This window comes from Triticum urartu, chromosome 5A (genome assembly GCF_056163025.1).
Source record: "Triticum urartu cultivar PI428250 chromosome 5A, HENAU_Tu73, whole genome shotgun sequence".
In the NCBI taxonomy this organism is placed as follows: domain Eukaryota; kingdom Viridiplantae; phylum Streptophyta; class Magnoliopsida; order Poales; family Poaceae; genus Triticum; species Triticum urartu.
In genome coordinates, this window is record NC_141877.1 from 415,953,452 (window position 1) to 416,025,540 (window position 72,089).

At 45.3% G+C, this 72,089-nt stretch overlaps 3 protein-coding genes across 4 annotated transcripts; 1 reads left to right on the forward strand and 2 right to left on the reverse strand.

The window, feature by feature from the left end:
* Window positions 1-14,908: 14,908 nt before the first annotated feature.
* LOC147971669 (uncharacterized) lies at window positions 14,909-15,490 on the reverse strand. Its single transcript, XM_087524065.1, has one exon. The coding sequence runs from the start codon at window positions 15,488-15,490 to the stop codon at window positions 14,909-14,911; it is 582 nt and encodes a 193-aa protein (XP_087380191.1).
* An 842-nt stretch (window positions 15,491-16,332) lies between these two features.
* Window positions 16,333-18,008, forward strand: LOC125509336 (putative cinnamyl alcohol dehydrogenase 8D). 2 transcript variants are annotated; one of them, XM_048674293.2, is made up of 4 exons: window positions 16,333-16,615; window positions 16,715-16,828; window positions 16,920-17,433; window positions 17,553-18,008. In XM_048674293.2, the coding sequence occupies exons 1-4, from the start codon at window positions 16,536-16,538 to the stop codon at window positions 17,913-17,915; spliced, it is 1,071 nt and encodes a 356-aa protein (XP_048530250.1). In that variant the 5' UTR covers window positions 16,333-16,535; the 3' UTR covers window positions 17,916-18,008. The 2 variants fall into 2 exon arrangements, with proteins under 2 accessions (XP_048530250.1, XP_087382358.1); XM_087526232.1 differs by having other exon boundaries at window positions 16,392-16,828.
* Window positions 18,009-23,733: 5,725 nt separating this feature from the next.
* LOC147971670 (uncharacterized) lies at window positions 23,734-48,081 on the reverse strand. Its single transcript, XM_087524066.1, has 2 exons — window positions 47,587-48,081; window positions 23,734-24,330 (listed from the first exon to the last, which is right to left on the reverse strand). Exons 1-2 carry the CDS (start codon window positions 48,079-48,081, stop codon window positions 23,734-23,736), a joined length of 1,092 nt encoding a protein of 363 aa, XP_087380192.1.
* Between the last annotated feature and the right edge of the window lie 24,008 nt (window positions 48,082-72,089).

Below are 72,089 nucleotides of genomic sequence, written 5' to 3' on the forward strand. Positions count from 1 at the left end.
GCGGTACAACTGCTCCAGAGAGCGGTACAACCGCTGGGCAGAAACAGTGAGTGGGAATAGATAGGAGAAGAGACAAGGAGAACTCTCTCTCTCTCTCTCTCTCTCTCACCTGAGGAAGACAAATGAGGGTGATGAAGGTGTACGTGAAAAGATTCCCCTAGTTCTTTCTAATGAGGATTCCCTCTTGATAGTACAGGTTCCCTACGACCAAAGAGATAAAAAGCATAGGGGACTCCGTCTTCGATCTTTTCCTACAAGAGAGAATAGCTTTCCGATGTGAGCCTAAGCGTCGAGAACCTGAAACATTTAGCACAAGATTAGACCAACAAAGGGTTGTTATCATCATCCAAAACATAAAGTAGGGAAATGCCCTTTCAATCTCCCCCTTTTTGGTGGATGATGACAACAACATGATTTGCAAGAGAGAAGTCTATGAAATCTAGACAGAGCTCCCCCTAGATGTGTGCCCAAAAGAACACGCTGTAAGAAAGCATGGGCACACTCTCAGGGCTAGACTCCCCCTAGATTTTATAGACTCACTACTCTAAGCACATAATATGAGAGACAACATAACAGAAAGATAGCACTAATAACAATAATAATAACCGACGAACTGATAGCAATAAAAGGAGTAGCATAAGTCTCACACACAACAAGAAACCACCACGAACAAAGTTCAACACTGAAGAGAAACACGAGGAAACGAGAAACCCAACCTATGCAAATCCCGAGACCTATAGAACCCTCTCCCCCTTTGGCATCAAGACACCAAAAAGGAAAAGAGCAAAGCTAGCGTCCCAAAGCTCAGTAGTCCTCCTCTGACTCCTCGGTCGCATCTGGATCCTCATCAGCAGAGTCGGTATCATCGTCAGGATCGGATTCCTCTATGGCATTGTCAGCAGCAGCAAAAGAGGTGGATGATTGGGGAGGGGCCTCATCATCAGACCAGGTGCTGTGGGTTGAAATCCAACGCTCCTCTGGGGTGATGTTCTTCTCGGAGCCACTCTGAACCGACATATTGAGGTGCTTCATCATTGCAATTTGGCGACACCGTGCAAGCTTCTCATTGACATGTGCCTCATACATCTTCTTCTGGATGTCAATCTGGAGACAAAAGGTCTTCTTCACCTTGGTAGTGAGCTTGGCCACCCAAGAGGGCTTGGTCCCGGGCTCCATCTCAAAGTCCTCATCGTCAGAAGTGGCATAGACATCCTCAGGAGCATTGGCAGGGAAGCGGGGCTCAGCGTGCTTCTTCTTCTTAAGAAGCTTGACCTCATGAACAGTGAGATTGTCTGGAGAAGTGAGGAGCTCTCCAGGATGACAAACAGCCCACACAGAGTTCAGAAAGCACATGACAAACGGAGCGTAGATTGGGACCTTACGGTAGATGACCATCTTGTACATTTCATGCCACAGCCAATTTGACACATCAAACGTTGCACTAGTCCCCACCATGGTCTTCATAGCAACCATAAAGTCAACCAAATAGCCATGAATCTCATCTTGGTTGCCCACCTTGGGCAAGAGCACATTACGGAACACTCGGTGCATGATGTCATAGACCTTCTCCAAATCCTTGGATTCTCCAATAATCCCACGGCCCCGAATGTATAGAGGGGCAAGCTTCTCCTTAGGCATGGACTCAGGATGGTCATGAGGACGAATGCCACCCCTTCCTTCCAGACCGGTATTATCATACCCAATAGCATTGCAGAAAGCCCTCCAGGGAACTTGAAAGAGCTCATCACGACACATGAAAGTGAGAGTGCGTGCGTCATCTTCTCCAAAGTGAACCATGGCATAGAACCGATGGATGAGATGAACATCAAAGTCACAGTTGACTGACATGAGCTTGACAAGATCAAATTCCTCGCAGAGAGCCAATGCCTCACCAAAATACTCCAAGTTGCTCCTCCAATGGTCAAGATCGATGGTCCACTGCTTGGCATACCTGTTCTTGTTGTGCTCAAAGAGTTCATGTACAATCCGTACTTGCATCTCGTTCCGGAACTGAACGGTGGTCCAACGAGGAGCTATGGGAACCTCATCAGGATTCTTCGAGCGGTAGGCTTCCCAATCCTTGGCTTTCCAGCGATGCAACAACAGTACCACACGTTGCTTTGCAGCGGCAGACTTTTCACGACGAGTGGGCTTGGTGGGAATCACAACCTCTTCTTCGTCATCAGACACAACCGGACACAAGGTCCATCGTGCCCTCTTCTTGGTCTTGCGAGGAGCAGAGCGAGAACTAGAGCCACCTGAACACACGCACAAGGAGAACACAAGAGACCCATCAAAGATGAGAGGATTGCACACACAAAGAAGAAAATATATATTGCACAAACTTTAGAAAATGAAACAAGGCTACATGGTGCAGATAACCTGGTTGAACCGGTTCTCCTACCGGTAGTACCGCTCCAGCGGTTGTAGGCGGTAGAACCGCTGGACAGTGGTACTACGGGTAGAGACTAGATTTAACCGCGAAATATGAATCATACTAGCCATATTCTACTTTCAAAGATGTGCAATCTAAGCAGGAGGCAAAAAGTGATCTCTTCCACCCAATAGTTTAATCGATAAACGCGGAATGTCAAGTAATGCCCTAGAGCAAAGGGAACAAACCCTAGAACGAAGAACGAAGAACAAGGGGCATTACCGGCATCCATGGGAAGAGATCGGGACGGAGAAGGCCTCCTTGGAGAGGATCCACGGAGACCCCATGGATCCGAAGCGCGAGAAGCACTCCGGGGCAGAGGCAATGGCGGCCGGCGGCTAGGGCACAAGATGGGAAGGGCTGGGGAAGGGAAGAAACCCCCACCAGCCCCGAGGGGTATATATAGACCCAAAGCCACGCGGCGGTTGTACCGCTCAAGGGAGCGGTTGTACCGCTGCCTGGTACGAGCCAGTGGATACGGGTGGTACTTCTGTCGCCAAGAGGCAGCGGTAGTACCGCCGTAGCCAACCGGTAGAACCGGTCAGACGGGCACCCCAGTGGTTGAGCGGTGGAACCACTCAGCCACCGCTGGGAGACCGCCTGGAGAGCACCAGCGGTTGAACAGCCTGTGACCCCGGTTGTATCGCCCGGAAACCATCACCAACGCCATGAACAAGAGTGTGCAATGAGACCCCAACACCTAGCGCCTAAGAAAACAAACTAAGGCACGAACAGGAAGAACTGACATAAGGCACAACACGAACAAGGGGGGCGGAGGCCGTAGCCCCCTATGTATGAGTCAATTGGTATGGCACCATGAAGAATTATCCTTGGGCCCATGACCAAAACTCGTCTTTGAAGCACAAGTACCATCACAAATGGCTAATGTGAAAGAGTTGTTCAATTTATGCATAATGGGGGGGAGGGAGAGTTCATCGAGAGAACAACACTCCCCCTATGTCCATGCCTGCATCTAAACGAGATAACAAGTTGGGTATGGTGGGGTGTGCATGGGTTCAAGCAACATTGCTCGAATCAATGATATTTAGCTCATGCCTTAACTCGCGAAATCTTGCTTCATCCAAGGGCTTCGTGAAAATATCTGCAAGGTTATCATGAGTGTTGACATAGTTGAGCTCGATCTCTCCTTGCCTAATATGATCCCGGATGAAGTGATACCGGATCTCAATATGCTTCGTCTTGAAGTGTTGCACCGGGTTGAGAGAGATCTTGATGGCACTTTCATTGTGACACCAAAGAGGCACTTTGTCACAAATGGCACCGTAATCCTTTAAAGTTTGCCTCATCCACAAGAGTTGTGCACAACAACTACCGGCCGCTACATACTCCACTTCGGTAGACAAGAGGGACACACAACTTTGCTTTTTGGAAGACCAACTTACCAGAGAGCAACCAAGGAATTGGCACCCTCCAGAAGTGGACTTCCTATCCACTTTGTCTCCCACCCAATCGGAATCCGAATACCCTACAAGCTTGAAATTTGATCCTCTTGGGTACCATAAGCCAAAGTTTGGGGTATGAGCCAAATATCGAAATATTCGTTTGACCGCCACATGGTGACTTTCCTTAGATGCGGCTTGAAACCATGCACAAACTCCCACACTCAACATGATATCCGGTCTAGATGCACAAAGGTAAAGCAAGGATCCAATCATGGAGCGATATACCTTTTGATCCACCGCTTTACCATTGGGATCTATGTCAAGTTGGCACTTGGTGGGCATTGGAGTGGAAGCCGGCTTGACGTCACTTAGCTTGAATCTCTTGAGTATATTTGGCTTGGTTGATGAAGGTTCCTTCTCTTCTTTGCTTCACTTCGAACCCTAGAAAGAACTTCAACTCTCCCATGGAAGACATCTCGAACTTTGAGGTCATGAGAGCGGCAAATTCCTCATTGAAAGCTTTGTTAGGGGAACCAAAGATAATATCATCAACATATAATTGGCACACAAACAATTCCCCTTTGACCTTCTTAGTAAAAAGAGTGGGGTCGATTAGCCCAACTTCAAAACCACGGTCTTGTAACAACTTGGTAAGGTGGTCATACCACGCACGTGGGGCTTGTTTAAGGCCATAGAGTGCCTTATCGAGTTGATACACATGATCAGGAAAGTAGGGATCCTCGAACCCGTGGGGTTGCTTGACATAAACCAATTCATTAATAGGACCATTAAGAAAAGCACTCTTCACATCCATTTGTTGTAACTTAAAGTTATGATGAGAAGCATATGCAATCAACATGCGAATGGATTCAAGACGAGCAACGGGAGCAAAGGTTTCACCGTAGTTGATACCCTCGACTTGGGAGTAGCCTTATGCTACCAAACGAGCCTTGTTGCGAATAATAATCCCATGGGCATCTTGCTTGTTCTTAAATATCCACTTGGTTCCAATGACATTGTGGTTCCCCGTCGGTCTTGGCACCAATCTCCACACTTTGTTGTGCTCGAAGTTGTTGAGTTCTTCATGCATGGCATTGAGCCAATCCGGATCTTCGAGCGCCTCATAGACCTTGTGGGGTTCGACACAAGAGACAAACGCGTGATGTTCACAATAGTTTGCTACTTGCCTACGAGTGCTTACCCCCTTTCTTAAGCTTCCAAGCACATTCGTCATGAGATGATCCTTGGTGGAGAGCTTGGAAGCAACCTTGGCGGCACGACGCTCCAATTCCTCCTCGGGGGTGAGATGAGGAGTGGTCACTTGATCATCTTGAGTGTCATCTTGAGCTTGTTCTCATTCTTGAACTTGCTCGGAGGAGAGAACTTGTCCTTGGGCATCACTCGGTGTGTCACCACCGTCTTGAGCATGATCTTGCCCTTGGTCTTGTTCTTGAGGATGAGGGCCTTCATGTTGTTCTTCGGAAGCGTGTGGGCCTTGGGTTGGCGATGGCTCCACTTGAGTGGAGCATTGTCCTTCTCCTTCGGCCACAAGGGGTTCCTCAATGGGTAGGATAAAACCAACACCCATTCTTCTTATGGCTTGAGGAGGAATTTCATCACCTACATCACAAGTGCCACTTTGCTCCACTTGGGAGCCGTTATTCTCATCAAACTCCACGTTACACGTCTCCTCAATAAGTCCCGTGGATTTATTGAGGACACGGTAAGCATGAGAGTTTGTAGCATAACCAACAAATATGCCCTCATAAGCTCTAGCCTCAAATTTAGACAACCGAACACCTTTCTTGAGAATGAAACACTTACACCCGAACACCTGAAAGTACTTGAGGTTGGGCTTGTTACCGGTGAGTATCTCATATGGAGTCTTGTTCAAGACCTTGCGGAGGTAGAGCCGATTTGATGCATGACACGTGGTGTTGATGGCTTCGGCCCAAAAGTTGTATGGAGACTTGAACTCCGCCATCATGGTCCTTGCCGCATCCATCAACGTCCGGTTCTTCCTCTCCGCAACACCATTTTGTTGAGGGGTGTAAGGTGCGGAATATTGATGCTTGATTCCCTCATCACTAAGAAACTCATCCAAGGTGTAGTTCTTGAACTCGGTGCCGTTGTCACTTCTTATTGTCAAGATCTTTGCATTGTGTTGATGTTGTGCTCCATTTGCAAAGTCAATGACGGTTTGTTGGGTCTCGCTCTTCCTCTTGAAGAAATACACCCAAGTGTATCTTGAGTAGTTATCCACAATCACCAAGCAATACTCCCTACCCCCAAGACTATCAAAGGATGGAGGCCCAAAGAGATCCAAGTGAAGGAGCTCCAAAGGCCTCTTTGAGTAAATCATAGTCGTGGGAGGGTGAGCCTTCTCATGTAGCTTTCCTTCGATACAAGCACTGCAAGCATGATCTTTAGCAAAGCTAACATTCGTTAGTCCACGGACATGGTCCCCCTTGAGAAGACTTTGCAAAGATCTCATATTGACATGGGCTAAATGGCGATGTCAAAGCCATCCCACATCAACTTTAGCCATTAGGCATGTCGTGGTCGTAGTGGGTCGCTCCGAAAAGTTAATCACATATAGACCATTCTCGACATGCCCAACAAAGGCTACTTTAAGAGTCTTGCTCCACAAGAGGGCCACGGTATCAATATCAAAGAAAGTGGCAAAGCCCATGATTGCAAGTTGACGAACGGAAAGTAAATTGTATGCAAGGGACTCAACAAGCCTGACCTTCTCGATCGTGAGATCACGAGAGATGACTACCTTGCCAAGTCCCAATACCTTAGAAGATGAGGCGTCACCCGACTCGACATTGGTGGGCATAGATGGAATCTTGTGCATGTCCACCAACAAGTCCTTGCTTCCGGTCATATGATTTGTAGCTCCGCTATCGAGCAACCATGATCCCCCACCGGAAGCAAATGCCTGCAAGAGATCAATGCTTGGTTTTAGGTACCCATTTTGTAATGGGTCGTTTGATGTTAGTAACAAGGGTCTTTGGAACCCAAATAGACCATTCGATGTACTCATGAGGAGAACCAACAAATTTGGCATAGACATGCCCATCACGAGCACGACATAACACATAAGAAGGATTAAAGTCGCCGGCTTTGATGGAAGACGTGGCATTGCCCCTTTTGACACCGCCACCCTTTGCATTATTCTTCTTCTCCTTGGAATCACTCTCTCCCTCCTTCACAAAGGTTTGCATGAGAGGAGGAGGTCGTTTGATCTTGTCATTCTTCTTCTGGTTCTTGGACTCGGGCACGTACCCAATGCCTTCCTTGGCCACAACTCCTTTTTGGTTGGTCAAAAGGTCGTTGAGGTTCTTCTCGCCTTGTATGCAAGACGCAAGACCTTTCTCAAGTTGCACCTTTAGCTTAGCGTTCTCCTCAACAAGATGCACATGCTCACAACACGGGTTAGTAGCATTTGCGTTATCAATTAACATCATACGAGGAAAAGTGGCTTTTTCCTTGGTTAGCTTTACTTGAAGTTGATCATGAGACTCTTTGAGGCTAGCATGAGCACCCTTCAAGACCTTGTGAGCCTTGTCAAGTATATCAGACTCCTCTTTGAGTCTAGCAAGATCAACCTCAAGTTCAGCTGAAAGTGCAACTATCCCTAGGTGGTTTTGGTAATTCATAACAACATATAGCTCATTCAGCTAATGCTATTCCAAGATGATTATTTCAGGAAAGCTCAATGATTGGCATGGCATGGATGTGAAAGTGGAACCCTCAAAATGCTATGGACAAAGGATTGGCTAAAGCTCAAAAGCTCAAGACTCTTCATTTTATATTTTAGTGATCCAAGATCACATTGAGTCTTTAGGAAAAGCCAATACTATTAAGGAGGGATGAGGTGTTGCTTAATGAGCCTCTTGCTTCATGTGCTTAATGATATGCTCCAAAACCCTCAACTACTTTCCCATATCCACATATGACCTAAACTCTAAGCCACCGATTTTCACTTGTCATTAGCCACTGCCAAACCCTAGCAATTCGGTCCTACCGATAGGGATCTCGGTCTCACCGAGATGGGGTTGCAAACTCTCTGTTTCCCTTTCGTAACTTTTCGGTCCCACCGAAAGAGCGAATCGGTCCCACCGAGATTGCAATGTAAACTCAGTGTTTCCCCTTTGTAACTTTTCGGTCTCACCGAGTTCCACTTGGTCTCACCGAAAGAGCAAATCGGTCCCACCGAGTTTGCCTGACCAACTCTCTGGTTAGCTAATTACCAAATTCGGTCTCACCGAGTTTGTGTAATCGGTCTCACCGAGATTACGTTATGCCCAAACCCTAACCGAATCGGTCCTACCGAGTTGCATGTCAGTCCCACCGAAATTCCTAACGGTCACTAGGTTTACTATTTCGGTCAGACCAAGTTTTCTGATTCGGTCCCACTGAGATTGGTAAATTGTGTGTAACGGTTGGATTTTGTGTGGAGGCTATATATACCCCTCCACCTCTTTCTCATTCAGTGAGAGAGCCATCAAAACACACACATCATTCCAACTCATATGTTCTGAGAGAGAACCACCTACTCATGTGTTGAGACCAAGACATTCCATTCCTACCATATGAATCTTGATCTCTAGCCTTCCCAAGTTGCTTTCCACTCAAATCTTCTTTCCACCAAATCCAAATCCTATGAGAGAGAGTTCAGTGTTGGGTAGACTATCATTTGAAGCACAAGAGCAAGGAGTTCATTACCTACACACATTTGTTACTTCTTGGAGAGTGGTGTCTCCTAGATTGGCTAGGTGTCACTTGGGAGCCTCCGACAAGATTGTGGAGTTGAACCAAGGAGTTTGTAAGGGCAAGGAGATCGCCTACTTCGTGAAGATCTACCGCTAGTGAGGCAAGTCCTTCGTGGGCGATGGCCATGGTGGGATAGACAAGGTTGCTTCTTCGTGGACCCTTTGTGGGTGGTTGCTTCTTCGTGGACCCTTCGTGGGTGGAGCCCTGTGTGGACTCGCGCAACCGTTACCCTTGGGTGGAGCCCTGTGTGGACTCGCGCAACCGTTACCCTTCGTGGGTTGAAGTCTCCATCAACGTGGATGTAGGATAGCACCACCTATCCGAACCACGGGAAAAACATCCGTGTCTCCAATTGCGTTTGAAATCTCCAAACCCTTCCCTTTACATTCTTGCAAGTTGCATGTTTTACTTTCCACTGCCTATATACTCTTTGCATGCTTGCTTGAATTATGTGATGATTGCTTGACTTGTCCTAAATTAGCTAAAATCTGCCAAGAACTAAAATTGGGAAAAGGTTAAGTTTTTATTTGGTCAAGTAGTCTAATCACCCCCCCCCTCTAGACATACTTTCGATCCTACATCAGCCTTCTCGGATTTTAGCACACGAGACACTATGAGAGCATGATCACAATCTTTCTTTAACTTAGCATGATCAACGTTGTGTGACTCCTCAAGAGCCAAACGAAGACCACACTCTTCCTCAAGAGCATTGGAAAGATCCGAGATCTCATCGGCATAGTCACGACTATGTCCTTCCATCTTAGAGATGGTATCTTCGTGAGCCTCGATCATGTCATTGGCGTCACCAAGTTGTTCCAAGAGAGCAACAAAGTGCTTCTTGGATTTACCCTTAAGTTTGCCCATAAAGGCATCAAACTCATTCACCTCCACATTAGCTCCCTCATGTTCATCAATGCTATTCGCCAAAGAATGATGATTAATGATGGTTGTTTTGATGTTGGAGGTTACCTTGTTGGTGGCTTTAGCCATGAGGCACTTGGCAGTGATGCTCTCATTGGGTGAGTCGAAGAGTGACACCCATGGAGTCATCGCAATGGCAACAGAGGCCATGGCAACCGACTCACCATCTTAATCATCGTCATCATCCTCATTGTACTCTTCTTGTACCACCAATGCCTTGGGGGGAGTCTTCTTGGTGAAGTTGCTCTTGTTGGGGAACGACTTGGCCTTGTCCTTTCGGATGAGCTTGCCACCATTGTCTTCCCTCTTCTCATATGGGCACTCCGCAACAAAATGACTCACATTGCCACAATTGTAGCAAGTCCTTACACGTTGCTTGCTCTTCGGGCCACTTGAGTTCTTTTTGTTAAAGTTTGGCCTTGAGTTTTTCTTGCTCCAAAATTGCCTTGAAGCAAGTGCCATGTGTTCATGATATGCATACTTTGTATCTTCGGGATTGCTCTCCTCTTCTTCCTCTTCTTCTTCTTCAACGCAAAGCTTGGCCTTCAATGCAAGGTTGGGCTTCTTTGCCCTTTGAGAACGAAGCACCGCATTGTCGATGGTCTTGTCCAAAATGTTCATGGCCACAAACTCATCCAACACTTCGCTTGAGGTCAAAGTGTGGAAGTCCGGCCTTTGACGAATGACGGAGGACATGGCCTTGTGGTAGGGCATCATTGCCATGAGGAATTTGCGCTTGATCCAATTGTCATCCGTGTCCTTGCTCCCGTGATCTCGAAGTGAGACCACGAGTTTTGTTACTCTCCGATAAAGCTCACGAGGTTTTTCATCTTCTTTCATTGCAAACTCATCGGCCTCATCTTGCACCACTTCATAGTTGGAGTGTTGAATGCTTGCGCTTCCCCGGTAGAGTGAGACAACACAAAGCCATGCGTCATTGGCCAAGGCGAAGGGCCGAAGAAGAGGTAGATCTTCGGGTGGAATTGCATCTTGAATGATGAAGAGCGCATTCTCATTGAATTGATTATCCGTGGCTTCTCGAGGAGTGAAGTTGCTTGGATCATGCGGATAGAAACCTTCTTCAATGATTCTCCAAAGATTAGTGTTCACATGATTTAAATGACGTTTAAAACGGTAAACCCAAGAATCAAAGTCCTCATTTTTCACAATCTTAGGGGGAGGACCGGCGTGACTCAAATGAGTGGAAGGAACCGGTCCACCATAAACAAGTGGTGGTTCCACATGAGCAAAGATGCCGGTGCCAGTCTTACCGCTAGAAGAAGGAGCCTTTTCGCAACTAGCTTCCCCCTTATCGGAGGTAGCATCCGTCACCTTGTCAGTGGGATTACCCACTTTCAACGGTGCGGTGGATAGTTTAAGCCCTTCAAGGTATTTAGTAAACATGCTTTCAACCTCGGTCGTCATTGAGGTTTTCAATGTCTCCAAGGCCACATTGAACTCCTCACGAGAGACTGAGGTTCCCCCATTGCCCGTAGACGAGATCGGATTCACACCGGAGTGTTCCTCCACACCGTCTACGGTATCAACCATACTCTTCGGACGGTAAAGTCCTTAATAAAGAGACGAGGCTCTGATACCAATTGAAAGGATCGATATGGTTGACTAGAGGGGGGGGGGGTGAATAGGAAACTAACAATTTTTAGCTTTTCTTTAACAATTTAAACTTTGCATCAAAGTAGGTTGTCTAGATATGCAACTAGGTGAGCAACCTATATGATGCAACAAGGATAGGAACACAAGCAAGCAAGAGATATGGCACAAATAAGCTTGCACAAGTAAAGGCACGAGATAACCAAGAGTGGAGACGAGGATGTGTTACCGAAGTTCCTTCCCTTTGAAGGAAAGTACGTCTCCGTTAGAGCGGTGTGGAGGCACAATGCTCCCAAGAAGCCACTAGGGCCACCGTATTCTCCTCACGCCCTCACACAATGCGAGATGCCATGATTCCACTATTGATGCCCTTGAAGGCAGCGACCGAACCTTTACAAACAAGGTTGGGGCTCTCTCCACAACTTAATTGGAGGCTCCCAACGAAACCACGAAGCTTCACCACTATGGAATATGGCTCCGAGGTGACCTCAACCGTCTAGGGTGCTCAAACACCCAAGAGTAACAAAATCCACACAAGAAAGTATGGGGGAAGCAATTATCCTTTGGTGGAAGTGTAGATCTAGGTCTCCTCCTTCAATCCCTAGCAAATCAACAAGTTTGAGTGGCTAGAGAGAGAGATTGGGCAAGAGAGCTTGAAGTGCATTAATGGTGGAGTGAGAGAGTTCAAAGGTGAGAGTGGTAGGTGGGAGAAGCTCCCTTATATAGCAACCCTAGATTCCAACCGTTACTGCGTTTTTTTGCACTGCAGCGGTACAACTGGTCCTCGTCCCGGTACAACCGAGACTCACGGTGTATCTACAAAAACCCTACCAAGCGGTACAACCGGACCTGCGGGCGGTAGTACCGGCTAAGAAAAATAACCGGACTAACTGCAGAGCCACCGCATCAAAACAGGAGTTTGACCGGTACTTGGGTGGTGCCTGGACGGAACAACCGCATGGCCTTGCGCTCTTGGGCGGCTAAGTTCCGAGCGGAAGAACCGCTCGGACCACTGGTGGTACCGGTCACCGAGGAACGACCGGACCAACCGGGCCACTACCGCCCAAGAACCGCATCAAAACAGAAGCGCGAACGGTACTTGAGCGGTGCATGGACGGAGCCACCGCCCCAGATTTTGCAGAGCATGGTGGTGGTACCACCGCCCGGAGGCAGCGGTAGAACCGCTCAAGCAAAGCTGGTGAGCGACAAGACCCAGCGGTACAACTGCTCCAGAGAGCGGTACAACCGCTGGGCAGAAACAGTGAGTGGGAATAGATAGGAGAAGAGACAAGGAGAACTCTCTCTCTCTCTCACCTAAGGAAGACAAATGAGGGGTGATGAAGGTGTACGTGAAAAGATTCCCCCAGTTCTTTCTAATGAGGATTTCCTCTTGATAGTACGGGTTCCCTACGACCAAAGAGATAAAAAGCATAGGGGACTCCGTCTTCGATCTTTTCCTACAAGAGAGAATAGCTTTTCGATGTGAGCCTAAGCGTCGAGAACCTGAAACATTTAGCACAGGATTAGACCAACAAAGGGTTGTCATCATCATCCAAAACATAAAGTAGGGAAATGCCCTTTCACCAAGGAGCATGACAGGTTCGATGACCTTCATAGACCTAAGAGAGACGATCCGAGATGAGCTTCGCATGATCGAGACGCATGATATTCCTGAACTGATTTTGAGACAGACAGGAGCAGATGACATCCTTCGCCGCGAGGTTGAGAAGAGTGTACTTGCGAATGTCATCAGCTTTCGCCATCTTGCACAGATCGGTCAGACCAATCTCAGTGACGGTCCACAGCTCGTTGTTCATCACCATGAGGCGCTTCTTCATCATGGCCTTCCACTTGGGATACTCGTGACCGTCAAAGATGGGGCATGTCACTTTCTTCATACATGCGGTCGACATAACTAAAACTCTAGGCGCTTAAACCAAAATCACACCGAACAAGGGAGTACCTTACTCTGATACCAATTGAAAGTGCGTTATATCGACTAGAGGGGGGGGTGAATAGGCGATTTTATGAAATTCTTCACTGAGGAATTTGCCGGTGAGGAAATTCCTTAGCGAAGAACTACTAGCAGCGAAATAAGTACTCAAAAGTAAACATAACAGAACACAAGCATGGTCATCATGATGAAATGAAGACAGGCATAGAGTACAAGAAGCAAAAGCATAGGATAACACAGGATGAAGACAAACAGACTGAAGAAATTGAACTGAGGAAATTGAGAAAGTCTTCAGTCAAAGTCTTCAAACACAGATATGAACAAACACACAACACAGTTATGAGGAAATGAAAGAGTTGAGGAAATAGAACCAGTAGGCTTGGTGAAGACAATGATTTGGTAGACCAGTTCCAACTGCTGTCTCAATTGTACGTCTGGTAGGAGCGGCTGGGTATTTAAACTCGAGGACACACAGTCCGGGACACCCAGTCCTGAACACGCAGCTCAGGACACCAAGTACTCACCGTATTCTCCTTGAGCTAAGATCACACAGACCTCGTCCAATCACTCGTGGTAAGTCTTCAGGTGACTTCCGAACCTTCACAAACTTGGTCACTCGGCGATCCACAATTCCTCTTGGATGCTCTAGACCATGACGCCTAACCGTCTGGAAGCACAGTCTTCAAAGGTAACAAGCGTCGGATCCATGCAGGATCAATCTCTTCAGTGATGCTCAATCACTTGGGGTTTGTAGGTGTTTGGGTTTGGGTTTTTCCTCACTTGATGATTTTCGCTCAAAGTCCTCGGAGGATGGGTTGCTCTTAAATGACAAGTGTCAGTTTCTCTCGGAGCATCCAACCAGTTAGTGGTTGTAGGGGGCGGCTATTTATAGCCTAGGGAGCAGCCCAATATGATAAGACATAAATGCCCTTCAATGCTATGACCGTTAGGGGGATAGATATTTTGGGACAGCTGGCGTATAGCACATCAACGGCCGGAGTTTTGAGTAGCAAAATCCTCAGGGCTATCATGTTCCTCACTGTGTAGGCAGTCCGCACTGACGAATTCCTAACTCCTCAGTCAGAACAAATTCCTCAGAGACCAGAAGAACTTCGTCTCTGTCACTGACGAAATTGACTGAACTGTATGAGATTTTCAATGGCTTCACTCGAAGGGATTGGTAGGTGTAGGATTTTGAGTTGAGCATCACATGGAATTTTTTCCTTAGTATTTCTCGACCCCCTTTAACAGTACGGTGTTTCCTATGACTCAAGAAAGAGAAAATGAAACTACGAAAACAAAAGTCTTCACCCTTTATGTTCCTCGAATGAATACCAAGTCTTCACGGTCACATCAATTTCTTCACTTTCAAAGTCTTCAGAAAGTCTTCAGAGATTCAAAGTCTTCAGTCGAAGAATTTCATTTTTAGGGGTCGACTTTCTCTGTAAATATCAAACTCCTCATAGACTTATAGACCTGTGTACACTCACAAACGCATTAGTCCCTTAACCTATAAGTCTTCAATACACCAAAATCACTAAGGGGCACTAGATGCACTTACACGCGTCCGCTTTCGTCCGCCTGCCGACCCATTCCCGGCCCATTTTTTAGCTTGATTTGCGTCGGCGCGGACATAAGACGGATGCGCGCGCGCTCGCCCTCTTTCCTGACCGAGCCCGCTGGTCAATGGCACATTGGATTCACACCCTCGCCCGCCTGCTACGCCGCAGATGCCGCCGGCCATTTTTCAGATAAAAATGGATACATAGATAGTTCTACGTACATAGATAAAAGAAAAGACCACTACTCGTCGCTTTCTGACTCCGACTCGGTAATGTCCTCCTCCGACGTCTGAATGTAGGCGTCAGCATACGCCTCGTCTTCAAAGTCCCAACCCGCCGTTTCTCGTAGCTCTAGTTTCAATTGAGCTGCCTGCTTCCGCGAACGCTTGTCCTCCCGATAGGCGGCTCGCTCCCTCCTCCTCGCGTCCCTCTCCAACCTCCTTGGCTTGTAGAACTGGCGCTCGTCGACGATGTCCTGCGGGAAGCCTCCGCGCCACACCACCCAGGCTTCCACATCCTTCTCCGCGATGGCGAGGCGACGCTGCCGCCTTCGGTGGACACGACGATCCTCGTCGGTGAAAAGCCGCGGGAGAGGCGCTAGATCCTGCGCCCGCTGGCTCGACACGTTGGGAAAATTCATATCCCGACGAGGCCTCAGGAGGCGCCACGCCGCCGCGTCGTGCGCGCGGGCCGCCTCCTCTGCGGTGTCGAAGGTGCTAAGGATGAGACGTTTCTCGCGAAACCAAATCTCGGAGGAGAAGGCGCCGGAGCGGCGCTCGCGGACTCCGCGCAAATCCGAAGTGCCCAGGCGGCGGATCGACATGGTGGCGCAGAGGCGGCGAGAGTGGGCGACGAACAGAGTGTGGAGGGAGCGCCTTCTTTATAACGAGCGCCGGCCGCGGCGCGAGCGCGAATCTTTCTCGTGCGCTGGAGCGCCAACACCAGCGCGCGCTAGGCCGCTTTCCCCCGCGCGCGCGAACCTTTCCCGTGCGCTGGAGCGCCAAAACCAGGGCGACGCCGTGATCTAAAATGTGTGCGGTTATGAAATGGGTCGGCCCGTTGGGCGCACTGCCGACCCAAAACTAAGAGAGGGCGGAAGGCGGACGGGCTGCCGATCAAATGGACAAAAGACGGACAAAAATACCATTCGTTTGGGTCGGCCCGTTTGAGTTGCTCTTATTGATACAATTCAAGAAAAAAAAAAAACTTCAGAGCGACTGTATATAATAAGATCACCGATAGATAGGATAATACAATCAAGTCGACCGATAGGTACTTCCCAAGCTCCACTGATCATGTGGCAAGATTCTGAATCATCCCTGTTTAGGTAACGAGTCGCAGTAACAATCAGTTGGAATACCCATAAATTTAGATATTCTTTCTCTTCTCATGAATCGGGTTGTTAGCCAAAAGTTGTGGTAGGTACTAGGTAGGGTTCGTCTTCGCTGGATCGTCCGTTATCACGCGACATGTCGAATCATTCGCCGGCCGACGATCATTTCTTTTTCTTTTGAAATGCCAGCCGACGATCATTGACCCCACATCGAATGGACCGCTTAATTATTGATGAGTAGGTTTACAGTTGAGCGGCAGGAGCCCGCCTTCCCGGTGCCTGCGGCGAAGGTAGGGTTGGGACTTGGACTTGGAGTAGACTATGTGAGCATGTGTTTCCCGTTTGATACCGCACCGCTGTAGCTGGAGTACATAGTAGCTGACGTCCATGCCCTACACACGTAGTGTCTGACGTTCGATCCAACTCGTCAGCTCGCCTATTTATCCCCAACCTCGTGGCCTGGCAGTGTCATCCGGATATTTTTGAGCAGGAAATCGAAGTGCCAGGACCGAAGAAGCAGAGCAAGCAGTCATCAATGGCGAAAGGCACGCCTGCGACCGGTTGGGCCGCGAAGGACCCGTCCGGTGTCCTCTCCCCCTACAGCTTCTCACGAAGGTCGTCTTCCTCTGTCCAGTATTCCAGTCCAGTCCCTATCATGCCCCTCTGCTTCCTGCGCCGATCTGACGAACTCCCCTACGTGATGCATGATAGCAGGGCTCTGAAGGACGACGATGTCACCATCAAGGTGCTCTTCTGCGGGATCTGCCACACCGACCTCCACATCGCCAAGAACGAGTGGGGAAACGCCCTCTACCCCGTCGTCCCCGGGTGGGTGAACGTGAACCTTGCCAAACACCATCCCACAATTTGCCTCCTCCAAATTTCTAGTACGAACTAACGATGGAATCATGCGGCGCAGGCATGAGATTGTTGGCGTCGTCACCGACGCTGGCCCCGGCGTCAAGAACTTCAAGGCCGGGGACACGGTGGGCGTGGGCTACTTCGTCGACTCCTGCCGCTCCTGCGTGAGCTGCGGCAGCGGGCACGAGAACCACTGCCCCACGCTCGTGCTCACCTCCAACGCCGTGGACTACGACGGCGCCACCACCCAGGGAGGGTTCTCCGACGTCCTCGTCGTCGACCAGGGCTACGTCGTCCGCGTCCCGGAGGGCCTGCCGCTGGACGGGGCGGCGCCGCTGCTCTGCGCCGGCGTCACGGTGTACAGCCCCATGATGGAGTTCGGCCTCAACGCGCCGGGGAAGCACCTGGGCGTGGTCGGCCTCGGGGGCCTCGGCCACATGGCCGTCAAGTTCGGCAAGGCCTTCGGGATGACCGTCACCGTGATCAGCTCGTCGCCGAGGAAGCGCGAGGAGGCCGTCGAGCGGCTCGGCGCCGACGCGTTCTTGGTCAGCCAGGACCCCGAGCAAATGAAGGTTAGGCTTTGTTTCAGTTGCTTCCCTCCATTAATCGACCTTTCGTGCGTGTGACGCATGATTCTTGGCACGGGACGGGAGGTCGGGAGCCATTGACGCGCGTAAATTTTCGGGTGCAGGCGGCGGCCGGCACGATGGACGGCATCATCGACACGGTGTCGGCGGGGCACCCGATCGTGCCGCTGCTGGAGCTGCTAAAGCCGAGGGGGCAGCTGGTGGTGGTGGGCGCGCCCAGCACGCCGCTGGAGCTTCCGGCCTACGCCATCATCGGCGGCGGCAAGCGCGTGGCCGGGAACCTCGTGGGCAGCATCGGCAGCTGTCAGGCGATGCTCGACTTCGCGGGGAAGCACGGCATCACCGCCGACGTCGAGGTCGTCAAGATGGACTACGTCAACACGGCGGTCGAGCGGCTGGAGAGGAACGACGTGAGATACCGCTTCGTCATCGACGTCGCCGGCAGCCAGCTGGGCGCCGCCGCTTAGTACCCACGCGTGTCGTTTTGGTTACCTACCAGCTCCAGCCACATGAAATCGTGATTTGTTGTTTTATTTCCACAAATGGGTTGGTGCGTGCAATTCCAGAATTGCAGTTGAAATAACAAGTGCCATCTTTATTTTTGAAACCAGTCAAACTACTAGTCATTTTCATTAGGTGGGTGATAGGGGCCGGTTGACCGGCCCAAACTTTCGGCCGGTCCCACGTGCACCGTCCGGTTGATGCGAAATCAGCCATCCGATCTATCCCTCTTCGTCTAGAACGCGATACACAATCAACCTCCGCCTTCCATCGGCACGCGGCATGCATCTGCTGCACAGCCATCCAACAAGAGGACCTTCGGCACCATCACCGGCTCGCCCCAACGACCGCATCACCTCATGGCATGAGCTCTCTCGAAAAAAAGCTATAGCTCCCGCACCAGCAGATGCAGCTCCGCCGTCGCCCCTCGCTTGCAGCTCAGCTCCCTTGTCGACATTAGGCGGCCGTCGCCGTGGTTACCTTCCCCGTTCAGCACCAGCTCTGCGCAACACGAGTTGCAGCTTTGAACCCTCCTATTGTAGCAAAAAACGGAGAAAACGCCATGGCTGTCGTCGAGGAAGAAAGTTGGTTCCAACAAATTCCATGGTTGGTTACCACTAATGCCAAGTTCTAGCAAAAACTTCACCGCAACAAAAAAATCGCCACCTCGACGCAGCATCGGGCTCTGCCGGTTGCAGCAATTTCCATGGCTGGTTGTAGCACCGCGGATGCCTGGTTCCAGCATAAAACTTAGCCACACCAAAATTTGCTGCCTCGTTGCAGCACCGGGCTCCGCCGGTTCTAGCATCCTCCGCCATGGTTCCAGCAATTTGCCACCGTGGTTGCAGCACCCGTCAGCGTGGTCACTGTTGGGAAACGTAGCATGAAAAATAAAACTTTTTTATGAACATGCAATGATCTAATTCATGGGGATGCATAGCAACAAGGGGGAGAGTGTGTCTACGTACCCTCGTAGACCATAAGTGGAAGCGTTTAACAACATGGTTGATGTAGTCAAACTTCTTCGCGCTCCAACCGATCAAGTACCGAATGTACGGCACCTTCGCGTTCTACACACGTTCAGCTCAGTGACGTCCTCCGCTTTCTTGATCCAGCAAGACGGCGAGATAGTAGATAAGGTCCAGCAGCACGATGGCGTGGTGACGGTGATGGTGAAGTGATCTCCGACGGGCTTCGCCTAAGCACTACGAAAATATGACTGGGGGTGTAAACGGTGGAGGGGGCACCGCACACGGCTAGGCAATTGTCTCTTGTGTGCTAGACGCCCCCTCCCCCCCCCCCACACACATATATATATATAGGTGGGGGGGGGAGGCAGCCTGGAGGCGCCCCAAGTGGGGCCGAATCCCATTTGGGGTCCTGCCCCAAGCTGTACCCCCTGCCATGTATGAGTGCGGGAGGAAGGCAGGGAAGGATGGCGCCCCCTTCCTTTCTCACTTGAGGAGGGAAAGGAAGGAGGGGCCACCCCTACCCTTTCCTTCCCCTAGGGCCTGCTGTCCAAAGAAGGGGCAGACGAGGGGTTGGTCTGTCCCCCACATTGGCCCATTAGGCCCATACACTTACCAGGGGTGTCCGGAACCCCTTTCGGTGACCCGATGACTACCCGGTGCACTCCAAAACTCTTTCGGTGTTCGAATACCATCGTCCTATATATCAATCTTTACCTCTCGACCATTTCGAGACTCCTCGTCATATCTGTGATCTCACCCGGGACTCCGAACAACATTCGGTCACCAAATCATATAACTCATATAACACTATATCATCAATGAACGTTAAGCGTGCAGACCCTACGGGTTCGAGAACTATGTAGACATGACTGAGACACCTCTCCAGTTAATAACCAATAGTGGAACCTAGATGCCCATATTGGCTCCTACATACTGTACGAAGATCTTTATCGGTCGAACGTTATGACAACACACGTAATTCCCTTTGTCCATCGGTATGTTACTTCCCCGAGATTCGATCGTCGGTATCTTCATACCTAGTTCAATCTCGTTACCGGCAAGTCTCTTTATTCGCTCCATAGTACATCATCTCGTAACTAACACCTTAGTCACTTTTCTTGCAAGCTTCTTGTGATGTGTATTACCGAGAGGGCCCAGAGATACCTCTCCGATACACGCAGTGACAAATCCTAATCTCGATCTATGCCAACTCAACAAACACCTTCGGAGATACCTGTAGAGCATCTTTATCATCACCCAGTTACGTTGTGATGTTTGATAGCACACAAGGTATTCCTCCTATATCCGGGAGTTGCATAATCTCATAATCGAAGGAATATGTATTTGACATTAAGAAAGAAATAGCAATAAACTGAACGATCAAATGCTAAGCTTACGGATGAGTCTTGTCCGTCACATCATTCTCCTAATGATATAATACCGTTATCAAATGACAACTTATGTCTATGGGTAGGAAACCTTAACCATCTTTGATCAACGATCTAGTCTAGTAGAGGCTCACTAGGGACACGGTATTTGTTTATGTATCCACACATGTATTTAAGTTTCCGGTCAATACAATTCTAGCATGAATAATAAACCTTTATCATGATTAAGGAAATATAATAATAACCATTTTATTATTGCCTCTAGGGCATATTTCCATCAGTCACCGACAGAAGTTGTGTCTTTCAACATCTTCCGCTGATGGTTCCACCATATGAGCACCGTAGATCCAACATTTGCACTCCACGGTTGCAACACCCTCGTCACATGTGATCACCGTGCCCATGGTGGGTGGAGCCATGCCCGTCCAGTTGCAGCATCACTGGATACTAGCACCGGCACCCATGGACGCCGTCTCCAGCACCTGTTCCGCTACGCCACCCCAAGGCCGCCGCCACACAATGGTTAGCAGTGTCGCCCCTCGGAAAGCCGTGAGCATGGAGAAGGTGTAGGCCATGTCCTTCCCCTGCCTTGCGTCGCGGCAGGTAATAACAAATTTGGGATCCATGGGGAAGAAGAGAGGAGCTGGAAAATGAGTGGACATGAACGACCACGAGAGGATAAGGAAAGGAGAAACAACGGTGCATGGGCCTATTACGACATGTGGGAGGACGTAATGCGTGACATGGAGATAGCAACTGGCCAACCGTTTCAACGGTCGGCCTATTACAAACATTACCCTTTCCATTAATAAAGAATAAAGTGAGAGTTGCCTAATTAATTTGGGGAAAGCCCGCCTAAAATCAAAACAATCCAACCCACGTAACATTGGCACCATCAACCAACCTGGCCATGGAACAAAGAACTACAAAGAAGAAAATACATCCATCGAAGAGTTGCAGGTGTCATCTTCATCATTGATTGCCCCAGAACAAGCGACTCCGATTTCACCACAGAGCTACATCGGAGTAGCTGCACGAAGGTCATGACGACACATGCCAATGGATGGCCACACACGCAAATGATCGACATCTCCGACTTTCATGATGAGTTTCGCAAAGAAAATATACAGGGTCGACTGAGCCCGTCGCAAATGATCACTGAGTGTCAGCCATCGTCACCACCTAGACACACTCCACCGCAATAAAAGAACCCACGAAAGAGCTCCTCAGACATGCCAGGGAGAACTGACTACCAAGGCGGAGGCCCAGTGATGGTGAAAGGATTGATATAGTTGACTAGAGGGGGGGTGAGTAGGCAACTAACATTTTTTAGCTTTTCTTTACCAATTTAAACTTTGCATCAAAGTAGGTTGTCTAGATATGCAACTAGGTGAGCAACCTATATGATGCAACAACAACAAGCACACAAGCAAGCAAGAGGTACAACACAATATAAGCTTGCACACATAAAGGTAAGAGATAACCAAGAGTGGAGCCGGAGGAGAAGAGGATGTGTTACCAAAGTTCCTTCCCATTGAGGGGAAGTACATCTCCGTTGGAGCGCGGCGTGGAGGCACAATGCTCCCCAAGAAGCCACTAGGGCCACTGTATTGTCCTCACGCCCTCACACAATGTGAGATGCCGTGATTCCACTATTGGTGCCCTTGGAGGCGGCGACCAAACCTTTACAAACAAGGTTGGGGCAATCTCCACAACTTAATTGGAGGCCCCCAATGACACCACGAAGCTTCACCACAATGGAATATGGCTCCGTGGCGACCTCAACCGTCTAGGGGGCTCAAACACCCATGAGTAACAAGATCCGCAAGGGATTAGTGGGGGGAATCAAATTTCTCTTGGTGGAAGTGTAGATCGGGGCCTTCTCAACCAATCCCTAGAAAATCAACAAGTTTGATTGGGTAGGGAGAGAGATCGGACGAAAATGGAGCTTTGAGCAACAATGGAGCTTTGGGGGAGGAAGAGATAGTCTACTTGGGAAGAAGACCCCCTTATATAGTGAGAGGACAAAACCAACGTTACCCACCTACTCAGCCCGCGAGATGCGGTACTACCGCATATCCAAGCGGTACTACTGCACGGGCTTGCGGTACTACCGCTGGGAGGTGCGGTACTACCGCTCACGCGGCAGGAGACAGGTGAGGCTCTGTTGATCAAGGCAACGAGCGGTAGAATTGCTGGAGCGGTACTACCACGCGCCCCTGTGATACTACCACAAGGCAGAGCTCATCCTGGGCTGGGAAGGCACAGACTAATAAAATTACATCCGTGGTTACTTCCGCTGAGTTTTGGTTAGTGCAAAAATCCGGCACGGTACTACAGCTCACAGGGAGCTATACTACCGCGTAGGGTGCGGAATAAAAAATTACTTCCGCCCCTACATCCTCTCACGCCATGGTGCTGGGTCAGAGGCCACGGTACTACTGCATGCTAGGAGCGGTACTACCACACTTGCGATACTACCGCTACCTAGGGTGGTACTACCGTGGCCAGCTGCGATACTACTGCTCCCTTGAGCAGTACTACCGCATGTCGTAGACCAGTAGCACTAGGATGCCTTCATCTTCGCAGCGACAAGGGGAACAACCGGTGCTCCAAAGAAGCAAGGAAAGGTGGTGCAAAGGAATAGATGTGCACGTGATGATTCCACCCTAACCTTTCCGAAGCAGACCCCCTCTTAATAGTACGGCTTTCCTACGACTCAAATCCACTGAAAAGAACCATAGGGAAACGCCATCTTCGATAGGCTCCGAGGGACACCGAATCGTCTTGTGCCTAGACATGAGATATCTGAAACGCTCAATGCACACGATTAGTCCGCAAATGCATTGTCATCAATCACCAAAACCACTTAAGGAGAAATATGACCTTACAATCTCCCCCTTTTTGGTGGATTGATGACAATACGGGATTTGCACGTAGGGATATAAAATGAAACATAAGCAAACCCAACATCTATAAAATATAGACATGCTCCCCCTAGATGTGTGCACGCTATAGACATGCTTTGTACTGCACGACACACATACTAGGATCAACACTCCCCTTATATTTTATAAACAAGGCATTTCTTGCAACAATATGAATAACACTAAGCATGAAGGCAAGATATAGGTGAGAGCATGAAGTAAACGACACAAGACATAATAGGCTCACAATCTACTAGATAATAGGATAAGACAGTAATATAAGCAGAGGACATATGTCTTACACCATATGATAGTCTTCTGGTCTCACACGAGCACAGACCAACAAACCAAAGCAAACAAAGGTTCAACAGAACGAAAGCAAAGCGAAACACATGGCACAAGACTCGCAAATCCTACACTCTCTCCCCTTTTGGCATCGAGACACCAAAAAGGCAGAGAGGACACCTACGACACAGGTGGTGGCGGAACTCCAAGGCATCACCAATCATGCTCATCGTCCAGAGACTCCTCTGTAGCACGGAATGTAGAAGGAATACCAGTCTCCTCCTTTGACTCGCTCCACCGGCAGTGATGTCTGGTCCACTGCTCCTCATCTGTGATCCGCTCCTCAGAGCCACACTGGACCTCAAGGCCAACCTGCCTCATGATGGCCTTGTCGCGATGACGAGCCATCTTGGCGTTCACATGGGCCTGGTACTGACCCTTGGCCTGCATGCAGAAAAGATCCGTCATATTGGCCTTGAGCTTCTTGGCCCAAGTTGGCTCAAAATAGGGAGGAGTGTATCCCTCAGAGCTGTCCTCGGCCACCCCCTCCTCCTCAATCTCATCCTCATCCACAACCATCCTAACAGCCTCAGCCCGGGTGGTGGTGTTAGCCCACTGGATCTTGATGCGTAGCTTGATAGGCTCATGGCGGGTCCAGTCGGGAGCATGAAAGTCTTCATCCGGGAAAAGCTTCTCCCAAATCTTCGAGATCAAGAAAAACAGGTAAGGTCCATAGATGGGCACCTTACGGTTGAACACATCAAACTGCAGCTCACACCTCATGGTATGAGAAACATCAAGTGGAGCCGTCTGTTGGAGACGCGCCTTTGTAGGATCGAGAAGAGATGTCTAGAGGGGGGTGAATGGATTCTTAGCAAGAAATGTTGCAGTTTTTAATTTCTTTAAGTTGAAGTGGAGCTTTGGCACAAGTATGAACATTCATAATACATATCAAGCAAGCATGATAAGAGTATATGAGCAACGGAAAGTAAATCATGCAAGTTGCAAGAATGTAAAGGGATAGGGTTGGAGTGTGCAAACGCAATTGGAGACACGGAGATTTTTGGCGTGGTTCCGATAGGTGGTGCTATCGTACATCCACGTTGATGGAGGCTTCAACCCACGAAGGGTAACGGTTGCGCGAGTCCATGGAGGGCTCCACCCACGAAGGGTCCACGAAGAAGTAACCTTGTCTATCCCACCATGGACATTGCCCACGAAGGACTTGCCTCACTAGGGTAGATCTTCATGAAGTAGGCGATCTCCTTGCCCGTACAAACTCCTTGGTTCAACTCCACAATCTTGACAGAGGCTCCCAAGTGACACCTAACCAATCTAGGAGACACCACTCTCCAAGAGGTAACAAATGGTGTGTTGATGATGAACTCCTTGCTCTTGTGCTTCAAATGATAGTCTCCCCAACAGTCAACTCTCTCTCTCTCTCTCTCAAAGGATAGGATTTTGGTGGAAAGATGATTTGAGTGGAAAGCAACTTGGGGAAGGCTAGAGATCAAGATTATGTGGTTGGAATGGAATATCTTGACCTCAACACAAGTGTAGGTGGTTCTCTCTCAGAAAATGTATGTTGGAAGTGTAGGCATGTTCTGATGGATCTCTCCAGAAATGAAGAGTTGGTGGAGGGGTATATATAGCCTCCACACAAAATCTAACCGTTACACACAAATCACCAAACTCGGTGGGACCGAATCATACAACTCGGTCAGACCGATTTAGTTCATAATGTGACCGTTAGGGTTTTTGGTGGGACCGACTTGATCAACTCGGTGGGACCGATGTGCTAGGGTTAGGGTAGAGCGTCATCTCAGTTGGACTGATTACACAAATTCGGTGGGACCGATTTTGGTAATAAGCTAAACAGAGAGTTGGCCAAGCAAACTCGGTGGGACCGAATCATAGAACTCGGTCAGACCGATTTAGTTCATAATGTGACCGTTAGGGTTTTCGGTGGGACCGATGTGCTAGGTTTAGGGTAGAGCCTCATCTCGGTTGGACCGATTACACAAATTCGGTGGGACCAATTTTGGTAATAAGCTAAATAGAGAGTTGTCTAAGCAAACTCGGTGGGACCGATGACATGTTTCGGTGAGACCGAAATTAATGCAATAGGCAACAGAGAGTTTGCAAGCCCATCTCAATGAGACCGAGATCCCATCGGTGAGACCGAAATGATTAGGGTTTCTGGCAGTGTCTATGTCAAGAGAACTCCGTGGCGCTGGATAGAAAATTTCGGTGGGGCCGAGTTTTACTTTTGGTTTGGGACATATGTGGATGTGAGAAAGTGGTTAAGGGTTGTGGAGCATATCACTAAGCACTTTGAGCAAGCAAGCCATTAAGCAACACCTCATCCCCTCTTAATAGTGTTGGCTTTCCTATGGACTCAATGTGATGTTGGATCACTAAAATGAAAAATGCAGAGTCCTGAGCTTTGAGCTTGAGCCAATCCTTTTGTCCTTAGCATTTTGAAAGGGTTCCACATCCTCTAGTCCATGCCACTCCATTGTTGAACTTATCTGAAGCATACTAGATGAAAGCATTAGTCCAACCAGAGATATGTTGACATTAATTACCAAAATCACCCAGGGAGCACTTGTTCTTTAAATCTCCCCCTTTTTGGTAATTGATGGCAACATACATCAAAGCTTTAGATAAAGATATAGAGAATAGCAAGTAAAGGTTTGGAAAGACATGTAACATGCATAGGCTCCCCCTATATGTATGCAATCATGTAAATATGGAATTTAAAAGCATGTGAATGCATAAGCATGACAGAGTAAGTAATATGTTACATGTATCTTGGCTATATGCATCAAAGCAAAAGATGTGAATATAGGAAATGTACCTACATGATCATGAGTCTTTCTTGCAAACAATATGTACATCAGCAAGAAATGCTCATGCACATGAGTGTGATGCATATACTTACGTTGTGGTCTTGAGTTGGCTTAGAAGGAGATGAACCTGAGTAAACAAGGTTAGATAACACAGGTACATCTACAAGTCAGAGCAACCAAAAGAAACCACAAGAGTACCAAGACTGGGATGACATGTAGAGAGTGCGTACTGAGTACTCTATTTGATGTAGACATGTCCCCAAAAGGTAAAGATATGCAATGAATTCAAAGATTTCCTTCCCCAGCAGTCTTTCTCCCCCTGAATCTTGTATTGGATAATGGGAGAACGTAGGGAAACAAAATCAGAGCGAAACAGATCATAAACATAAACATAACATAGACATGTCTTTCTCCTCTCAAAGACATGTGACTTCTCTCTTCTTGAACACCAAGCATCTGGGGCCTTTGATGAGATTATATCTCTCTCCCTTTCTCTCTCTCTCTCTCCCTTTGAAGAGAATAAGCTTTGAGGTGATCTCTCTCCCCCTTTGACATCAATTTCCAAGAAGGGATCTTCTGGAGTGTGAGTCAAGAGGTTTGGTCCTTGAGATCTCTCTCCCCCTTTGATATAGAAAGTGATGCTGGTAGAGGACAAGAATCATTGAGTGGAGCTGGAATAAAACTACAGGAACATATGGCAAATTGTCTTCTCTGCAGTGAAATCGGTGATACCGAGTTGTAGTCTTCGGTGGTACCAAATTGGTTCGGTGTGACCGAAAGCAACAGATCGGTATGACCGAGTTCAACATAGAGAGAACACTTGTCACGTCAGCTCACTAGGCAAATAAGATCTCACAAAGATTTGCAAGGAATTAACTGAAGGATTTGCAATGAATTGGATGCAGGGAAAGAAAAGAAAATCTAGATGAAGTTTGCGAAAACTCAAGGAAACACTAGAGAACTTCATCTAGAATTGGGCGGTGACAAAGTCACCTATGTTAGAGTATATTGACTGAGGAGTTAAGTAAGAACACTTGAACGTAAGTCATACTCATCGTTTAAGCTCAAAATGGGGTTACCATTTTTCGTTTAAGCATTTGATGTATTCACATCTTATTGAGTTGCTTTGACCTATGTCTTGAGGTAAAGCTTCTCTAAGATGGAATGACATACCTTGGGTGGTGGTGTTGATCTTGATCATGTAGTTGAACTTGCGTGGGGTGCTCAAGGTTGATGTAGCACAAGAATGGTTGGGAGCACCACTTGGAGTTGAGTTCATCTACCTACATGGGTTAGTTTTGCAAGTAAGAGCACTTGTGTATCCAAAATGACAATCATGAAATTTGATACATATAATTTGTCAAAGGATATGTTGAAGGGTTTCGTGCTTCCTTGTCATCAACCACCGTATTGTAGAGACTTGGTGATGTAGAGATCGCTCAAGATGTGAGTGGGTTGCTATCTCATAGATTTAGATTCATCCAAGTACCTACAAGGGTTAGATAACATGCAAGGGTGCAAATATATCCAAGACATATGAATATCATCATAAGAGAAATATCAAGGATTTGTCATAGATTCATGCCTTGCATGTATCCAAATGGAGTTTCTATTCCAAGTTTAAAGCATCAATGATGTTCAATTCACCTCTCAAACGGCAAAAGACTTTCTCATCGAGCGGTTTCGTGAATATATCCACCAATTGCTTATCGGTACGAACATGCTTAAGATCAATGTCCCCTTTAGCAACATGATCTCGAATGAAATGATGATGAACTTAAATATACTTAGTTCAAGAATGTTGCACGGGATTGTGAGCAATCTTAATAGCACTCTCATTGTCACAAAGCAATGGAACATGTTTCACATTGATCCCATAATCTTTAAGAGTTTGGGTCATCCAAAGTAATTGAGCACAACATGAACCGGCGACAATGTATTCCGCTTCGGCGGTGGATAAGGATACCGAGTTTTGTTTCTTGGAAGACCAAGACATAAGAGATCTACCAAGAAATTGACAAGTACCCGAAGTGGACTTTCTATCAACCTTGTCTCCGGCATAGTCCGAGTCGGAATAGCCAACAAGATCAAAATACGACCTCTTAGGATACCAAATGCCAAAATTTGGTGTATGTATTAAATATCTCACTATCCTTTTCACAGCCTTAAGATGACATTCTTTGGGGGCCGCTTGATATCGTGCACACATGCACACACTTAGTATAATATCGGGACGAGAGGCACATAGATATAACAATGAACCGATCATAGAGCGGTAAACTTTTTGATCAACCGGTTCACCATACTTAGTCAAGTCAAGATGTCCACTAGTAGGCATGGGAGTTTTCATACCTTTGCTTTCTTGCATGTTGAACTTCTTGAATAAGTCCTTGGTGTAATTTGTTTGAGAGACAAAGGTGCCTTCCTTAGTTTGCTTGATTTGCAAACCAAGAAAGAACTTGAGTTCACTCATCATAGACATCTCAAACTTCTCCGACATTAGCTTTCGAGACTTCTCACTAAAATGAGGGTTAGTTGAGCCAAATATGATATCATCAACATAAATTTGGCATACAAATAACTCACCATTAACCCTTTTAGTAAAAAGAGTAGAATCTATTTTTCCAATTTCAAAGCCTTTTTCAATAAGGAACTTGGTCAAGCATTTATACCACGCTCTAGGAGCTTGTTTAAGACCATAAAGGGCTTTGTGAAGTTTGTAAACATGATCGGGTTTCTTAGGATTGACAAAGCCGGGAGGTTGTTTAACATAAACTTCCTCGTCAATTTCACCGTTTAGAAAAGCACTTTTAATGTCCATTTGGTATAAAGTGATATCATGGTGATTAGCATAGGCAAGTAAGATGCGGATGGACTCAAGTCTAGCAACGGGGGCATATGTCTCACCGTAGTCCATACCTTTGACTTGAGTGTAGCCTTGGGCGACTAGACGAGCTTTGTTGCGGACAACTTGACCATCTTCATCTTGCTTGTTGCGAAACACCCATTTGGTACCGATGATGTTGTGGTTGTTGTCGGGCTTCTCGACCAATGTCCACACTTGATTTATCTCAAAGTTGTGTAGCTCTTCATGCATGGCATTTATCCAATCTGGATCTTCCAATGATTCTTCAACCTTCATAGGTTCAATGCTAGAGATGAATGAATAATGTTCACAAAAGCTAGCCAAACGAGTTTTAGAGCGAGTGATTCTCCTGGTTTGGATATCATTGTAGATTTGCTCGACGGGATGGTCTTTGGCGACTCTTGCTCGAACTCGTGGAAGCTTTTGCTTGGGTCGGGGTGGAACATCTTCTTCATCTTGTTCTTCTTCTTCTTGGCCTTCTTCATTGTTGATGTTGCCGTTCTCTTGTCATGGTGGAGAAGGAGGTTGATGATGTTCATCTTGGTGTACGTCCTTGTTTTCTTCGTTTTGGTGTGTCCCACTCGTGGATGCTTCCAAGTCAACTATTGGTTCACCTTGTCGTGAGGTGGAAGCTTCCACTTGGATGGACGAGGTACTCTCCTTCACCTCCGTTGGACGAATCTTGCCGATAGATAAGTCTTGAATTGCTTCCGAAGGGTCTTTGTCTCCTACATCAATTGGCAATTTCTCTACTTGCGGGCCGTTAGATTCATCAAACTTCACATCTACCGTCTCTTCAACCTTTCGGATGAAATTGTTGTAGACCCGGTAAGTGTGAGAGTTTGAGCCATAACCAAGTAGGAAACCTTCATGAGATTTAGGAGCAAATTTAGAACGACAATGCTTATCAAGAATGTAGCACTTTGAGCCAAATACTCGAAAGTATCCAACTTGGGGTTTGTTACCGGTGAGGAGCTCGTATGCCGTATTGCTGAGTAGCTTGTGAAGATACAAGCGATTTGTTGCATGACAAGCTGTCTCAACCGCTTCTGCCCAAAAGTGTTTTGGAGTCTTGTACTCATCAAGCATCGTTCTTGCCATCTCAATAAGAGTTCGGTTCTTCCTCTCAACGACTCCATTTTGTTGAGGCGTGTAAGTAGCCGAGAACTCATGTGAGATTCCTTCTTCGTCAAGAAAGGTATCCACATTTGCGTTCTTGAACTCCGTTTCGTTGTCGTTGCGAACCTTCTTGATCTTCACTTCAAATTGATTTTGGGCCTTCCTAGCAAAGTTCTTGAAGATCTTTTGGACCTGTGATTTATCATCAAGAAAGAACACCCACGTAAATCTTGAAAAATCATCAACTATAACCAGACCAAATGAGTTACCACCGAGACTTTTGTAGGCATTGGGACCAAAAAGATCCATATGAAGTAGCTCGAGCGGTCTTCTCGTGGTCATAATGTTCTTCACGGGGTGACTTCCTCCAACTTGTTTTCCTGCTTGACAAGCACTAGAAAGTCTATCCATGTCAAATATAACATCTTTTACTCCAAGGATATGATCACCTTTAATAAGCTTATCAAGATTTCGCATGCCCACATGACCTAGCCTTCTATGCCACAACCAGCCTTTAGAAGTTTTAGCAATTAAGCAAGTTCTAGGTTGAGCCTTTTTAGTGAAATCAACAATGTAAAGATCACCTCTACGTATACCGATAAAGACCATTTTATGGTTATCTCTAAGAAACACTTGGCAATCTACTTCAGTAAACAGGACATTGAAACCAAAGTCAGCAAGTCTAGATACGGAAAGTAAATTGTAGCCAAGAGATTCAACGAACATAACATTTTGTATAGAGCTATCATGTGAGATGGCCACCTTACCAAGGCCAACCACCTTACCCTTTGAGTTATCACCGAAAGTGACATACTTTCGAGGGCCGTTGTTTTCAGCAAGCTCACGAAACATATCTTTGTCTCTGGTCATATGATCAGTACATCCACTATCAAGGACCCATTCCTTTCCTCCAGCCATGTAGCCGCGAAGATTAGCCATAAGACCAAAGTGTTTCATCGCATCATCAAGATCATAGTCACTATCATCATCCTCATCATAGTATCCATGTTCAACATCATCATGTGATGGATCAACTCCTAAAGAGGGTAATTCATTAGAAGTATGACTGTAACAATGTTCATCTCTATGGATTCTAATGACTTCGGAAATGATATTGCTAATAATTCCAACATCTCCTTTTGCACTCGTAAGATTAGTAAGCTCAAATAAGTAATCACCAAACTTGGGATCATTGGAACTCATCTTACTCAAGGCAATAGACTTGTGAAGAATCTTATCTAGAATTTTCAAGGAATAATTTGGGAATCGTTCCTCAAGAAATCTCCATATAGTGTAGGCACAATCAAGAGTAGGCAAGCTAGCAAGCAAGTTTCTAGGCAAACCTCTAGTGATTAAATTGACCGTTCTAACATTACGGATCACGTCAATAGACTCATCAAGGGTAGGATGCAAAGGGTCAACAATGCGAGCATAAGGAGTAGTAATGTACTTGGTCAAATGATACTCATTGAAGATCTCAAGCACCTCATTTTTCCACTCATGAAAATACTCTCCATCAAGAATAGGCACTCTACGTCTAAGATTCCTCAACATAGACTCATCATTCTTCCTCCAAAGGTGTTTAAACCAAAGCAATGGAGACCAATGCTCTGATACCAATTGTAGGATAGAGAAGAGGTGTCTAGAGGGGGGTGAATAGACTCTTAGCAAGAAAAGTTGCAGTTTTTAATTTCTTTAAGTTGAAGTGGAGTTTTGGCACAAGTATGAACATTCACAATAGATATGAAGCAAGCATGACAAGAGTATATGAGCAGCGGAAAGTAAATCATGCAAGTTGCAAGAATGTAAAGGGATGGGATTGGAGTGTGCAAACGCAATTGGAGACACAGAGATTTTTGGCGTGGTTCCGATAGGTGGTGCTATCGTACATCCACTATAACACCCTCGATGCGACTATAGCTCCCACGTGTCGAGGCACGACTTAGAGACATAATCGCATTGAAGGCATATGTCGCAAGTTAGGCAATCTTCACAAACATCCCATGTAATGTAATAATAAAAGGGAAGAATATAGTTGGCTTACACTTGCCACGTCAATCAAGAACATAAATAACATTACATCATCCAAAACACTCATGGCCCGACTATGGTGCCAAATAAAAGAGAACCCAGCATGCGACACGGTCCCAATCACCCCCAACTGGGCACCACTACTGATCATCGGGAAAGGAAACATAGTATCGCTGAGAGTCTTCGTCGAACTCCCACTTGAGCTCATACTCATCACCTGGAGCGGAATCACCTGGACCTGCATCTGGAGTTATAATATCTGTGAGCCACAGGGACTCAGCAATCTCGCACCCTCGCGATCAAGACTATTTAAGCTTGTAGGAAGGGTAGGCAAATATATGTGGAGCTGCAGCAAGCGACTAGCATATATGGTGGCTAACTTATTCGCAAAAGAGAGCGAGAAGAGCAAGCGAAGCACGAGCGAGAATCTAGAGGAACAACCTGCGCAAACATTACTCCAACACCGTGTCCACTTCCCGGACTCCGCCGAGAAGAGGCCATCACGGTAACACACTCAGTTGATTCATTTTAATTAATTAAGGTTCAAGTTATCTATAACCGGACATTAACAAATTCCCATCTGCCCATAACCGCGGGTACGGCTTTCGAAAGTTCAATCCCTGCAGGGGAGTACCAACTTAGCCCATGACAAGCTCTCACGGTCAACGAAGGAATAGACCTCCTCCCAAGATGTTCCGATCAGACTCGGTATCTCGGTAACTCAAGACACTTCGACAGGATAAAACAAGACCAGCAACACCGCCCGAATGTGCCGACAAATCCCGATAGGAGCTGCACATATCTCTTTCTCAGGGCACACTCAGATTGTCCTAGGTATGGGTAGGCCAGCCCAGAGTTGCCCCTGGTGGTCACCGGTAGCTGACAGGTGGACCAACACTCGGAGGAGCACTGGCCCGGGGGGGGGGGTTAAAATAAGATGACCCTTGAGTCTGCAGAACCCAAGGGAAAGAAAAGGCTAGGTGGCGAATGGTAAAACCAATGTTGGGCATTGCTGGAAAAGCTTTAATCAAGGCGAAATATCAAGGGGTTCCCATTATAACCCAACCGCGTAAGGAACGCAAAATCCGGAAACATAACACCGATATGACGGAAACTAGGGCGGCAAGAGTGGAACAAAACACTAGGCGAGAGGCCGAGCCTTCCACCCTTTACCAAGTATATAGATGCATTAAGATAACGTGGCAATATAATGATATCCCAACAAGTAAATAAATGTTCCAACCAGGAACGGCTCCAATCTTCACCTGCAACTAGCAACGCTATAAGAGGGGCTGAGCAAAGCGGTAACATAGCCAATCAACGGTTTGCTAGGACAATGGTGGGTTAGAGGTTGACATGGCAGTTTGGGAGGCTGACAAGCAAAAGGTAGGCATCGTAACATTGGCATAGCAAAAGAGCGAGCAAACTAGCATAGCAAAGATAGTAGTGATTTCGAGGGTATGATCATCTTGCCTGCAAAGCTGTCAGAGTTGACTGGATCCTCAAAAGCAAACTCAACGGGCTCCTCATTAGCAAACTCGTCTCCCGGCTCTACCCAAACAAGACAACAAGCAACAAGGATACAATCAACCACGTGCAAACTCAAACAATAAGATGCAATGATGGTATGCTATGCGGGATGCGATGCGAGATGCAAAATGCAAGATGTGACAGGAAATGCATGAACCTCGCCTCAACTTGGAAAACCAAGTGTGCCACTGGAAAGATGAGATGAAATCGCTTGAAAACGATATAAAGAACGCCGGAATCGGAGTTACGGTTTGGAAATGGCAAGCGTTTTAAGATGACACCGGTCTGCGATTTATAGCAAGTAGGCATCTAAATGCAATGAAATGAACATGCTACAGCCACCAAGCATGACAACAAAATACATGGCAGGGATGCACACAAGATGCTTCACAAAAGACTAGCACTGAGCCACGGCCAATTCATCCATTATGAGGTTCAAACAAGCATGGCAAAAACGCAAATGCAAAACAGATTTCAGACTTTGTGAAATTAACACTAGTCTGAAATTTCAGATCACGAAGCCCTCTTCGGAGCAGCAAAAAAACATGATGCATGACCTGATTAAGACAAGTAAGAACATGTCATGGAGCTACTTAACAAGCTTAAAAAAAGACCCAAAGTGACCTGGGGCCAAAAGGGTTCACAAAATATACTAACGGGCACACGAACATAGCTAAAACACAATCAGTTTTCAGACTTGGTGAAAACTGAGACATGCTGAAATATAACTCACGAAGGCATGTCAACGAGCTCGATGCACTCACTACGGTGCAAGTAATGGCAAGGCAAGCATACATCCATTAAGAAGGCATACAATGCAAGCTAGACATGGTAAGAACAATGGCATAGCATGCACGGATCAACTACAATAACATCGGCAAAATCGCAAACAAGTTGACGATCTGCCCAGATTCACAACGAAGCAAAAGTAGAGCTCGATTGACTCAACCTAGGTTGCTCCATAATTGAAAAAAAGACATGGATGGATAGAGCATAACAAGATTAACAAAACTCCTTTACTGATCATCCTCAAAAGAGGCACGGATCACTAGGAAACAAGCTGAACATATGGCATCATGAACTAAATAATCCCAGACTTAGTGAAAACTACTAAGTCCCTGAAAACAGATTTACCGGATGCCTCACTTTGCAAGCTTGCACAAGTCACCACACACATCCTAAAAATGCATGGGTTGCACCTCTGGAAAGAAGACAAAATCCTTAACAAAACATATGAGGACTCACAGGCATAGCATGCATACAATAATCATGGCAAAAATGACAAAAGTCTAAGATGAACTAGCAGATCCAACAATTAACTCACGAAGCCTCCTTCTAACAGCATTTTGGGCATCAAGATGAGCTCAAATGAAAATGATGCAATGGAATGAAATGATTTACTCTTCGAGACGAACATTTTAATATACAATATGTCCAAAACGGAGCTACGGATGCAAAGTTACTGTAGGTCAAAGGTCGCATAAAAATTAGGGGGAGAGGGGAAAAAGTCAACCCTTAGGGTTTCTCAGATCCAGATCTGGATCGTGCACGCTTTACGAGGAACGCCAGAACGCTGTTCACCACCGGAGCACGGAAGTCGAGGTTCGCCGGCCGGAGACGGGGGAAGTCGCCGGCGAGGGCGAGGATGGCCGGGGCGGCGCGGTGCCCGGGCGGCAGCGGCGAGGCGGCGGAGAGGCGGGGCGCCGGCGGCCGGAGTTGGCGGCGGCGAGGTCGCACGCGGTGGCACGGTAGTGGCCCATAGCGGCGCCGGCCACCGGCGCTGGAGAGGGCGGCGGCGGACGAGGTAGGAGGCGGCGGGCGGATCGGGCCGCGCGGGGGCCCGACTTGGGCTCCGCGGGCCGGCGGCTGTTGGCGGCGGAGGGCGACACGTGGCGGTGCTGGGTTGGTCGGCGGCGGCGGCGCGAGTTGTCCGACCGGGTCGCACACGTCCGGCCGGCGCGAGGGAATTTTAGGGTTTCGTGGGGGAGGAGAGATCCGAAAAACGGGGGGGGGGGGGCTATTTATAGGCATAAGTGGAGCTAGGAGAGTCCAAATGAGGTGCGGTTTTCGGCCACGCGATCATGATCGAATGCTCTAGATGATGGAGCAGAGTTTGGTGGGTTTTGGGCCAAAATGGAGGGGTGTTGGGCTGCAACACACACGAGGCCTTTTCGGTCCCTCGGTTAACCGTTGGAGTATCAAACGCAGTCCAAATGATACGAAACTTGACAGGCGGTCTACCGGTAGTAAACCAAGGCCGCTTGGCAAGTCTCGGTCCAATCCGGAAATGTTTAATCCCCACACACAAAGAAAGCTAGAAATGACCACCGGAGGAGAACGAAGCGCCGGAATGCAAAACGGACAACGGGGAAAATGCTCGAATGCATAAGACGAACACGTATGCAAATGCAATGCACATGATGACATGATATGAGATGCATGACAAAGACAACAACACATGGAGACAAAGACCCGAACCCGAGAAATAAATATAACTTAACGCCGGAAACGGCAAGAGTTGGAGTACAAATTGGGAAAGTTATATCTGGGGCGTTACAACACTCCACCACTACGAAAAGATCTCGTCCCGAGATCTAGGACTGAAAGAACTCCGGGTACTCAGAACGGAGGTGATCCTCGCGTTCCCAGGTAGCTTCACGGTCGGAATGGTGCGACCACTTGACTTTGAGAAATTTGATTGACTTGTTGCGAGTCTTGCGTTCAGTCTCTTCAAGAATAGCAACTGGGTGCTCACGATAAGAGAGATCTTCTTGGAGCTCAATGTCCTCGAAGTTGACGGTGCGGTCAGGAGTCTTGAAGCACTTTCGAAGCTGAGAGACATGGAACACATCATGAACATTTACAAAGTTTGAAGGAAGCTCGAGTTGATAGGCGAGGTCGCCTCTCTTGCTGACAATCTTGAAAGGTCCCACGTATCTAGGGGCAAGCTTCCCTTTGATACCGAAGCGACGAGTACCCTTCATAGGAGAGACGCGTAGGTAAACATGATCTCCGATCTCGAAAGCCAAATCACGGTGCTTACTATCGTAGTAGCTCTTCTGGCGGGATTGGGCTGCTTTGAGGTTATCACGAATGACTTTGCACATTTTTTCTGCTTCTGTGATTAGGTCATTACCCAAAAGCTGACGTTCACCGGTTTCAGACCAGTTGAGAGGGGTACGGCACTTCCTGCCATACAGAATTTCAAAAGGGGCCTTGCCCGAACTTGCTTGAAAACTGTTGTTGTATGAGAATTCAGCATAAGGAAGACAATCCTCCCACTTCATGCCGAAGGAGATCACACAAGCCCTGAGCATATCTTCAAGAATCTGGTTGACATGCTCGACTTGACCGCTTGTTTGAGGATGGAAAGCTGTGCTGAAGCGGATGTTCGTGCCCATGGCCTTCTGAAAAGAATCCCAAAACTTGGAGGTAAAGATGCTGCCACGGTCTGAAGATATCACTTGAGGAATACCGTGCAGAGAGACAATGCGAGAGGTATAGAGTTCTGCTAATTGAGCTGCAGTGATCGACTCTTTGATAGGCAGAAAGTGAGCCACTTTGGTGAGTTTGTCGATGACAACGAATATAGCATCATTGCCACGCTTGGACTTTGGAAACCCAGTCACGAAGTCCATTTCAATGTGGTCAAACTTCCATTCTGGAATGGCAAGAGGTTGGAGGAGACCTGCTGGCCTTTGGTGTTCTGCCTTCACTTTTCTGCAGACATCACATTCATTCACGAATTGAGCGATCTCGCGCTTCATTCGAGTCCACCAATAAGCTTGCTTGAGGTCCTGATACATCTTCGTGCTCCCAGGGTGGATGGAGAGGAGAAAATTGTGAGCCTCGTTCATGATCACTTTACGAAGGTCACCTTTGGGTACAACAATTCGATCCTCGAAGAAGAGAGTGTCCTTGTCATCAAGGCGGTAGCACTTGTACTTGGACTGACTCTTGGCGATCCCAATCTTCACCTTTTTCACCATAGCATCAAGAAGCTGGGCTTGGCGAATCTGGTCTTCTAAGGTAGGAGAGACTTGAAGGTTGGCGAGGAAACCTTGAGGAACAACTTGCAGATTCAGTTTGCGGAAAGCTTCACAAAGCTCGGGTTGATAAGGCTTAAGAATCAGACTGTTGCAATACGCTTTCCTTCTCAAAGCGTCAGCAATCACATTGGCCTTGCCTGGACTATACTCGATACTCGGATTATACTCTTGAATCATTTCGACCCATCGAGTTTGCCTGAGGTTGAGATTAGGCTGACTGAAGATGTACTTGAGACTCTTGTGATCAGTGAAAATGTCCACTTTTCTTCCCAATAGAAGATGTCTCCAAGTCAAAAGAGCATGCACAACTGCCGCCAACTCAAGATCATGAGTGGGGTAGTTCTTCTCATTAGGCTTCAACTGGCGAGATGTATAAGCAACAACTTTCTTCTCTTGCATCAATACTGCGCCAAGACCTTGGAGAGAGGCATCACAAAAGACCTCGTACGGCTTGGATTCATCAGGCGGAGTCAGAACTGGAGCAGTGATCAACTTCTCTTTCAAAGTGTTGAAAGCAATATCACACTCCGGAGACCAAACGTACTTGACGTGCTTCTGAAGAAGATTTGAGAGAGGCTTCGCGATCTTGGAAAAGTTCTCAACGAATCTTCAGCAATAGCTTGCGAGACCGAGAAAACTGCGGAGTTGCTTCATGTTCTGAGGAGGTTCCCAATTCACTATTGCGGACACCTTCTCAGGATTCACGGAAATGCCCTTGGCAGAGATGATATGGCCAAGATAAAGAACCTCATCGAGCCAAAATTCACAATTGGAGAACTTGGCATAGAACTGATGTTCTCTGAGCTTATCAAGAACCAAACGCAAATGCTTGGCATGATCTTCCTTGTTCTTCGAGAAAACCAGAATGTCGTCGAGATAGACCAAAACGAAGTCATTGGTGTAGGCGTTGAAGATGAAGTTCATCATGCGAGAGAACGTCGGAGGAGCGTTGGCGAGGCCAAAAGACATGACAATGTATTCATATGAACCAAAGCTTATTCTGAATGCTGTCTTGGGAATACCTTCTTCACGAATGCGAATCTGGTGATAACCCATACGGAGATCAAGCATGGAGAATACTTGGGCACCTTTGAGTTGTTCGAACAGCTCATTGATGTTGGGAAGTGGGTATTTGTTCTTGATGGTCTTCTTGTTCACTGGACGGTAATCAACACAAAGTCGGTCCGTTCCATCCTTCTTCTTCACAAAAAGAACACCACAACCCCATGGAGAAGAACTAGGCCGGATGAGACCCATTCTTTCTTGCTCATCGAGTTGTTTCTTCACCTCCTTCAACTCTTCAGGTCCGAACTTGTAAGGACGCTTGCACACAGGTTCCGTGCCAGGCTCAAGTTCAATAACGAATTCAACTGGCCGGTGCGGAGGCATTCCTGGGAGCTCTTCTGGAAAGACGTCTTGATATTCGCAAACGACTGGAATTTGAGAGATGGCATCCAATTCACCCTTCTCATTGAGAGAAAACAGACGAATGGTATTATCCCGAGCGGCAAAGACAATTACATCCTCAGACGAATGAGTCAATTGAATCTGCCTGGCTGCACAATCAAGCTAAGCCTTATGCTTAGAAAGCCAATCCATTCCGAGAATAAGATCAATATCTGAGTCACCGAGAACCGTAGGAGAAGCCAAGAACTTGTAGTCACCCAAAGTGATAGAAACATCCGGAACGATGGAGTTAGCCTGCATGCGCTTACCGGGAGAGACAACTGCTAAAGGACTAGGCAAAACTTGCGAAACCAATTCATGCCTATTTGTAAACGGTCTCGAGATGAAGCAATGCGATGCACCAGTGTCAAAAAGAACTTTAGCTGGAATATCATTAACAGGAAGGTTACCCATGATCACATCTGACGAGTCCTCTGCCTGAGCTGCATTCATCAAATTGACCTTGGCATGCTTGGGATTATGCTTGACCACAGCTGTACTTGCCGATCTGACAGGAGGAGGAGGAAGATGCCTCTGGTTGAGACACTTGTTGGCATAGTGACCCTTCTGTTGGCACTTGTTGCACGTGACCTCTGAAAGCGGACGGTGATACGGAGCACTCGATCTTGGAGCTTGAGACGAAGTCTTGTTCTGAAAGCCAGGGTTGGGTGGGTGGGAAGAACCACTGCCACCTTTGCTCTTCTGCTGATACGGCGGACGGAACGGAGGAGGAGGAAGCCAAAACTTCTGCTGCTTGGCCACTTGAGTAGAGGAAGAAGGAGTAGCATCTCTGACTCGCTTCCTGGAAGCATCACACCTCAACTGAGCAGCCTCTTGCTTCAGTGCCATGTTGTAGAACTCGCCGTATCTCAAGGGCTCAAAGAGAACAAGAGCGAGCTGGATATCTTCTCTGAGACCACCCCTGAACTGGTATATCATGCTCTTCTCATCAGGCACGTCCTGCTTTGCAAAGCGGGCAAGCTTCTGGAACAACTTGTTGTAGTCATAGATAGACAAAGAGCCTTGCTTCAGATTGCGGAATTCCTCACGCTTGCTTTGAACCACGCTCTGGGGAATATGATGAGCTCGGAAATCTCGATGGAAATCATCCCAAGTGATAACACGTCCACCTCTGGAATCCTTGTACTACTGGAACCATTCTGCAGCTTGATCTTTTAGTTGGAAGGAAGCGAACTTCACAAAGTCCTCAGGCCTGACGTTACTGCACTCGAAATGCTTACACAGATCCACAAGCCAATAGTCAGCATCGGTTGCCTCAACACAATTGCTGAAAGTCTTTGGCCCGTTGGCAAGGAACTGGTTGAGTGTAGCAAAGTGACTCTGATTGTTGTCTTGATTCCCTTGACTGCCTTGATTGCGCTCTTGAAGAATTTGCATGATCAACTGTGTGTTTGCATTGGTTGCGGCCATCACAGCTTTCCATGCCTCCGGAGGAGGTGGAGGTGGTGGCGGATCAGGATTCGGAGTCATGCGCGTTGGAGGAGCCATCCTAAAGAGGTTGACCACCATTAGCACATTGACAGAAAAAATATTGAAGCTGAATCCAACGGAATGAAAATTGCAACATATAGTCTTCACATCCGAACAAAATGAATGAATGCATTCCTCTTGAAATGGTCACATGTCCATAAATTGAGAAGCCACGTAGAATTAAGGTAGAGAAATAAATCAACAAGGTACGGATCAAGAACGAATAATCGGTAAGAAATCCCAATCTCAAACCAATATCCGTGGAAGAAGAACTAGAGCTACTAGAATTTCCACCTATGAAACTCCTGAACCTTTCCAGTTATGCAATCAGGTGTTGGGGATACAGGGGAAGCATAATATCTCACCCAAACTAGCAAATCCTACATCCAGCTGTATCCATCCTTCAACACATAATCAAGAAAACTTCGGAAACCATCTACCTCAACCTTCTAAAAGCATCCGTTATACAAGTTATGGCGATACTCCCGAACTCCCGCCCCAATACTGGGTGGCGTCGAGGTTATCTCACCAACGAACTGCATAAAAGAGATTTTCGATGTCGGCGAACATATCTCAAGTATTCCAGAATTGCAACGATAAAATTATGATGACAACACCTTAGAGCTCAACTCACCGGGACACTTCCACTAAACCCCTGACAGGAGGCACCAAGACAATGTTCTCATCATAAGCCATCGGAACGATTCCAAGATACTCGCGTGATCCTAAATTTTTTTTAGTGAAATTTGAGAAGAGAAGAGTCAAAACTCTACGTCAGGAAGCCTTACTAGAGCGATGAGGAGACTGGGAAGTAAAAATAATTCCTAATCTCTCCGATATATAATTCCTAAATGACTCAAAACATTTTTCTAGACACAACTCGGCCACTAAAAACGATCAAGCAATGGGGCTCCTAAGGTCGGGGATGGCTCTGATACCAACTTATAACACCCTCGATGCGACTATAGCTCCCACGTGTCGAGGCACGACTTAGAGACATAATCGCATTGAAGGCATATGTCGCAAGTTAGGCAATCTTCACAAACATCCCATGTAATGTAATAATAAAAGGGAAGAATATAGTTGGCTTACACTCGCCACGTCAATCAAGAACATAAATAACATTACATCATCCAAAACACTCATGGCCCGACTACGGCGCCAAAATAAAAGAGAACCCAACATGCGACACGGTCCCAATCACCCCCAACTGGGCACCACTACTGATCATCGGGAAAGGAAACATAGTATCGCTGAGAGTCTTCGTCGAACTCCCACTTGAGCTCATACTCGTCACCTGGAGCGGAATCACCTGGACCTACATCTGGAGTTATAGTATCTGTGAGCCACAGGGACTCAGCAATCTCGCACCCTCGCGATCAAGACTATTTAAGCTTGTAGGAAGGGTAGGCAAATATATGTGGAGCTACAGCAAGCGACTAGCATATATGGTGGCTAACTTATTCGCAAAAGAGAGCGAGAAGAGCAAGCGAAGCACGAGCGAGAATCTAGAGGAACAACCTGCGCAAACATTACTCCAACACCGTGTCCACTTCCCGGACTCCGCCGAGAAGAGGCCATCACGGTAACACACTCAGTTGATTCATTTTAATTAATTAAGGTTCAAGTTATCTATAACCGGACATTAACAAATTCCCATCTGCCCATAACCGCGGGTACGGCTTTCGAAAGTTCAATCCCTGCAGGGGAGTCCCAACTTAGCCCATGACAAGCTCTCACGGTCAACGAAGGAATAGACCTCCTCCCAAGATGTTCCGATCAGACTCGGTATCTCGGTAACTCAAGACACTTCGACAGGATAAAACAAGACCAGCAACACCGCCCGAATGTGCCGATAAATCCCGATAGGAGCTGCACATATCTCTTTCTCAGGGCACACTCAGATTGTCCTACGTATGGGTAGGCCAGCTCAGAGTTGCCCCTGGTGGTCACCGGTAGCTGACAGGTGGACCAACACTCGGAGGAGCACTGGCCCGGGGGGGGGGGGGGTTAAAATAAGATGACCCTTGAGTCTGCAGAACCCAAGGGAAAGAAAAGGCTAGGTGGCGAATGGTAAAACCAATGTTGGGCATTGCTGGAAAAGCTTTAATCAAGGCGAAATATCAAGGGGTTCCCATTATAACCCAACCGCGTAAGGAACGCAAAATCCGGAAACATAACACCGATATGACGGAAACTAGGGCGGCAAGAGTGGAACAAAACACTAGGCGAGAGGCCGAGCCTTCCACCCTTTACCAAGTATATAGATGCATTAAGATAACGTGGCAATATAATGATATCCCAACAAGTAAATAAATGTTCCAACCAGGAACGGCTCCAATCTTCACCTGCAACTAGCAACGCTATAAGAGGGGCTGAGCAAAGCGGTAACATAGACAATCAACGGTTTGCTAGGACAATGATGGGTTAGAGGTTGACATGGAAATTTGGGAGGCTGACAAGCAAAAGGTAGGCATCGTAGCATTGGCATAGCAAAAGAGCGAGCAAACTAGCATAGCAAAGATAGTAGTGATTTCGAGGGTATGATCATCTTGCCTGCAAAGCTGTCAGAGTTGACTGGATCCTCAAAAGCAAACTCAACGGGCTCCTCATTAGCAAACTCGTCTCCCGGCTCTACCCAAACAAGACAACAAGCAACAAGGATACAATCAACCACGTGCAAACTCAAACAATAAGATGCAATGATGGTATGCTATGCGGGATGCGATGCGGGATGCAAAATGCAAGATGTGACAGGAAATGCATGAAACTGGCCTCAACTTGTAAAACCAAGTGTGCCACTGGAAAGATGAGATGAAATCGCTTGAAAACGATATAAAGAACGCCGGAATCGGAGTTACGGTTTGGAAATGGCAAGCGTTTTAAGATATGACACCGGTCTGTGATTTACAGCAAGTAGGCATCTAAATGTAATGAAATGAACATGCTACAGCCACCAAGCATGACAACAAAATACATGGCAGGGATGCACACAAGATGCTTCACAAAAGACTAGCACTGAGCCACAGCCAATTCATCCATTATGAGGTTCAAACAAGCATGGCAAAAACGCAAATGCAAAACAGATTTCAGACTTTGTGAAATTAACACTAGTCTGAAATTTCAGATCACGAAGCCCTCTTCGGAGCATAAAAACAAAATGATGCATGACCTGATTAAGACAAGTAAGAACATGTCAAGGAGCTAATCAACAAGCTTAACAAAAGACCCAAAGTGACCTGGGGCCAAAAGGGTTCACAAAATATACTAGCGGGCACACGAACATAGCTAAAACACAATCAGTTTTCAGACTTAGTCAAAACTGAGACATGCTGAAATATAACTCACGAAGGCATGTCAACGAGCTCGATGCACTCACTACGGCGCAAGTCATGGTAAGGCAAGCATACATCCATTAAGAAGGCATAAAATGCAAGCTAGACATGGCAAGAACAATGGCATAGCATGCACGGATCAACTACAATAACATCGGCAAAATCGCAAACAAGTTGACGATCTTCCGAGATTCACAACGAAGCAAAAGTTGAGCTCGATTGACTCAAGATAGGGTGCTCCATAATTGCAAACAAAGACATGGATGGATAGAGCATAACAAGATTAACAAAACTCCTTTACTGATCATCCTCAAAAGCGGCACGGATCACTAGGAAACAAGCTGAACATATGGCATCATGAACTAAATAATCCCAGACTTAGTGAAAACTACCAAGTCCCTGAAAACAGATTTACCGGGTGCCTCACTTTGCAAGCTTGCACAATTCACCACACACATCCTAAAAATGCATGGGTTGCACCTCTGGAAAGAAGACAAAATCCTTAACAAAGCATATGAAGGACTCACAGGCATAGCATGCACACAATAATCATGGCAAAAATGACAAAAGTCTAAGATGAACTAGCAGATCTGACAATTGACTCATGAAGCCTCCTTCTCACAGAATTTTGGGCATCAAGATGAGCTCAAATGAAAATGATGCAATGGAAGAAATGATGTACTCTTCGAGACGAACATTTTGATATACAATATGTCCAAAACGGAGCTACGGATGCAAAGTTACAGCAGGTCAAAGATCGCATAAAAATTAGGGGAGAGGGGAAAAAGTCAACCCTTAGGGTTTCTCTGATCCAGATCTGGATCGTGCACGCTTTATGAGGAACGCCGGAACGCTGTTCACCACCGGAGCACGGAAGTCGAGGTTCGCCGGCCGGAGACGGGGGAAGTCGCCGGCGAGGGCGAGGTTGGCCGGGGCGGCGCGGGGCGGCGCGGCGCCCGGGGGGCAGCGGCGAGGCGGCGGAGAGGCGGGGCGGCGGCGGCCAGAGTTGGCGGCGGCGAGGTCTCCCATGGTGGCGCGGTAGTGGCCCGTGGCGGCGCCGGCCACCGGCGCTGGAGAGGGCGGCGGCGGACGAGGTAGGAGGTGGCGGGCGGATCGGGCCGCGCGGGGGCCCAACTTGGGCTCCGCGGGCCGGCGGCTGTTGGCGGCGGAGGGTAACACGTGGCGGCGCTGGATTGGTCGGCGGCGGCGGCGCGAGTTGTCCGGTCGGGTCGGACACGTCCGGCCGACGCGAGGGAATTTTAGGGTTTCGTGGGGGAGGAGAGATCCGAAAAACGGGGGGGGGGGGCTATTTATAGGCATAAGTGGAGCTAGGAGAGTCCAAATGAGGTGCGGTTTTCGGCCACGCGATCGTGATCGAACGCTCTAGATGATGGAGCAGAGTTTGGTGGGTTTTGGGCCAAAATGGAGGGGGTGTTGGGCTGCAACACACACGAGGCCTTTTCGGTCCCTCGGTTAACCGTTGGAGTATCAAACGAAGTCCAAATGATACGAAACTTGACAGGCGGTCTACCGGTAGTAAACCAAGGCCGCTTGGCAAGTCTCGGTCCAATCCGGAAACGTTTAATCCCCACACACGAAAGAAAGCTAGAAATGACCACCGGAGGAGAACGAAGCGCCGGAATGCAAAACGGACAACGGGGAAAATGCTCGAATGCATAAGACGAACACGTATGCAAATGCAATGCACATGATGACATGATATGAGATGCATGACAAAGACAACAACACACGGAGACAAAGACCCGAACCCAAGAAATAAATATAACTTAACACCGGAAATGGCAAGAGTTGGAGTACAAATTGGGAAAGTTATATCTGGGGCGTTACATCCACGTTGATGGAGACTTCAACCCACGAAGGGTAAAGGTTGCGCGAGTCCACGGAGGGCTCCACCCACGAAGGGTCCACGAAGAAGCAACCTTGTCTATCCCACCATGGCCATCGCCCACGAAGGACTTGCCTCACTAGGGTAGATCTTCACGAAGTAGGTGATCTCCTTGCCCATACAAACTCCTTGGTTCAACTCCACAATCATGACGGAGGCTCCTAAGTGATACCTAACCAATCAAGGAGACACCACTCTCCAAGAGGTAACGAATGGTGTGTTGATGATGAACTTGCTCTTGTGCTTCAAATGATAGTCTCCCCAACACTCAACTCTCTCTCAAAGTATAGGATTTGGTGGAAAGATGATTTGAGTGGAAAGAAACTTGGGGAAGGCTAGAGAACAAGATTTATGTCGTTGGAATGAAATATCTTGACCTCAACACAAGTGTAGGTGGTTCTCTCTCAGAAAATGCATGTTGGAAGTGTAGGCATGTTCTGATGGGTCTCTCCACGAATGAAGAGTGGGTGGAGGGGTATATATAGCCTCCACACAAAATCTAATCATTACACACAAATCACCAAACTCGGTGGGACCAAATCATACAACTCGGCCAGACCGATTTAGTTCATAATGTGACCATTAGGGTTTTCGGTGGGACCGACTTGATCAACTCGGTGGGACTGATGTGCTAGGGTTAGGGTAGAGCCTCATCCCGGTTGGACCGATTACACAATTTAGATGGGACCGATTTTGGTAATAAGCTAAACAGAGAGTTGGCCAAGAAAACTCGGTGGGACCGAATCATACAACTCAGTCAGACCGATTTAGTTCATAATGTGACCGTTAGGGTTTTCGGTGGGACCGACTTGATCAACTCGGTGGGACCGATGTGCTAGGGTTAGGGTGGAGCCTCATCTCGGTTGGACCGATTACACAAATTCGGTGGGACCGATTTTGGTAATAAGCTAAACAGAGAGTTGACCAAGCAAACTCGATGGGACCGATGACATGTTTCGGTGAGACCGAAATTAATGCCATAGGCAACAGAGAGTTTGCAAGCCCATGTCGGTGAGACCGAATTGATTAGGGTTTCTGGCAGTGGCTATGTCAAGATAACTCAGTGGCGCTGGATAGAAAATTTTGGTGGGCCGAGTTTGACTTTTGGTTTGGGACATATGTGGATGTGAGAAAGTGGTTGAGGGCTGTGGAGCATATCACTAAGCACTTTGAGCAAGCAAGCCATTAAGCAACACCTCATCCCCTCTTAATAGTATTGGCTTTCCTATGGACTCAACGTGATCTTGGATCACTAAAATGAAAAATGTAGAGTCCTGATCTTTGAGCTTGAGCCAATCCTTTTGTCCTTAGCATTTTGAAAGGGTTCCACATCCTCTAGTCCATGCAACTCCATTTTTGAACTTATCTGAAGCATACTAGATGAAAGCATTAGTCCAACAAGAGATATGTTGACATTAATTACCAAAATCACCCAGGGAGCACTTGTGCTTTCAGCCTTCTCACAGATGAGCATCATATCCACAAGATAGGCATGCAAGTTGTCCTTGTCGCCAATGTGAGGAAACAGAGTGTTGCGGAAGATACGGTGCATGATGTCAAGGAACGGGTTCAACGCCCAAGTCTTCTTGTCATTGGGAAGCTTCTTCTCAATGAGGTAGGGTTGAAGCTTGTTCTTGTTGGCTGACTCGGGGTTGGCATGTGGGCGGACACCAACGGGCATATTTAGCCCCTCATCACGAACGTTCAACAGATCCATGAACTCCTTCCACTTAGCAGACATCCTCTTCCCATTAGTCATCCAAGTCATTGTCCGCTGCTCATCCGTGTGAAAGTGGACAGAAGCAAAGAACCGAGCCACAATCTTCGGGTCAAAATCCAAGTGAAAGGTGATGAGCTCCTCAATGCCAAATTGCTCCACCAAGTCCAAAGGCTCACCAAAGTATGCCCGGTTTCTCTCCTTCTTCATATGATGCATGTCAACCCACTGTACTGGCACATAAATGTTCTGCTTGGACTTGATCACATCCAGGAAGATAAAATTTTGTTGCTTGGTCCAGAACAAGTCATTTCCCCTTGTGACCTCCCTAGGGTTGACGTAAGGGTTGAGCTTCCTTCGCACCAAAAACTCCGCTTGAGGGATCTCATTCATTCCCATTGTTGGCTCCTTGGTCTTGGTAGTTGTGGACTAGGTTCTATGTTGTGGGGCACTGGAGCCCTCTGGAGCCTCTTGGTTGCACAGGCGCTTTGAGCTTGTGTCACGGCTGGGATTCGAGCGCCGGGCATTGGAACCGGAGCCACCACCTATGACACACAACACACACACGAGAAAACCGAGAAGGGTTATTGCAAGGACGAGGGCCAAAACCAAATGAAACAAGCAAACACGAGAGTTGGAAGGACAAATTAGCATAGTTTGCAACACTGCGATAGTACCGGACCGGCTTACGGATGTAAAAAATTTACAGCCGCTCTAGCCGCGGTAGTATTGTGCCAGGGTGGCACGGTAGTACCGTGATAATACCCAAGTGCAGGGAATCATCATAGAAATTGCCAATGGTGGAAGTGATAAGTAAGGAGTGTCGAACCCACAAGGAGCTAAAGGTAAGATCAAAATTCTCTCAAGCCCTATCTGCCACTGATACGACTCTACGTACACCGAACGTTTGCTTCCAACTAGAAACGAGAAATAAAACTACGTTGTGGGTATGAAGAGGATGACTTTGCATGATATCAGAGAGCTAAAACATAAAAGTAGGTGCTGTTATCAAAAAGTTAGAATATACTACTAAATATTATAAATAGCGAGTGTGGAATAATGATGGATCGGTGTGCGGAATTATCCTAGGCAATCGTTAACAAAACCGGTGGTCGTCATTGCAATTTCATATGAGGGAGAGGCATAAGCTAACATACTTTCTCTTCTTGGATCATATGCACTTATGATTGGAACTCTAGCAAGCATCCGCAACTACTAAAGATCATTAAGGTAAAACCCAACCATAGCATTAAAGCATCAAGTCCCCTTTATCCCATACGCAACAACCCCCTTACTTGGGTTTATGCTTCTGTCACTCAAGCAACCCACTATAAGCGAATCATGAACGTATTGCAACACCCTACAACACGAATCCCTCATGCTTGCGCGACACGAAGGGCACAATAGGACAGTGATATGTCTCCAACGTATCTATAATTTTTGATTATTCCATGCTATTATATTATCTGTTTTGGATGTTTATGGGCTTTATGATGCACTTTTATATGATTTTTGGGACTAACCTATTAACCCAGAGCCCAGTGCCAGTTTCTGTTTTTCCTTGTTTTAGAGTATCGCGGAAAAGGAAAATCAAACGGAGTCCAATTGACCTGAAACTTCACGGAACTTATTTTTGGAAGGAAAGCAACCCGGGAGACTTGGAGTCCACGTAAGGGGAGCAACAAGGAAGCCACGAGGCAGGGAGGCGCGCCCTCCACCCTTGTGGACCCCTCGTGTCTCCCCTGACATACTTCTTCCTCCTATATATACCCATATACCCTAAAACGATCGGGTAGCACAATAGATCGGGAGTTCCGCCGCCAGAAGCCTCCGTAGCCACCGAAAGCTAATCTAGACCCGTTCCGGCACCCTGCCGGAGGAGGAATCCCTCTCTGGTGGCTATCTTCCTCATCCCGGTGCTCTCCATGACGAGGAGGGAGTAGTTCTCCCTCGGGGCTGAGGGTATGTACCAGTAGCTATGTGTTTGATCTCTCTCTCTCTCTCTCTCTCGTGTTCTTGATTTGGCACGATCTTGATGTATCGCGAGCTTTGCTATTATAGTTGGATCTTATATTTCTTCCCCCCTCTAATCTCTTGTAATGGATTGAGTTTTCCCTTTGAAGTTATCTTATCGGATTGAGTCTTTAAAGATTTGAGAACACTTGATGTATGTTTTGCCATGCGTATCTGTGGTGACAATGGGATATCACGTGATTCACTTGGTGTATGTTTTGGTGATCAACTTGAGCGTTCTGCCCATGAACCTATGCATAGGGGTTGGCACAAGTTTTCGTCGTGATTCTCCGGTAGAAACTTTGGAGCACTCTTTGAGGTTCTATGTGTTGGTTGAATAGATGAATCTGAGATTGTGTGATGCATATTGTATAATCATACCCACGGATACTTGAGGTGACATTGGAGTATCTAGGTGACATTAGGGTTTTGGTTGATTTGTGTCTTAAGGTGTTATTCTAGTACTAACTCTAGGGCTGTTTGTGACACTTATAGGAATAGCCCAACGGATTGATTGGAAAGAATAACTTTGAGGTGGTTTCATACCCTACCTTAATCTCTTCGTTTGTTCTCCGCTATTAGTGACTTTGGAGTGACTCTTTGTTGCATGTTGAGGGATAGTTATGTGATCCAATTATGTTATTTTTGTTGAGAGGACTTGCACTAGTGAAAGTATGAACCCTAGGCCTTGTTTCAACGCATTGCAATACCGTTTGTGCTCAGTTTCATCATTAGTTACCTTGCTGTTTTTATATTTTCAGATTACAAAAACCTTTATCTACCATCCATATACTACCTGTATCACCATCTCTTCGGCGAACTAGTGCACCTATACAATTTACCATTGTATTGGGTGTGTTGGGGACACAAGAGACTCTCTTTGTTATTTGGTTGCAGGGTTGATTGAGAGAGACCATCTTCATCCTACGCCTCCTACAGATTGATAAACCTTAGGTCATCCACTTGAGGGAAATTTGCTACTGTCCTACAAACCTCTGCACTTGGAGGCGCAATAACGTCTACAAGAAGAAGGTTGTGTAGTAGACGTCAAGCTCTTTTCTGGCGCCGTTGCCGGGTAGGTTAGCGCTTGAAGGTATATCTTTAGATCTTGCAATCTGGTCTTTTAGTTTCTTGTTTTATCACTAGTTTAGTTCATAAAAGAAAATTACAAAAAATGGAATTAAGTTTGCCTCATGCGCTTCATCTTTTTAATATCTTTCATGAGTATGATGGAAAGGAAAATTGTGCCAAAGTGTTAGAAGAAGAATGCATTAAAATGTTTGGCACTAAATCTTTGAATGATGACCATGATTGCAACATTGTTAGTATGAACTCCTTGAATATCCATAGTACTAATGATGATTGCACTAGTTATGATGAAAATTTCTCCTATAAACATGTCAATTTTTGTGGAGTGCATTGGGTTTGCAAGTACACACCAAATAGGGAAGATAGATATTGCAAGAGGCATAAGCATTTAGAAACAAAATTGTTGCAAGAAAGGCTAGATGTTGTGCTGAAAATTTAAATTTTCTTGGCCATACTTGTGAGCTTTGTAATGAACGTGGTCATTTAACCATCCGATGCAAATTGTTTCATGATCTAATCGTTTCCAAAAATTGTGATGACTTGATTTCTCTTGCACATCATAATGAACTTAGTTTGCTTATGGGTTACGAAGAAATGAAACGTATAACTAACTATATTCCAGTATTTGCCCATGATAAACTTCTTGGCTTTGTTCTAGAGGAAATTTATATGTATTGTGCGGTGAATTGTATTGAAAATCCTTATATTGTCAACTACATAAAGAAAAGAAAACAAATAGAAGATGAAGAGAATACTAATGAAAGGGAAGAGACTTCCCAATATCCTCCTATTATTTCTTATGATGAATTAGGTAACGAGGAGGAGCCTTCTATTCAACCAATCACATTAATAAGGATCTCCAAAAAGAGGATTGAACCCACACATGATGTGGTGAAGAAGAAGAAAAGAAAAGGAAGAGAGGTAAAAAGATATCTCTCCCAAATAATGCTGCTCATATTACTATTGTGCCTCATGAAAATATAATTGTGGAAGATAATGATACTTCTTATGATCTTAAAAATCTTTTTGGCACTTGCTTGGAAGAATATGATAATTGCTATACTATTGGTGCTATCCATACTATTAATGATGAGAGTGATTATGCTTATGATATGAAAAGGCCCAAGCTTGGGGATGCTATGTTTGATGAAGATGATGTTTTTGAGAATATATTTGCTGCAATTAATGTTTATCCCAAGCTTGGGGAAGCTATAGACGATATTTTTAGTCTCCCAAGTTTTGATATGCAAATTTATAATGATGATAGCATGCCTCCTTCTTAAGATGATTATATTGATGAAAGTGGGTTTGGAACAGTGTCAACTTTAGGAAGTTGTAATCCCACTATTTTGGAGGATGTTTAATATCATTGTGATAATTATGAAAGTGGATTTGGAGAGGTCATGACTTTATTTAGTAATGATTCCACTATCTTGGAAGAGGTTTCAATCGATTATGATGAGAACAAAGTTGCTACTTATGATAATTATTGTGATGATACATATGCTATAAAAAGTAGTGATGATTATATTTATAAAACTTGTCATGATTATTATTACCCTTTTTCTGAATATTACTCTTTTAATGTGGAAACAATTTATAGTATTCGAGTCTCTTATGATACTCCCACTATTCCAATTAAGAAGAATTTTGCTTATGTGGAGAGTAATAAAATTTCTATGCTTGTAGATCATGAAAAGAATGCTTTAGGTGCTGGTTATATTGTTGAATTCATTCATGATGCTACTAAAAATTATAATGAGGGATGAACATATGCTTGTAGGAGTTGCAATAATATCAAGTTTCCTCTCTATGTGCTTAAAATCTTTAAGTTATGCTTGTTTTGCCCTCCTATGCTAGTTGAATATTGTTCCCATAAGTTGTTTGCTCACAAAATCTCTATGCATAGGAAGTGGGTTAGACTTAAATGTGCTAGTCATATTCTTCATGATGCTCTCTTTATGTTACAATTCTTATCTTTTATGTGAGCATCGTTGAAATCATCATGCCTAGCTAGGGGCGTTAAACAACAACGCTTGTTGGGAGGCAACCCCAACTTTATTTTTGTTCCTTGCTTTTTGTTCCTGTTTAGTAATAAATAATTCATCTAGCCTCTGTTTAGATATGATTTTACATTGGATTATACACACTCTCACCTTTCCATCATTGCTAGCCTCTTCGGTACCGTGCATTGCCCTTTCTCGCCTTGAGAGTTGGTGCAAACTTCGCCGGTGCATCCAAACCCCGTGATATGATACGCTCTTTCACACATAAACCTCCTTATATCTTCCTAAAAACAGCCACCTTACCTACCTATTATGGCATTTCCATAGCCATTCCGAGATATATTGCCATGCAACTTTCCACCGTTCCGTTTATTATGACACGCATCACCATTGTCATATTGCTTTGCATGATCATGTAGTTGACATCGTATTTGTGGCAAAGCCACCGTTCATAATTTTTCATACATGTCACACTTGATTCATCGCAATCCCGGGACACCGCCGGAGGCATTCATATAGAGTCATATCTTGTTCTAAGTATCGAGTTGTAATTCTTGAGTTGTAAGTAAATAGAAGTGTGATGATCATCATTCATAGAGCATTATCCCCAAAAAAAGGGGCCAAATAAAAAAGAAAGGCCAAAAAAAGAAAAAGAAAGGCCAAATAAAAAAGGAAAGGCTAAATAAAAAAATAAAAAAAATAAAAGGGACAATGCTACTATCCTTTTTCCACACTTGTGCTTCAAAATAGCACCATGATCTTTATGATAGAGAGTCTTTGTTTTGTCACTTTCATATACTAGTGGGAATTTTTCATTATAGAACTTGGCTTGTATATTCCAACAATGGGCTTCCTCAAATGCCCTAGGTCTTCGTGAGCACGCAAGTTGGATGCACACCCACTTAGTTCCTTTTGTTGAGCTTTCATACATTTATATCTCTAGTGCATCCGTTGCATGGCAATCCCTACTCCTTGCATTGACATCAATTGATGGGCATCTCCCTAGCCCATTGATTAGCCGCGTCGATGTGAGACTTTCTCCTTTTTGTCTTCTCCACATAACCCCCTCATTATATTCTATTCCACCCATAGTGCTATATCCATGGCTCATGCTCATGTATTGCGTGAAAGTTGAAAAAAGTTTTAGATTACTAAAGTATGAAACAATTGCTTGGCTTGTCATCGGGGTTGTGCATGATGAGAGCATTACTGTGTGACGAAAATGGAGCATAACCAAACTATATGATTTTGTAGGGATGAACTTTCTTTGGCCATGTTATTTTGAGAAGACATGATTGCTTAGTTAGTATGCTTGAAGTATTATTATTTTCATGTCAATATTAAACTTTTGTCTTGAATCTTATGGATCTGAATATTCTTGCCACAATAAAGAAGATTACATGGATAAATATGTTAGGTAGCATTCCACATCAAAAATTCTGTTTTTATCATTTACCTACTCGAGGACGAGCATGAATTAAGCTTGCGGATGCTGATACGTCTCCAATGTATCTATAATTTTTGATTGTTCCATGCTATTATATTATCTGTTTTGGATGTTTATGGGCTTTATTATGCACTTTTATATGATTTTTGGGACTAACCTATTAACCCAGAGCCCAGTGCCAGTTTCTGTTTTTTCCTTGTTTTAGAGTATCGCAGAAAAGGAAAATCAAACGGAGTCCAATTGACCTGAAACTTCACGGAACTTATTTTTGGAAGGAAAGCAACCCGGGAGACTTGGAGTCCACGTAAGGGAAGCAATGAGGAAGCCACGAGGCAGGGGGTGCGCCCACCACCCTGGGCGCGCCCTCCACCCTCATGGGCCCCTCGTGGCTCCCCTGACGTACTTCTTCCTCCTATATATACCCATATACTCTAAAACGATCAGGGAGCACAATAGATCGGGAGTTCCGCCGCCAGAAGCCTCCGTAGCCACCGAAAGCCAATCTAGACCTGTTCCGGCACCCTGCCGGAGGGGGAATCCCTCTCCGATGGCTATCTTCATCATCCCGGTGCTCTCCATGACGAGGAGGGAGTAGTTCTCCCTCGGGGCTGAGGGTATGTACGAGTAGCTATGTGTTTGATCTCTCTCTCTCTCTCGTGTTCTTGATTTGGCACGATCTTGATGTATCGCGAGCTTTGCTATTATAGTTGGATCTTATGTTTCTTCTCCCCCTCTACTCTCTTGTAATGGACTGAGTTTTCCCTTTCAAGTTATCTTATCGGATTGATTCTTTAAACATTTGAGAACACTTGATGTATGTCTTGCCGTGCGTATCTGTGGTGACAATGGGATATTACGCGATTCACTTGATGTATGTTTTGGTGATCAACTTGCGGGTTCCGCCCATGAACCTATGCATAGGGGTTGGCACTCGTTCTTGTCGTGATTCTCCGGTAGAAACTTTGGGGCACTCTTTGAGGTTCTATGTGTTGGTTGAATAGATGAATCTGAGATTCTGTGATGCATAACGTATAATCATACCCACGGATACTTGAGGTGACATTGGAGTATCTAGGTGACATTAGGGTTTTGGTTGATTTGTGTCTTAAGGTGTTATTCTAGTACGAACTCTAGGGCTGTTTGTGACACTTATAGGAATAGCCCAATGGATTGATAGGAAAGAATAACTTTGAGGTGGTTTCGTACCCTACCATAATCTCTTTGTTTGTTCTCTGCTATTAGTGACTTTGGAGTGACTCTTTGTTGCACGTTGAGGGATAGTTATGTGATCCAATTATGTTATGTTTGTTGAGAGGACTTGCACTAGTGAAATTATGAACCCTAGGCCTTGTTTCAACGCATTGCAATACCGTTTGTGCTCACTTTTATCATTAGTTACCTTGCCGTTTTTATATTTTCAGATTACAAAAACCTTTATCTACCATCCATATACTACTTGTATCACCATCTCTTCACTGAACTAGTGCACCTATACAATTTACCATTGTATTGGGTGTGTTGGGGACACAAGAGACTCTTTGTTATTTGGTTGCAGGGTTGCTTGAGAGAGACCATCTTCATCCTATGCCTCCTACGGATTGATAAACCTTAGGTCATCCACTTGAGGGAAATTTGCTACTGTCCTACAAACCTCTGCACTTGGAGGCCCAACAACGTCTACAAGAAGAAGGTTGTGTAGTAGACATCAGACAGCACCAAAATAAAACATACAACTCATACCAATCTAGATCAACAATCAACCCAAAGACAAAAGATATCTACTCAAAACATCATAGGATGGCAACACATCATTGGATCATAATATGTGGCATAAAGCACCATGTTCAAGTAGGGATTACAGCGGGGTGCGGGAGAGTGGACCGCGTAAAAGAGATGAGGATGGTGATGTTGATGAAGACGATCAACATGGCGATGATTCCCCTCCCGATGGCACTCCAGCGCCATTGAGAGAGAGGAGGAGAGGTTTTCCCCCTTGTGCTTCCTCCTCCATGGCCTCCCCCTAGATGGGGAGAGGTTCTCCCTCTAGTCCTTGGCCTTCATGGTGATGATGGCCCCTCCAGGATCCTCCTCCATGCCCTCCGGTGATGATGGCCCCCTCCGATAGGGTGCTGGAGAGGGCCTAGATTGATTTCTCGTGGCTACAGAGGTTTGCGGTGGCAGAACTTCCAGTCTAGGTTATTTTCTGGGGGTTTATGTATTTATAGGGATTTTTGTCATCGGTTTCACGTCAGGGGGATCTCCGAGTCGTCCACGAGATAGGGGCCCACGCCCAGGGGGTGGGGCGCACCTCCACCCTCGTGGACGGCTCGGGACTCTTCTGGCCCAACTCTTTTACTCCGGGGACATTTTTTGGTCCATAAAAATTCATCAAAATTGGCACGTGAATTGGACTCCGTCTGGTATTCCTTTTCTGCAATACTCAAAAACAAGGGAAAAACAGAAAGTGGCACTAGGCTCTAGGTTAATAGGTTAGTCCCAAAAATCATATAAAATAGCATATAAATGCATATAAAACATCTAAAATGGATAATATAATAGCATGAATACTTCATAAATTATAGATACGTTGCAGACTGTAACATCCCAAATTTTCAATTTGTAATGTTATACATTAGGTCATCATGCATATCATATTTTATTTTGCTTTTGGTTTTGATCCTAGAAAATCCTAAGCAACTCAAGGACTCACGGAGAGAGTTGGGGATTTCGTTATTTACATATTTGAGTTTTCTCAAATTATGTAAACAGGATCATTTGATTTTATTTATTTTATCATCAATTATTTCTATTACAAAAAAATATGAGAGCGGGAATAAAATGACTTTCCCAAAATATAGAAATATTGAGGATTTGATAAAAAAATCAAATAAGATTTATTTCGGAGTTTTTCGGTATTTTTATTTGAATTTAGGAAAAATGCGCGTTTTTCAAAGTTGTAGTTTGGGCCCAGAAAAATGTTCACTTTTTCGGGCTTGATTTTAGAAACCCAGGAAAATTTATTTCGTGATTTTTGGAGTCCGTTTAGTATTTCTTTTTATTTTTCTTCCGAGCGGAATTATTTAAAAAAACACGGAACCGACTTTGGGCCGTACTCGGCCAGGACACCGCTGGCCGAGGCCTTTATAAGGCGCCGCTCGAGAGCCCGAGAGAGCCCAGCCGCAAGCTAACCCTAACCCTAGCCCAGCCCTGCTGCCGCCGCCTCTAGCCGCCGCCGCCGGAGTTGTGCGCCACCCGAGGTTCGCCGCCGCCTCGTTTTCCGTGCTGTTTTAAAAAAAAACAAAAAAAATCTGTTCGTCGTTTTTCTTTTTCGTCGGATTTTTCGCGGTTATTTTCTGACCGCGATTTCTGATCCGATTTTCGTTTTAGTATAACTTTTCGCTCGTTTATCGGAATCAGGCGATTCAAGCGCCTGGAGTTTCGTCTCGAAACCCTCTTTCCGAATAATCAACTTAAACATGTTTTTGCTACTGTAAAATTTGACTTAGATCCATATTACTAGAACGAAGTTGTTTCTTTCGCCGTTTGTTTTCTTTTGCTTCGTTCGATTTGATTCTTTTTGCCAACCAGGGTTCTTAAGTTGAACTTTCTGGTTAGATCTTCTATTTGAGTTTTACCTGTGCATTAGATGAGTACTTATTGTATGCTTGTTTGTTTGTCTGCGATAGAATACCCGGAGTGCGCCGCCTGTTACGTTGAATCTCTAGGTTTCGCGGATCATCAGCAAGGCAAGTAACACTTTGATCATACCTTTTCTACAACCCAGTTTTATTGCATTAGATCAATCCTCACACATTGCATGATTAGGATCTAATTAAATTGTGGGATGGGAAGTAGATGAGGTAGTACCTATTACCTGTTTATTTTCAAACCTTTGGGAGTTACTTCTACGTTTGCTTATTATGCCATGCTATGCTAGTAGACGTGGATTGGGTGAGTGAAATCCATGACAGATGTGAGATTGATAATTAATGGTTTATCTAAGGTGGCAACTTAAACACACATCTGGGTGGATTGAGGCACCTGGGGTTTCCAGGACTTGCCTGTTTTTCTTTTGGACCGCCACCCAGGCTCAAAGGGATCATGAGATTATTCATACTAGAAACTTCTGTGTGCAGCCACAAGCCATTATGGGCTCTGGCATAGTTGACTAAGTTGTGCGAACTCTTACAGTGGTAGACTAGCAGATGTAGGGGATATAGGTGGTACGGTCTACCCGATCGTAAGGTGCTAGCGCTTCTGGAAGACTATGTCTCGGTCATCCGTCTTCTCAAACACCCTGTAGTGCGAGAAACCAAACGGAGGCGGTCGAGTCTTGTGGGGAAAAGTGCGCAAACCTCTGCAGAGTGTAATAAACTAATCATGGTTAGCCGTGTCCCCGGTTATGGACAAATCTTGAGTATCTAGTACTTGGATTATCAAGTGAATCTCAACATGTTACTCTAAAGTTAATTTTGTTGGGTTTAATGATGTTACTTAATTGGGATTGAGAATGCTGTCAACCATTCTCAATGTTTAACAACCACCATGATAGTAATTAATTTTATTCCTTTGAAGTAGGGGAAATTTGGCTTTACGCAAAAACTGTAACCATAGAGCTTTCCACCAGCCAAATATGCATATAGTATAGCTGTTGCATTTATTTACTCTCTATGTGTTACCTTGCCAGCATATTCCATGTGCTGACCCGTTTTCGGGCTGCAATGTTAATGTTGCAGACTTTTCAGACGATGATTATGGAGTTTTTAGGTCGTGGTTCTATACTCAGTGATGCCGTTGGAGTTGATGGACTCACTTATCTTCCAAGCCTTCCGCTGTTATCGTTATTAGATGGCCTTAAGCCATATTTATTGTAATAAGCTCTCTTTTGAGACACTCGATGTAATAAGTGTGTGATTGCTACTCTGCTATAAATCCTCCGAGTACTGTGTGGTGTCAGCATTACTGATCCAGGGATGACACCGGAGCACAGAGATCAGACTGTTTGAGGTCTGGTCGCTACAGAGACGTATCGACATCCCCAAGCTTAATTTTCCTGCTCGTCCTCGAGTAGGTAAATGATAAAATAAATGATTTATGAAGTGTGAATGCTAGCAAGTGCATAAGTTTCATCAATGATAGTTCCAATCACTTTTTCTAGCATCATTATATATCATAACAGTAGCTCAACTCATGAAACTTCTCATGATCAAGTAACAAGCTATTCACATGTTAAAGTATAGATCATAAACTTTCTTGAAAACTAACAAACCGTGCTCTTAGTCATCAAACAATTGTAACTCATCTTATTTCCGGAAAGGGTCTATGTAAGAGCTTTGATTCAGCAAACTCCACATACTCAACTATCATTTAATCTTTCACAATTGCTAACACTCATGTGATATTTATGGGTTCAAAGTTTTAATCGGACACAGAGAAAGATAGGGGCTTATAGTTTCGCCTCCCAACCTTTTACCTCAAGGGTAATGTCAACAATAATAATTTATGAGAACCTACATCCAAGTGGATATATATCCGGATCGATCCAACACAAAGTGCTTGCCAAAGGAAAAAGTGTAAAAAGGAAAGGTGATGGCCACCATGACTCTTGTATAAGGGTAGAAGATAAAAGTAAAATATAGGCCCTTCGCAGAGGGAAGCAGAGGTTGTAATGCGCTTTTATGGTTGGATGCACAAAATCTTAATGCAAAGGAACGCCACTTTATATTGCCACTTGTGATATGGACCTTTATTATGCAGTCCGTCGCTTTTATTTCTTCCACATCACAAGATCGTATAAAGGTTATTTTATCCACATTAATAGATCATACATATTTAGAGAGCAATTTTTATTGCTTGCAATAATGACAACTTACTTGAAGGATCTTACTCAATCCATAGGTAGATATGGTGGACTCTCATGGCAAAACTGGGTTTAAGGATATTCGGAAGCACAAGTAGTATCTCTACTTGGTGCGATTTGTCTAGCATGAGGGGGAAAGGCAAGCTCAACATGTTGGATGATCCAAGACAATATAACATTTCGAATATAGGAAAACATAACCCATTATATGTCTTCCTTGTCCAACATCAACTTTTCAGCATGTCATATTTTAATGAGTGCTCACAATTACAAAATATGTCTAAGTTAGTATATTTATATGTGAAATCTCTATTCCTTCAATATTCTTTCATGAATTGTTCAAGTGACCAATTCTGCGTTTGCAACTTCCAATAAGTTTACTACATATACTTATTATGTGTGAAGTCATTACTCCCCATGTTGTAAGCATATGAAACGTATATAAATTCAAATTTATGATATTCAATTCATTAAACCTTTTACTCATAGGATATATGTGAAGCACGTGAGTATATGACAAACTACTCCAAAAAGATATAAGTGAAGAACACTGAGTAGTCAAATAATTAACTAGCCATGGGAGGATTCTTTTTCATTCAAGATTTCAGATCCAATGATTTTATTCAAACAGCAAGTAAAATTGATAATACGCTCCAAGCAAAACACATACCATGCGACGGATAAAAATATAGCTCTGAGTAAGGTATACCTATAGTTTTGAAGGCGAAAGAGGGGATGCCTTCCGGGGCATCCCCAAGCTTAGGTGCTTGAGTCTTCCTTGAATATTACCTTGGGGTGCCTTGGGCATCCCCAAGCTTAGGGTCTGTCCACTCCTTATTCTCCTCATATCGATATCTCACCCAAAGCTTGAAAACTTCAATCACATAAAACTTAACGGAACTTCGTGAGATAGGTTAGTATGATAAAGAGTAAACCATTCACTTTGGTACTGTCAAAGACAAGGTAATAATTGTTATCACACAATTCATACTGTACCAAATCATTTCTACAATTTATATTGAGAAATATAAGCCATAGAAACTAGAAAACAAGCACACTATGCAATGAAAACAGAATCTGTCAGAAACAGAACAGTCTGTAATGATCTGAACACAAACCATACTTATTCTACTCCAAAAATTCTGAAATAAATTGGTGGACGTGAGGAATTTGTATATTAATCTTCTGAAAAAAGAATCAACTCAATCGCACTCTTCTGTAAAAAATGACAGCTAATCTCGTGAGCGCAAAGTTTCTGTTTTTTACAGCAAGATCACATTAACTTTCACCCAAGTCTTCCCAAAGGTCTTACTTGGCACTTTATTGAAACAAAAGCTATAATAAATGATTACTACAGTAGCTTAATCATGAGAACACACAAATATAAATCGGGTTTTCTCCCAACAAGCGCTTTTCTTTAATGCCTTTTAGCTAGGCATGATGATTTCAATGATGCTCACATAAAAGATAAGAATTGAAACATATAGAGAGCATCATGAAGAATATGACTAGCACATTTGAACCTAACCCACTTCCTATGCCTAGGGATTTTTTGAGCACACAATTTATGGGAACAATAATCAACTAGCATAGGAAGGCAAAACAAGTATAACTTCAAAACTTTAAGCACATAGAGAGGAAACTTGATATTATTGCAACTCCTACAATCATGTATTCCTCCCTCATAATAATTTTCAGTAGCATCATGAATGAGTTCAACAATATAACCAGCACATAAAGAATTCTGTTCATGATCTACAAGCATACAAAATTTACTAGTCTTCACATAAGCAAAAAAATTCTCATTCGGGATAGTGGGAGCAAACTTCTTCTAAATCCACTTTAGATGATAGTATTATTCATACTCCAAAAGATATAAATGAAGTTCATGGAGCATTCTACAATTAATATAGACTAACCAATATCCAAGTTCAAAATATATAAGTGAAGCACACGAAGCATTCTATAAAACCATACTCAAAAGATTTAAGTGAAGCACAAAGAGCAATTCTATAAGATCATACTTAAAAGATATAAGTGAAGCACAAAAAGCAATTCTATAAGATCATACTTAAAAGATATAAGTGAAGCACATGAAGTATTCCATAAATCAGTAAAGGGCTATCTCATACTATTATGGTTCTTAAAGGAAAAACAAAAACACAAAGGACACAAATTATGTGAACAAAACAAAAACCAAGATATACCGATAATTGTTGAAGAAGAAAGATGGGATGCCAACCGGGGCATCCCCAAACTTAGATGCTTGAGTATCCTTGAAATATTTACTTGGGGTGGCTTGGGTATCCCCAAGATTGAGCTCTTTCCTCTCTTTATTCTTCTCATATTGGTAGCTCCTCGATCTTCGAACACTTCATCCACACAAAACTTTAACAAAACTTTGTGAGATCCGTTAGTGTAATAAAGCAAATCACTACCTTTAGGTACTGTTGCAAACTAATTCCAATTTCATATTATAACTATATCTACTGTATTCCAACTTCACCATGGTTCATACCACCCGATACTACCCATAGATTCATCAAAATAAGCGAACAACTCATAGAAAACAGAATCTGTCAAAAACGGGACAGTCTGTAGTAATCTGGAAGTTTGGTAAACTTCTCTAACTCCAAAAAATTCTAAAAATATATGAAAGATTAAAAAATTTGTACAGAAGTAATTTTCAAAAAGTTTCAGACCCATTTGACTTTCCAGTAATGTAAAATCACGTGCTACAACCAAAGTTTCTGTTTTTGTACTGCACAATGTAAACAAGCAATCTAATCATCCTAAAACCAAGGCTTGGCACATTATTTTTATAATACAATGGTTATATAAAAGGGGATAATTATTTTTAGAGAAGCTTCCATGATTTTTTACATTGTTTCCATGAGCATGAACACAAGTGTTCAAGGTCGACCCTCATTTCTCTAATGCATAACCTTCCAATCACTTCTCTTATTGAAAAACTTTTTAGGTATGAGAGGCAAGTAATTTTTTTGTATTTCCATTCTTTAAAAAAATTGTATGTTTCACCCACAACTAAACAAAAACAAAAAGGGAAAAACAAAATCTACTTAGTGAAGAAAGCAAACAAGCACACACGAGAATATCAACCCCACGCTATTGCTCCCCGGCAATGGCACCAGAAAAGAGCTTGATAATCCCCAAGTGCAGGGAATCATCGTAGCAATTCCCAATGGTGGAAGTGATAAGTAAGGATTGTCGAACCCACAAGGAGCTAAAGGTAAGATCAATATTCTCTCAAGCCCTATCTGCCACTGATACGACTTTACGTACACCGAACGTTTGCTTCCAACTAGAAACGAGAAATAAAACTACGTTGTGGGTATGAAGAGGATAAATTTGCATGATATCGGAGAGCTAAAACATAAAATTAGGTGGTATTATCATAAAGTTAGAATATATTACTAAATATTATAAATAGCGAGTGTGGAATAATGATGGATCCGTGTGCGGAATTATCCTAGGCAATCGTTAACAAAACCGGTGGTCGTCATTGCAATTTCATATGAGGGAGAGGCATAAGCTAACATACTTCCCCTTCTTGGATCATATGCACTTATGATTAGAACTCTAGCAAGCATCCGCAACTACTAAAGATCATTAAGGTAAAACCCAACCATAGCATTAAAGCATCAAGTCCCCTTTATCCCATACGCAACAACCCCCTTACTCGGGTTTATGCTTCGGTCACTCAAGCAACCCACTATAAGAGAATCATGAACGTATTGCAGCACCCTACAACAGAAATCCCTCACGCTTGCGCGACACGGAGGGCACAATAGGACAACACCAAAATAAGACATACAACTCATACCAATCTAGATCAACAATCAACCCAAAGACAAAGGATATCTACTCAAAACATCATAGGATGGCAACACGTCATTGGATCATAATATGTGGCATAAAGCACCATGTTCAAGTAGGGATTACAGCAGGGTGCGGGAGAGTGGACCGCGTAAAAGAGACAAGGATGGTGATGATGATGGTGATGTTGATGAAGACGATCACCATGGCGATGATTCCCCTCCCGATGGCACTCCGGCGCCACCGAGAGAGAGGAGGAGAGGTTCTCCCCCTTGTACTTCCTCCTCCATGGCCTCCCCCTGGATTGGGAGAGGTTCTCCCTCTGGTCCTTGGCCTTCATGGTGATGATGGACCCTCCGGGATCCTCCTCCATGCCCTCCGGTGATGATGGCCCCCTCCGGCAGGGTGCGAGAGAGGGCCTAGATTGATTTCTCGTAGCTACAAAGGCTTGTGGATGCGGAACTTCTGATCTAGGTTTGTAGGATCGAAAATATGTCTAGAGGGGGGTGATTAGACTACTTGACCAAATAAAAATCTAGCCTTTTCCGAATTTTAATTCTTGGCAGATTTTAGCAACTTAGCACAAGTCAAGCAAACAACCTACACATGCAATTTTAAGAGTATAGCACCGGAATGTAAAAAAATTGCATGTGAACGTAAAGGGAGGAGTTTGGAGGGAGCAAACGCAATGTGGACATGAGATTTTTGGCGTGGTTCCAATAGGTGGTGCTATCGTACATCGACGTTGATGGAGACTTCACCCCATGAAGGGTAACGGTTGCGCGAGTCCACGGAGGGCTCCACCCACGAAGGGTCCACGAAGAAGCAACCTTGTTTATCCCACCATGGCCACCGCCCACGAAGGACTTGCCTCACTTGGGTAGATCTTCACGAAGTAGGCGATCTCCTTGCCCGTACAAACTCCTTTGTTCAACTCCACAATCTTGACGGAGGCTCCCAAGTAACACCTAACCAGTCTAGGAGACACCACTCTCCAAAAGGTAATATATGGTGTGTTGATGATGAACTCCTTGCTCTTGTGCTTCAAATGATAGTCTCCCCAACACTCAATTCTCTCTCACAGATTGGGATTTGGTGGAAAGATGATTTGAGTGGAAAGCAACTTGGGGACGGCTAGAGATCAAGATTCTTATGGTTGGAATGTAATATCTTGGTCTCAACACATGAGTAGGTGGTTCTTTCTTAGAAAATGTATGCTGGAAGTGTAGGCACGTTCTGATGGCTCTCTCCATGAATGAAGAGTGGCTGGAGGGGTATATATAGCCTCCACACAAAATCTAGCCGTTACACACAATTCACCAAACTCGGTGGGACCGAATCAAGAAACTCGGTCAGACCGATTTAGTAATTGCTGGAGGGGTATATATAGCCTCCACACAAATGTATGCTGGAAGTTGCAAGAATGTAAAGGGATGGGATTGGAGTGTGCAAACGCAATTGGAGACACAGAGATTTTTGGCGTGGTTCCGATAGGTGGTGCTATCGTACATCAACATTGATGGAGACTTCAACCCACGATGGGTAAAGGTTGCGCGAGTCCATGGAGGGATCCACCCACGAAGGGTCCACGAAGAAGCAACCTTGTCTATCCCACCATGGCCATCGCCCATGAAGGACTTGCCTCACTAGGGTAGATCTTCCTGAAGTAGGCGATCTCCTTGCCCATACAAACTCCTTGGTTCAACTCCACAATCTTGACGGAGGCTCCCAAGTGACACCTAACCAATCTAGGAGACACCACTCTCCAAAAGGTAATACGTGGTGTGTTGATGATGAACTCATTGCTCTTGTGCTTCAAATGATAGTCTCCCCAACACTCAACTCTCTCTCATAGGATTGTATTTGGTAGAAAGATGATTTGAGTGGAAAGCAACTTGGGGGAGGCTAGAGATCAAGATTTATGTGGTTGGCATGGAATATCTTGACCTCAACACAAGTGTAGGTGGTTCTCTCTCAGAAAATGTATGTTGGAAGTGTAGGCATGTTCTGATGGCTCTCTCCATGAATGAAGAGTGGGTGGAGGGGTATATATAGCCTCCACACAAAATCTAACTGTTACACACAAATCACCAAACTCGGTGGGACCGAATCATACAACTTGGTCAGACCGATTTAGTTCATAATGTGCCCGTTAGGGTTTTCGGTGGGACCGACATGTCAACTTGGTGGGACCGATATCATTAGGGTTAGGGCATAACGTAATCTTTGTGAGACTGATTACACAAACTCGGTGAGACCGATTTTCGTAATAGACTAACCAGAGAGTTGGTCAGGCAATCTCGGTGGGACCGATTCGCTCTCTCGGTAGAACCAAAACGTTGCGAAAGGGAGACAGAGAGTTTGCATTGCAATCTCGGTGGGACCGATTGCTCATCTCGGTTGGACCGAAATATTATGAAGGAAAATAAAGATATTACAATCCCATCTCGGTGAGACCGAGATCCCTATCGGTGGGACCAAAAAGACTAGGGTTTATGGCAGTGGCTATGTCAAGTGAACTCGGTGGCGCCGGATGGATCAAATCAGTGGGGCCGAGTTTGACTTTTGGTTTGGGATATATTTGGATATGAGAAAGTGGTTGAGGGTTGTGGAGCATATCACTCAGCACTTTGAGCAAGAACCTCATTAAGCAACACCTCATCCCCTCTTAATAGTATTGGCTTTTCCTATGGACTCAATGTGATCTTGGTTCACTAAAAATGAAATGTAGAGTCTTGTGCTTTGAGCTTGAGCCAATTCTGTTGTCCTTAGCATTTTGAGGGGTCCACTTTCTAAACCACGCCATGCCAATCATTCAGCTTTTCCTGAAATATTTATCTTCAAGTAGCATTATCTCAATGAGCTATATGTTGTTAGGAATTAGCAAAACCACCCGGGGATAGTTGCACTTTCAATCTCCCCCTTTTTGGTAATTGATGACAACATATAGATCAAAGCTTCGACAAATGATTATAAGATTTGAAAACATCGTCGCTTTGAGAAGTATGTGATAAGCAAGATCTCCCCCTAAATTTGTGCATTATTTAAAATTTGCTTTTGAATGCAAATGCACAATTGATTAGGATCATGGGTTACTCTTCCATGTCACATACATCTTGGTGGAGCACTCAAAATGATAGAAATTAAAAGCATGCACTCATCACCAAGCAAGTGAATGATCATATATGGAATATAAAGGATAGAATCATTCGACCAAACATTAATGTAGCATATGATCAACCACATGATCATATAAGTATCTCACAAGGACATAAGGTATCTCACGCAAGCACACAATAAAAGTAGTTCAACCAAAATAGCACGAGAGATGAAAAGCAAGACACTCTCTCTCAAAGCCTATGATCTATACATTTTTCTCCCCCTTTGGCAACAAGTTACCAAAAAGTTTGAAAATGCATAGTTCTATACGTCTCTCAGGCTTGGTCTTCGGGAGGAGGTGTGGATAGAAATCCAAGGACGAAGACTTCCGATGAAGTAGTTGGAGCTGCTGGAGTGGGTGCTGGAGGTGGCACTGGATCTGTAGCTGCTGGTGCTGACACTGAAGCTCTAGCATCTAAGACTAGCACTGCAGCAGACCTTGGACCTCGTGGCACACGCTTGAAAGCATCAGTGGTTGCTTTTCCTCTCCTCTCCTCTTCTTCCTCCTAAAGCTACTCAACTACAGTCTGAATCTCAGTCACCTTCAGATCACGATCATAGAATTTTGTTTTCACAATCCTCTCCAGGCTCTCCTGATTCTGAGTCAGGGTGGCCAAGCCCTTCTCAATCCTCAGTGTAGCTTGAATCAGATATCCAAGCTGATCTTGCTTACTCTTCAGGAATACTTGAGATGCCTCTTCAGCAGTTGGCATCCTTGCAGCTTTCTTTGCCCTTGCCTTCTCTCTCTTCTCATGTGCTTGCACAGATGATGGATCTTCCTCAGTCATCACAACGGTATTGTCTTCAAAATCAGGATATATGGGTAGATTCTCCTTGTCTAGCAAATAAGTTCATGTGCCCATCTTAGAGTTGATGAGCTCCTGAAAGTGTGGAGCATACCCACAACTTCTCTTCTGGTCAGCAGCAATCCTCTTGATTGTTTCTACCATTAAGCTCATAACCTTGAACTTCTGAGGGACATCAAACAGTTGGAGCAGATTGATAGAATGCCCTCTGATCATCTTCTGATCTCCTGACTTGTAGCAGAGTGTGCCTCAAGATCCAGTTGATCGTAGGCAGACCAGACAACAAGAAATGCACAGATCCAATCTTGTGAGTTTCCAAAGCCTTGTCGGCGATCTCCTTGTATATGTTTGCCATGGAGTTGTGGTCTTTCTTCCTCTTGGCATATACATCCAAGTCATCTTCATGCTCTGCAGGGGCATTGATCAGCTTAGCCCATTCATCAACTGTCGACTGGTACCTGGTACCCTCATACATCCAAACTATCCTCCCATCTGGATAGAAGTGGGGAGTGGAGTAGAACTGCATGACCAACTCGTCATTCCACTTGGTGAGCTTTTGCCCAACGAATTCATCAACTCCACATGCCTTAAAGTTGTCATACACTCCAGGGAAGTGATCTTCATTTTCCCGTATGAACTCGCAGTCCACCCATTTCATGTCACACACTATGGGCTTCTTGTCAAGCAGAATGGTTTCATAGAAATCTTGTTGTTCCTTTGTATGGAACATGTAATCCACAGCGGTTCTCCTCCTGACAGCATATGGGTCAGACTGTCTCCATAACCTCAATCCTGCATCTTTCCTGATGTGCATGTCCTCAGCGACTGGATGAGCATCATTATGGTCAAGAATTTTGGGCTTCAACTTCCGCAAAACATGGGATTCATCGTCCTCTTCTTCAGCTTCAGACACTGGGGCCTTGTTCTTTTCCTTGGCAGGTATACTCCTGGTGTTTCTCTTGGGCTTTGAAGGTTTCTGAGCTTGAGCTTTGGGAGCAGACTTGGGCTTAGATGTTGCAGCCCCTGATTTAATTGCATCTCCCATGAGCTTCTGAGCCTTAGGAGCTGGTGCAGCATCCTCTTCCTCTTGTTTTTCTTCTCAGTCTCTCATAATGGAGGATCTACCAAGTAATCTGGCAGTGGTCTTCTTGACTCTTTCCTTCCCTTTCTTTCCTTCTCCAACTGCCTCTTCAGTTGGGTTGGAAGTTTCAGCAGTTGAGGCTCTGGCCTTTGACATGGGAATCCTCCTTGCAGGAGCCTTCTTGTGCATCCCTGGCTTTGTTGTAGCAGTTGAGCCATACTCTTTCAGCAACCCCTTTTTCTTGGAGCCGACTTCTTCTTCAACAGCCACATAATCCTCATCCTCAGAATCTAAGGTCTTCTTCTTCCTTGTTCTGGTGGCTGCCTTGGGCAAGTTGCTTGGTGTGCTCCTGCTGCCCTCATCAGAAGTGATAGAGGGACTAGTGCCCTCACTCAAATGAACCTGCTCCTTAGACTTGTTCTGGTTGTCACTTTGATCGGACATCTTGCAGGCAAACTGTCAGGACACCCCGTGAATAGATTGTAGATGGGGTAGAGTAGATGAGCATCACAAAGTGTACATCTTTTGCAAAACAGATGACTTAAAAACTTAGTTTTAGTTCTTCACAGAAGGCATTTCGGATCTAGCGATTTGTAATCTGGTGATACCGAAGTAGCTTTTGGAACCTAAACTAGTGAACTCGGTCAGATTGAGTCACAGTTCGGTGGCACCGAGACTGCTAGGGTTTCACAGAGAATCAAACTCGGTACACTGATTTGCAATTTTCGATCAGACCGAAAACGCATGTGCAATGGCCTAAGCCAAATCGGTGAGACCGATTTCTACAACTCGGTTGGTCCGAGATGAGTTCGATGGAGACCTAACCCTAAATTTTCAAATCAAATCTAATCTACGGTTCGCTTTCGCTGGATAGGATGATTTTATTCGTGGCAAGAATCATGGCAAAGCAATGTGCTACAAATCGGAGTTAAGGAATAGCACAAAGATCAAGTTCATACCCTACTTCGGTGGTGAACTTGCTACGGCGGCAATGGCGGGGCAGATTGCCATTGACAGTGGCAGAGACCAATGGCGGGAGGTCGCTGGCAGTGAGAGGGTGATCCAGAGACCCGAGGAGGCAGAGCAGGTCACGCGCGGGTGAAGTTTTCAGAAAAATTTCCAAAATTTGACGCGTCGGTATATATAACCTGACCTTGTCGGTGTGACCGAGTGGAACAGCTCGGTGGCACCGAGATGCAAAACTGTGAGCAGTTACTGCAACTCGGTGTGGCTGAAAATTTCTAATCGGTTGCACCGAGATTGAAAACCTAGATCAACTTAGTGATCTCGGTGTGACCAAAATGGATTACTCGGTCATACCAAAATGCACAAAGAGGTTTTGGAAGTTTAAGTCTATGACGGATCGGGGACTCCGAGTGCTCCTCACACAGAGTGGTTCGAATCTGACTTGATCAAACTTTGTGATGTTGCATGAATAGAGTTTGAGACGAGGAAAGCATAGATAGCTAGAGGGAGTTCTTAGGCATTCTTGTCCATCCATTTGGCAAAAGAGAAAAATCCAAACAATCAAAGCAACAAATGGATGTCCTTGAATGAGTAAAATATGCAACCAACATGCTCACACAATAAGATGACAAATGAAATATGTGACAAAGCATGCACAAACACTCTAGCATCTATCAAGCAATTTGGCGATGACTAGGTCATCTATATATGAGTATATTGACTTAGGAGTCAAATGAGAACATTTGATCATAGGTCATACTCATCGTTTAAGCACAAGTGGTATTGCCACTTTTACATAAAGCATTGTTGTGTTCACACCATTAGAGTTGCTTTAGCTCAATTGATTAGAGTAAATCTCCCCTAGATGTGATATCCCCCTAAGAGGGATGAACTAACCTTGGGTTTTGTCGATGATGACTTCATGTAGGTGTTGAATATGTAGATGCTCAATTTGATGTAGATCCTTTGTAGCAATCCTTTGGGGTGAGTTGTACTTTCAATACCTACCCGGGTTAGTCCCACAAGGAAAAAACAAGGATATCCATAGACATAGAGTGATATTCACATGAGATGATGTCCATGAATGCATTAGGTTACCTTGTCCCTTGTCTTACCAACAAGAGGATTTGTGACTCCTTGAACTAGTGCAAGATATGAAAGTTGTTTGCACTTGTCTTCGCCAAAATGATATGAATGAAGTGTGTTGGCGGAGTCACCCTCAAGAACTCTCTAGTTCTTCTTCTTCGGGATCCACACCATCTTGATGGGAATCCTTGGAGTTGTAGTCGTACTTGATGAAGTAGAACTTGATGTAGTCTTAGGAACCCACGTGACCAAGGCTTTGGGAGCTTCTTCAAATGCATCAATCTCCTCTTGAAGCTTGTCCTTGCCTTTTAGCTTGTGGTCTTGTGGTGGAAGATCATCTTGAGCTTATGTTCCTTGGAAAGAAGTGGGACCATACTTCTCTTGTTGAGGAACAAACTTCGCCTTGGGGTATTGATCTTCTTCCCACTCAACTCCATTGGCATTGAACTTTCGTTCAAAACCAACACCTTGATTCTTCCGGTGTCTTCCTTGCTTGCGTATAATTTCCTCAAATTGCTTACTTCCGGCAAGGCTCTTGTAAACACCTTTCTCTATAATTCCCTTCAATAAGCTATTTTCTTGCTCAAGTGTAACTTGGCTAAGAGAATCATTAGTGGAATCAAGAGAACTACTAGAAGCAACATCATTGAGTTTAGCATGATTATTGTTACTACTAGAAGAAGAATCTTTCTTACTCTTGTTGCTAGATTTAACTTGTGGCATGTAAGTAGACAAAAGTAAACGCTTGGCAATGTAAGAGGAACTTTTCTTGCGAAGATCGTCATTGATCGCCTTTAAGAACTCATGCTCTTGCTCAAGGTTGAGCTTTTCAAAGCATACCTTCTCATGAGTCTTTAAAAGCTCTTGATGATTTCCC

Bases quoted from the DNA above. Each gene is read 5' to 3' on its own strand.
- LOC147971670 (XM_087524066.1), bottom strand. From the start codon at position 48,081: ATGCATCATATGAAGAAGGAGAGAAACCGGGCATACTTTGGTGAGCCT. The intron at 24,331-47,586 runs GCTCCCTGGGTG...CGTCTCCAACAG, and splicing joins AGAAGGCTGAAAGCACAAGT to ACGGCTCCACTTGATGTTTC.
- LOC125509336 (XM_087526232.1), top strand. From the start codon at position 16,536: ATGGCGAAAGGCACGCCTGCGACCGGTTGGGCCGCGAAGGACCCGTCC. The intron at 16,829-16,919 runs GTGGGTGAACGT...CATGCGGCGCAG, and splicing joins CTCTACCCCGTCGTCCCCGG to GCATGAGATTGTTGGCGTCG. The intron at 17,434-17,552 runs GTTAGGCTTTGT...TTTCGGGTGCAG, and splicing joins AGGACCCCGAGCAAATGAAG to GCGGCGGCCGGCACGATGGA.
- LOC147971669 (XM_087524065.1), bottom strand. From the start codon at position 15,490: ATGTCGATCCGCCGCCTGGGCACTTCGGATTTGCGCGGAGTCCGCGAG.